Here is a 72089-nt window from a genome sequence, read left to right on the forward strand (position 1 = left end):
ATTCAGAAACACCCCACTTATTCTCCCATGATGTAAACTGATCAGATAACTCATGACCCCTTTTGAATACACAAAAATAATTCTGTAAAATCACATTCCTTAATTGTGTCAGTTGGACACACCAGGAACAAAATGGTTACCCAACTCCCTCAAAAACACATTTCCCAGAAGAATCCCGACCTGGGCTCAGAGTTCTCAACCATTTCGCGGACACAATCTCTTAACTGGTTTCCGCATCAACACACATCTGGGTCCTTCTTTTATAATTACGATCCTTATCCAATACAGTAAGTCCTTGCTTAATGTTGTAGTTATGTTCCTGAAAAATGTGACTTTAAGCAAAATGATGTTAAGCAAATCCAATTTCCCCATAAGAATTAATGTAAATGGGGGGGGGGGGGTTAGGTTCCAGGAAAAAATTTTCACCAGACAAAATATATATATATATAGAGAGAGAGAGAGAGTGACAAAGTTCCTCCTCTACCTTGGTAGGACTTGCGCTTATTGGCGAATTTGCTCGCCTTGGCGCTTCACGGCAGCCCTCAGTTTGGCCATTTTCGTGAACCCACAGTCCAGGTCAACTCCTCCTGTGTCTGACCAGCAGTTGGGAGGTTTGGGGGGAACCCGGGCCTGCCCTCTACTCCGGGTTCCAGCCCAGGGCCCTGTGGAATGCAGCTGTCTAGAGTGCCTTCTGGAACAGCTGTGCGACAGCTACGACTCCCTGGGCTACTTCCTCATGGCCTCCTCCCAACACCTTCTTTATCCTCACCATAGGACCTTCCTCCTGGTGTCTGATAATGCTTGTACTCCTCAGTCCTCCAACAGTATGCGTTCTCACTCTCAGCTCCTAGCGCCCCTTGCTCCCAGCTCCTTACACACGCACCATAAACTGAAGGGAGCTCCTTTTTAAACCCAGGTGCCCTGATTAGCCTGCCTTAATTGATTCTAGCAGCTTCTTGATTGGCTGCAGGTGTTCTAATCAGCCTGTCAGTCTTAATTGTCTCCAGAAGGTTCCTGGAACCTTCCCTGTTACCTTACCCAGGGAAAAGGGACCTACTTAACCCAGGGCTAATATATCTGCCTTCTATTACACTCCTGTAGCCATCCGGCCTGACCCTGTCACTATATATATATATGCACACACACACAGTATACGTTTTAAACAAACAATTTAATACTGGTACACAGCGATGATGATTGTGAAGCTTGGTTGAGGTGGTGGAGTCAGAGGGTGGAAGAGGGTGGGATGTTTCCCAGGGGATGCCTTACCGCTCAATGGTGAACTAGCACTCGACTGAGCCCCCAAGGGTTAACCCATTGTTGTTAATGTAGCCTCACACTCTACAAGGCAGCACGAACAGAGGGAGGGGAGACAGCATGGCAGACAGAGACGGAGACACACACCGTGTGTCTGTGAGAGAGAGATGCACATTGCCCCTTTAAGTACACTGACCGCACTCTAAGTACATTGCCTTTTTAAGTAGATCAGCAAGTTGAGACAGAAGCTGCTGCCAGGAAGCTCCCTCCATCCTAAGTCCTTTTGTGTCTCCGTCTCCCCCGCCCCCCCGCCTGCTCTGTGGAAATGGGGTAAGCAGGATGCAGGAGCAGGGAGAAACCCTGACATTAGCTCCCCTCTTCCCTCTGCACAGCAAGCAGGAGGCTCCTGGGAGCAGCTCCAAGGCAGAGGGCAGGAGCAGCACATGGCAGTGGGGGGATGGACAGCTGAACTGCTGGGTGGCTGCCGCACAGGGAACTTAGGGGAGCTGATGGCGGGCTGCCGGCCCACCCTGGTTCAAAGCCCCCACCAGCTCACTCCAACGGGCTGCTCTTCCTGCAAGCAGTGGACAAAGCAGGCTGCTGCCTAACAACGTTCTAAGGGAGCATTGCGCAACTTTAAACAAGCATGTTCCCTAATTGATCAGCAACGTAACAACGTTCACCGGGACGACTTTAAGTGAGGAGTTACTGTATATAATTGGCTTCCTGAATATTTACTCTCCTCAGAGAGGGCTCAATAAATAAAACTTTGACCAGCAAACCTCTATGCAAGTACCAGTCTGTCAAAGCATTCTTCTTTCCCCATGCTGTTGTCTGAGAGTCAAATCTGCACATTTCAGGATTTACCCCAGATCACATCAAGCTACATAAGTCAGTAGCTCATAAAAGGAGAAACAGCCTCCTGGTCTGTCACACAGTGACCACAATGTAGAGTGCATCCCTCAGAGAACCTCTTGCTAGTATTTCCTGACACATCTGATGAAGTGAGCTGTGGCTCACGAAAGCTCATGCTCAAATAAATTGGTTAGTCTCTAAGGTGCCACAAGTACTCCTTTTCTTTTTGACCCCTTAGGGTTCTGTGTGGGTACAGCGCTCTGTCAGTGTCTTGTTGGAATTGGATCTAACTGCACCATCATGGCATTAGAGTGTGAAAATCTGTTTGCTTTGTCAAAGCCTAAGCAAATATTCTTGCAGAATGCCCCTGTGTTTCTTGTCATGTCCCCCTCCTGTGAGGGAGTAGCACTTCTGCAGACAGTTCCAGTGACTAATGGTGAGGTGGACACTTGGGTTTTCTTGGAGCAGCTATTAGACAAAGGCTTTTGTATATGTTTTAATACATTTTTAAAATCTTTAAGGACTCCATGGAAACCCAGCTTTCAGTCTCTTGAATCATGTCTCTCTAGAGCAACTAATGCAGCACAGCACACACAATACGATGATGATGCAGCTGGTGTCAAAGCACTAACATAAAATCTTGTTAGAAATGGCAAAAATTGCAATACTCCAGTCCTTATATGCACATTTAATCCTTTGCATGGCCCAGGGAGCTCTCATTACTACTTTGCCATATTGTTTTTATTTATTAATACATGGCCAGGTTAGGGGTCTCTTGTTCCATTGAAGATTTTTCCTACCTCCCACCAGCAGTGATGTCATTAACCTGAGCAAATCCCCTGTGGAACAAAATAAGTTGTGTATAGCACCTTCTTATTTGGATTTATTATTATATTGCAGTGATTCCTAGGAGCCTGCTCATGAACCAGGACCCTGTTGTGCTAGGCACTGTACAAACACAGAACAAAAAGATGGTTCCAGCCACAAAGAACTTACACTCTGAGTATAAAACCAAAGACCCCATTGGAAATGTAATAGATGGGCAAGCTGACAACGGCAGGATGGGCGTAGGCCTTGGAAGTGAAGACAAGTTGTTTGATGTAATGGAGGAGGGATGCAAAGAGACAGGTGACATGGCCAAAGCGACAAGCCAGGAGAATGCTCTTTATAGTAGTGCTTTGAACGGCTATGTTTGCATTTGCCAAGGCTAGAGAAGAGGAGTCATCTTAACGTTAAGCAATATATTCACTAAAATATAATAGCAACAGAGCTAGCTCACATTTATGGTCTCTGAAACGTGCTCTGGGTACAGTAGGTGGCTGTCCTAACTAGTGATGGTCTAAGCCCCGGAATTTGATGTAGATTTGGTACACTCCCAAGTTCATGGGGGCTCTGTCCGGCATACCAGTTGAGACCAATGTGAAGGACCACTAGCAGAACATGCATCCAGATCTGGGGTTAGCTTCTGACTCTCTCACCTCAGCGGAGTGGCGTATGAATCCAAATATTCCTTAGTGGAAACCTTAGCTCCATTTATGTAAAATTTTAAGCAGAGCCAAAATCATGAGAACAGAAACACTGCTGCCAACAGAAAACGTGACAAGTTTTTCACAAAGTCATATTTGTGGGAAGTTTATCCCGCCCCTTCTTTATTTTTTTGGTGCAAATGTAAAAGAAATTAATCCTGTGGTGACATATAATTTGTCCTCATTAGCAGAAAACAGAATTTATTTGTGCTGAAAGGTGATTTATAAGACTTAAACAGTCCATCTCAAAATTTCAGCAACCACTGAAACCATTTCAGCAACTGATTGAGCATTGTTGACTTGACAGCAAAAGTAACCGTAACTTGCACTTAATGGATGCTTTTATGCAGTATGCACAGTCCTCCAAGAGTCCTTATTGCCAACTATTTAATGCTGTACTGAACATTTGAGTTTGATGGAGGTTGAAACAGTCAGGATTATGCTTTAATTTGAAATTTTAAAGGGCGGGGTAGGGGGAGCAGATGCTATTGTTTCATATGGAGTAGAGCCCAGCATAACGTGCTACTCTAAAATATTGCAAGCCAACCTGATGTTGGGCTTTGAATGCTGTACAAAAGTGTGCCTGCCTATTCTCTTTGTTCACATACTCCTCTGATTGCACATATTGATTCCTTGCTGTAAGGGTAAAAAAAACACAGGAAAATAATCAGCTGTTTCTTACATCAGTCACTGGAAACTTGAGCAAGGCACTTGCTTCACAGTTACTGGATAGCTAGTGTATGACATTGTGCTTGAGGGTGACCGATGTTGTTAGTGCCAGAGACTGTAGAATGGACATTAGTTTAAAGGAGAGTGCTAATTCAGAGCACTCGACACATCTTTGCATGGACAATTCATCTGTCTGGTATCCAGGAACTTGAATTATTTCCTAATTATTACATATTATAGGCAGCTGGTCTGTCTGCCCAGCTGAGGAAGGATGAATACCACACCCACAGACTGTTCAGGCCCTTTCTTCAGGGCACCCTTTATTGGCTGCACTGCCAATCTTCAGCAACCCCTCCCCCGCCCCCCAAAAAAACAAACAAAACACAGTCTGATGTAAACCCAACAGCTAACTTGCCCCTGCCCCTGGGGTTCTATGTTACAGCCTCCCTGCTCCTGGCAGCTCTTCTCCCGATCCCCCTTCAGGTCATCTGCCAGGGAGTCCCTCTGCTCCAGGGCTGGCCATATGAGCCAACCCACTTCCTGTAGCTCCTTCCAGCTGAGCTCTTTCCACCTTCATAGGAATGAGGTGCTCCTCAGGCATTCACCTGACCCTTCTCCAGCTGGGTCCGACTGTTCTCCCTCCCCGCCCCGACCCAAATGCCTAACCTTAAAGGGTCTCTGCCTCAAAAAAGGGCCTATCCTTAAAGGGGCAGTTTGCCCAGCCGCTCCCCTCCTCTCTGGGCACATCTACACTGCAAAAAAAAACCCACCGCGCAGAGTCTTACGGCCTAAGACAATTGACTGACTCGAGTTCGAGGGGCTCGAGCTGCGGGGCTAAACATAGCAGTGTAGACGTTACCCACACGGGCTGGAGCCTGGGCTCAGAGACCCTCCCCGTCACTGGGTGTATGAGCCCTGGTTTCTCAAGTGTCCAGCCTGCAGGACAGATTGCCAGGTACATCACTCCAACTTCTGATGTTGCTCTTTCACCAAAGAAAGAGGTCTGCTCCTTATCCGCTTATTTTCACTGCCAAGGTCTAATCTTCACCAAGCAATCAGATCACAGCTTTAGTTCAAGCTATTTTATAATGCTGCTCTACATCTCTTGTAAACCCGTGCGCTGTGTATATCTGCATATTATTTTACATCACAAGTGCCCCAGCTGCAAGTCTCGCCATATATCTTCCTATAGCTCAATGCGATCCAATTTCTGAACAGAGATGAGCTCTGGACTCGAGAGCTGTGGATGGCTTCCATGAGGTACATGGTTATGAGAAGCCAGTGGAAGACGCCTGTGATTGTAACCCACAAACCTCCTGGCTGCGGTGCTCTGTCTCTGCTAGTGGCACCGCGACCACTTAGAGAGATTAATGAGTCTGCTCTACAGCCTGAGCCAACAGCCTCATGGCTTTTAGCTTTTGCATTTAGATCCTGAGGTCCCAGGTTCGATCCCGCCTGCTTTCCTGCTTCAGCCCTCTGGCCCTGCTCTCTGGCTTAGGGAAGACAGCAAACCCCCTTTGCTGCTCTCCTTTCCATCAGCCTTTCCCAAGAAACATCTTCTGCTTCTTTCTGGGGCCTGCCACTGGTCCCTGGCAGCTTTCTCCTGCCCCTGACTCCCACTCCGGCAGCTCTAACACACCAGGAGTCTTTCACTGGGGCTCTCCCCCAGCTCTGCCTCTCCTTTACCCTCGATAGCCCCAGGTGCTGTCCCTCCCTCTGAACCGGGCAAGCTGGTACCGGAGCCAGTCACCCTGAGGCAGTGGCATTGCACTTTCGGAGACCTGTTGCCTGGGTTTTCTGGTAGAGCTGGGCTGGGAATTTTCCATGGTGTCAAGGTTCCTCCCCCACTCTGAACTCTAGGGTACAGATGTGGGGACCTGCATGAAAAACCTCCTAAGCTTATCTTTACCAGCTTAGGTCAAAACTTCCCCAAGGTACAAAATATTCCACCCGTTGTCCTTGGACTGGCCGCTACCACCACCAAACTAATACTGGTTACTGGGGAAGAGCTGTTTGGACGCGTCCTTCCCCCCAAAATACTTCCCAAAACCTTGCACCCCACTTCCTGGACAAGGTTTGGTAAAAAGCCTCACCAATTTGCCTAGGTGACTACAGACCCAGACCCTTGGATCTGAGAACAATGAAAAAGCATTCAGTTTTTTACAAGAAGACTTTTAATAAAAAATAGAAGTAAATAGAAATAAAGAAATCCCCCCTGTAAAATCAGGATGGTAGATATCTTACAGGGTAATTAGATTCAAAAACATAGAGAACCCCTCTAGGCAAAACCTTAAGTTACAAAAAAAGATACACAGACAGAAATAGTTATTCTATTCAGCACAATTCTTTTCTCAGCCATTTAAAGAAATCATAATCTAACACATACCTAGCTAGATTACTTACTAAAAGTTCTAAGATTCCATTCCTGGTCTATCCCCGGCAAAGACCCAGCATACAGACAGACACAGACCCTTTGTTTCTCTCCGTCCTCCCAGCTTCTGAAAATATCTTGTCTCCTCATTGGTCATTTTGGTCAAGTGCCAGCGAGGTTACCTTTAGCTTCTTAACCCTTTACAGGTGAGAGGAGCTTTCCCCTGGCCAGGAGGGATTTCAAAGGGGTTTACCCTTCCCTTTATATTTATGACACATGGAAAAGATTTTTTTTTTTAATGGAAAATATGATTTCAGCCAAATTGAAATTTTCCTGTGAGAACTTTGTTTTGCAGAAATTTTTAAATACTGTTGCGGGGAAAATCTCAACGATATTTTTTTGTTTTGGGCTGATGGGACCCAAACCAAAATATTTCTGATTTTTGAACAGAACCAAAACGTTTAGTTTTGAGTCAATTCAGCATTAAGTTGCAGCTCTGTATGGTGCCACAGTGAACTATAACGTCCATGAGGCAGTCCCATTCTTTCCTATGGATGGGTTCCTTGTGCAGACTACATCTCCCACGAGGCATCCAAGTCTCCTCCTCTCTGACTGCACTGCCTGTATACATTCTGTAGTATATATGTTCTTTCCTCGGCTGGCCGTGCAGTGAGGGCAGGGTTCTTCTGATTCCAGTTGAGAGAGATCGATTGACTTCAGTAGAATTACTTGAGGAATAAGGTGCATATGGGGGCAGAATTGGACCCTTCACATTTAATTACCAATGATTGAGTGCAGGTGGGGCCCCTCTGCTGAGGGATAGCCTATTTCAGAGCTTTGTAGGTTGGCTTCCTGTTGGAGGAGGTAAGTGATGCAGAGTCTGAGTATATTCTTAGTGCAACTTGTTCTATTTACATGCATACACCAGTCCTGGAACAGAGGTGCTCACAAACAGCACACCCCAATTCCCTCTTACAGGGCTTTCAGCCTAAACACTAGCTCCTCAGTGTTACTCTGCCCCAAGAATGGACTCTAGTTACAGAGATTAAAGCAGAGAGCAAACTCTTCTGCTGTTTTCAACAGCTGCTTCAAAAAGAAACTTCATCGTAAAACTAACACAGTGTTTCTTCAAAACTGACCAGTGGCTGCATGCCAAGAAAACTGAAACTATGCACATCGGCACCACCTGGTGATGTCTGCCATAATGCAGCTGTAGTTGAAGGGTGTTTTTCTCCTTCAATACTAACACCCTCTGTTGCAACACTCAGCTATGCCATGTCTTAGCACCCACACTGTGTACACATATTGTGATAAAACCCTCCCTCCCCTCACTGGCTGTTTCTCATGTAGATGAAGGGGTACACCATGGGTAATGTAAAATTATGCTAAATGGCAATTTTAGGGCACAGTAGATTCATTTAAGTTCAGCTTCTTGCAAGTGCACACATAGTCCCCTGAATTATGCCAAGAAGTGATGTTGTTCATGCCCTCTCTTAAGACAGACATATTTTCTGCTATTTCTAGTGCAGATGTGTACCAAAATTAATTAGAACTACAATTCTAAAAGCGAGTGACTTGTCTGTTAGGTGCCAGTGTTCTTGGGTTGCTTCCAGCTTTAGATTTCCCTGCTGAATTTTGGCATTTAGACAAGTTTGCTGATCCAAGAACATCATCAAAGAAGCCTAGAAGTGGCTCCACTATAGGCTGTCATGAGACAGGCACCCTGTGGAAGTTACTGAATGCCATTAAAACTCTCAGCAGCTTGAAACAGCAGCTCCCACACTGCCTATCGATGACTTAAAACAATGGTCTGTATTATGGGCCAGACTCTGCCTCACTCTTATTGACTCGTGTCTTCTCCTTAAGGGGTTCTGCTCATTTCACTGGGGCTGCGGGTACAGTAAGGTACTGCTCTATGTAAGGGCTGGAGAATGGGGCATGAAGTGCTCTGCTGCTCCAAAGAACTATCCTGGGATCGTGAGTAGTGAGTTAAAGGCAAAGTAACCACCCTAGAATGGCTGCTTAGTTGGCAAAGCAAGAGGTTTCCAAGACCATAGTGCCAGGCTTGGATACCATGGACACCTACTCCTGCATGGCATGGAAGAGCTTTCTGCACTACTGCAGGTGTGGACTTCTCCCTCGACTTCCTGTGCATGCACAGCTGCATGATCTGTAGGCACCTGCCTCACCCCTCACCCATCTCATGCTTTTGCCATGGTAAGGAAAGAAAGGGCTTAGAACGGCGGGCTGACAATGGGGATTGCAGTGGGCTGGCCGTCTTGCACCCCATCTTATTGCTCCAGCTCTGAAGGAATAACTGGGTTTATGAACCTGAGGCAGCTGGCAGGACAAGGAGTGGGGCTGCTCCTATAAATCTTCCCTCCAGCACCCTTGACTCTCCCACTTTTCTGCCACTGCAATGTTGGTTGTGGCCTGGCACAAATGATCGTGTCCGATCACGTCTGTGGAAGTCACTGCTGCCTAGTGCCTGTCCTAGCTGAGGTGTGCCAGCAGCAAAGGGATGTCTTCAATGGAACGTGGAGGAAGCAAAGGCCACTGGCATGTAGTGGACAGACCTTCCCTCCTACACATTTTCACAATGAAGGGAGGAAAAGATAGCACATTAGGTACAATGACACTGTACACATCCAAGACTAGACTGACTTTGGGGCCTCACTCCAACCTCCACCGGCGTGTGCACACCATTTTGCACCCTCTCTCCCCCTGCACACACTCCTTGGTGCACTACCCTGGGTACTCTCCTCTAAAAGATTCCAACCCCTGCATGTGCCCAGGACAGAACGTTCATATGCAGTCCTCACTGGAAGGATGGCACTGAGGGCCTGATCTAAGGCTCGCTCAAATCAATGGAGGATATTCACTGACTTCAATGGGTATTGGACGGGGCCTTGTAAGTTTGCCCCATCCAGAACTTTGCCTCCGAGACAGTCAGTTCAGGGAATGAAGCTTTGCTGTGAAGGAACACTGCCACTGACAAGCCTTGCAATCAGTCAGGCTTGGAATATAACGAAGCTGGTGGGACTTGTGCCCAGGAAGCTGTGGGCAGAATTGGCAAAACGTTCAAGTGTGCACATCCTAATTTACACCCCTAATTTACGCAGCCCCAGTGAAATGAATAAAAGTGGCTCTTTTTTAAAATCCATGGCGTGCAATGCCCACGTGACTTCAGTGGAAGCCCATTAGAGCTATGGGTACTTGAAGAGCTGGGAACCCAAACCTGGATTTAGGTTTTTACACCCAAGTTTGAAAATGGTAGGCTTAAGCCTCTAGAATAGCTTGGTTTTAAGTAGAAAAGAAGTCTTAAAGTAACTGCAGAGATAACTTAGCCCTCTTGTACCCCCCCCGCCATGAGCCCATTCTCATTGAAAGAATCATAAACATAAAAAGATGCATCGCTGTGTTTCCATTTCCTGCCCGAGCTCTGTGGTCCGCTTCTTTGTTTCCAAGTGAGGGGAAAGGGATGTTGACAGGAATGTAAATGAAGCTGGACATGCACTTCACAAAAGGTGACAGCAAAGGAAAACCAATGGTTTTGTTTTATCAGAAGACCCACATTTCCCATCCTTGAGCATAACATTCAAAGCACTCTCACTTGCAGGGCCATTTTCTCAAAGTATGTTCTCTATTGGTCAGTTTGCGTTGCTTTAAAAAATTTTTTTTTGTGGCAAATGCTGGTTGCTACAACGCTGCAGCAATAAGATCTAGCTGAAATCCAAGCTCCTAGAGTCAGCTTTCAGAAACAACAACGATCCAGACTGGCTCTGGATGGCAGCAGTGCCATAGAACAGAGCATGTTTTCCTTAATACAGAGAGTGTGATGCAAACTGAGGTGGAAAGTGACTGCAGAAATACCTGATAAAACTGCAGAGGTATCTGAAGAAGTCCCTTCCATGGCAAGGCTGCTGTAGGCTTTGGTCTGACAAAGACTCAGTAATCCTAGATGTAAACAGAGGATTTTATCACCTAATTGTGGAGAACAATCCCTGGCATCTCCACCTGCTTGACTTCTATTGCAGTTAATATTGTAAAATACTTGTTAAATCTCTTAAAGGAGCAGAATGCGGCTATGGAGGGCATTCATTCTTTATATGGATTTAACAGCACAACACATATGCTAACAAACTTAAACAAAGGCTTTGTTTAAGTTTGTTAGCATATGTATTGTGCTGTTGAGTTGGTCAGGAGTCCTCAAGAGGGGAGAGGTGGGGGAGACGGAAGGTGTTGAAACAGTGTTTTTGAGTCTGTTTCTCCCCATTGGTCTGAATTATCGATGACATTCATACTGCATCACATCAAGTCCAAATCATTAGAGGAATGCCTCTGTTTGTACTGATCAGACAATGTTTGGATTCTGATGTCAGCCCAGTTCTACAGCCTGACAGGAATCAGGTGTTGTCCCCAGTGTACAGAGAATTCTTCTCTGCAGCCAAGCTAACGTGCATTTTGTTACCTGGAACTGGAACAGCAAAACCAAGGAAACAAATGCCTCCTTTTCCAGCTTTGTGGGTGAGAAAACTATAAGTGAAGATTATAATGCCAGACACTGACGACCTTAAACCAGCTGCCTCAGGAATCTGCCAAGAACTTTGCAGAAAATATGTTCCTCATCTTAGCAACGGAGCTAAGACTTACCACACATCTGCCCACCTTTATTCGAATGAAGCTCCTTCTGATCTGACAGCTTGGGCATTGTCAGTTTCATCCAGAACAATTTACAAACTTGGAATCTAATCCTGTAAACCCTTAATCATTTGATCCGTCCCATTGAAGACAATGAGACTATTTGCATGGCTATGGACCACTGTAGTCAGTGAGGGTATACTGGCTGGCACACATTCAGGTTAATGGGCTTCAGGGTTCCTTTGCAGTTAACTTTTTAATGTTCATAAACCTGGTATATGCTGAGGTGGTTTGAAGCTGTCAAGGTTCCTCCCCCACTCTGAACTCTAGGGTACAGATGTGGGGACCTGCATGAAAAACCTCCTAAGCTTATCTTTACCAGCTTAGGTCAAAACTTCCCCAAGGTATAAAATATTCCACCCGTTGTCCTTGGACTGGCCGCTACCACCACCAAACTAATACTGGTTACTGGGGAAGAGCTGTTTGGACGCGTCCTTCCCCCCAAAATACTTCCCAAAACCTTGCACCCCACTTCCTGGACAAAGTTTGGTAAAAGCCTCACCAATTTGCCTAGGTGACTACAGACCCAGACCCTTGGATCTTAAGAACAATGAACAATCCTCCCAACTCTTGCACCCCCCCCTTTCCTGGGAAATGTTGGATAAAAAGCCTCACCAATTTGCATAGGTGACCACAGACCCAAACCCTTGGATCTGAGAACAATGAAAAAGCATTCAGTTTCTTACAAGAAGACTTTTAATAAAAATAGAAGTAAATAGAAATAAAGAAATCCCCCCTGTAAAATCAGGATGGTAGATATCTTACAGGGTAATTAGATTCAAAAACATAGAGAACCCCTCTAGGCAAAACCTTAAGTTACAAAAAAGATACACAGACAGAAATAGTTATTCTATTCAGCACAATTCTTTTCTCAGCCATTTAAAGAAATCATAATCTAACACATACCTAGCTAGATTACTTACTAAAAGTTCTAAGACTCCATTCCTGGTCTATCCCCGACAAAGAAGACTACAGACAGACAGACAGACACTTTGTTTCTCTCCCTCCTCCCAGCTTTTGAAAGTATCTTGTCTCCTCATTGGTCATTTTGGTCAGGTGCCAGCGAGGTTACCTTTAGCTTCTTAACCCTTTACAGGTGAGAGGAGCTTTCCCCTGGCCAGGAGGGATTTCAAGGGGGTTTACCCTTCCCTTTATATTTATGACAGAAGCATAACACAGGTTTTTAGATTTGCAAATCTGTGAACCTCTGCCTCGTTGAGATTTTATTATTTCTTTTCTTTTTTCTTTCTTTTTTTTTTGTTGCTGGTCATAATGGGGGAGGGTATGTATGTGTCTTGTAACACGCTTCTGAACACCAGCTGGAAGGAATTTAGGCTAAACAGAGTCCTGTCACTCATGCCATCTCTGCTGTTACGTAACCGATAACAAAACTCCAGTGGGGCACGGTGCTGGCACACAGGGTCTCAGATTTTTCATGTGGTGTGATCTTTTCCCCCCCAGAATCTTTTGGGAATTGTCATGTACAGGAAATAGCTGGTACTTATGATTATGCTTTTTCTATGCATGTATCACAAGGTATTTAGCCAGCACATGAAAGGACAAGTCAAGTTGAGTGGCCCATTAAGGAACACTTAGCTCACAAGGGACCGTGGAAAATGCCTGTCTACACCTAATGGACTTTTTGTGAACGTTCTAACAAGACTATGGGTGGGGGTGATGGACATGTAACTTGCTCATGTGACTCCAAACACCATCTTTCACAATGAGACCAGATTTCCCTTTACTTGGCAGAAGCTAAAAGGCCCTGGTCTGGAAACATCTCCGTTTGGCCTCTTTCCTGCTCTGGCCTCTGGACTATGAACATCTACTAATGGGAGCATCCTAACTAAGGGACTGAGGGCTTTAAGGTAATCTGGAGCCTTCATATTTCCTTGGTCCTTTGCAGATGGATTTATGAGTCGGATATGGTACAGAGACTGTTCTAGCCTCAGTGATTGCTGATTTCTCCCTTGCAGTGAACAAAGATCAGATGTCTGCTGACTGTCTCACATGAGTCAGCAGCCTTTGATACCTGTGGTATAAGCAACATAGCCCTTGCTTAAGTGGTTTTGTTATTTCCTCGCCAAGTGTCAAAGCCTGTTCCCATTGAACTCAAAAACAAAACTCCTTTTGATCTCAATGGGAACAGGATTTGGCTCCAAGAGATCAGAGAATGTGATTTTGATCAATTGCTTATCTGTCCAGAGACAGTTCTCATGCATGTTCTACCTGGCTGATTTTGATTGCCCCTCCTGTATGTCATGCTGAGGAAAATAATAAAACAATTTGGGCTGTAGTTCTATCAAGATGTACATGTCACACACCGTTCTATGCCTCTTTTCCACCAAACCCAGATGGTGCAGCATCTTTGCTTTCCTGGCGGAGAGCGATATTTAGATAAAGGCAAGCTGGAAGAATCTTAGTTTGGACGTAAGGGAGGTATTGATAGTGTGTTAAGGGAAAGTGGGGTGATTGTCCTTCCTATCCTTCTTTCATTTAAGAAGTTTTCAATTTGGGGTGCTGGAAGGAGTCTTCAATGACTCCTGGAAGTACAGGTGGCACCAGGGGCCCAAAGCATCATTTTACAACTGCATCTGTTTAACGGATACAGTTGTAAAATTTTAGACAGGTAAGGGGGGGTGTTGAAGGGGACAGGGAGAGTGTGGGGGCCTTGGGCTGGGGTCACGTGCTCCCCCTTGTGTCCCCCCATGAGAGCAGTACCGGCAAGAAACGATTGCTACTTGCACCACTGCTGTTGACCCACTCTCTGAGCAGCAGTTGGAGCCCCACGTAGACCTACTGATGTTCTCCTGACTCCTGGGGACAGCTGCAGCTTGTTCACTCCACCTGCAGTATAAGGGGCTCTCTAGGGAGTGGGGACTAGGGATGGATGGAAACCCGAGAAACAGCTACACTCAGGCCGAGAGTTGTTAAGTTACCATAAAGGCAAACACCAGGAAGAGGGGTGAGTTTGGACCATGGATCAGGGGTCTGCAAACTCTGTGCAGGATGGGGACAGAGGGAGAGCTTGTTCACCACACAGAAAACTCCCTGGACACTACAAGGGAAAAGCTGCATTCTTTTTTATTGCTCAGCAATGCCTGTCTGTAATAGCTGGAGCAAACTGCTCTGGTTTGAAGAAAGAGCTATTGAAATTTGATGTAACAATCTCCCTCAGTAATACTGACATGAATCCAAGTGCACAGGGCTCCTTGGGAGCTGTAAAACCTTCAAAATGACCTCAAATAGCTTTTCTGCACATTTGTCTGAGATCTGGGAACTTCCAGGGTTAGAGGCAGGTGCTGTGTATTTCAATAGGAAGCTGAGAATCTCCCCTTCTCAGAATTCTTGAGCTCCCTTGCCCTGCAGTTGTGAGAGCAACTTTAAACTTACCACTGGGCTATCATTAATGTCATGCACTGTATTGGATTTGTGTCATGTAAGGTATCTTTGGAAAACTAACATCACACTGATCATTCATATTCCTGCGTGGTGTATGTATGGTAAACGCTCAATGGACCATACCAATGTGGGAGTAAAATGTGTTCCCCAGACTTACATGGGAAGGGGGGAAACGGGTTTCTCCCAGACAAATGATGAGCCAACGCCTCCAGCCAAGATTCATCAGGGTCCTTTGGCAATCCTATGGCAAGTGGTCATTCCTTTGCAATAGAGTGGGCAGGAACAGATCAATTAGGGGTATGGAACAACTTCCGTATGAGGAGAGATTAATAAGACTGGGACTTTTCTGCTTGGAAAAGAGACGACTAAGGGGGATATGGTAGAGGTCTGTAAAATCATGAGTGGTGTAGAGAAAGGAAATAAAGAAGTGTTATTTACTCCATCTCATAGCACAAGAACTAGGGGTCACTAAATGAAATTAATAGGCATCAGGTTTAAAATGAACCAAAGGAAGTATTTCTTCACACAAAACACCGTCAACCTGTGGAACTCTTGCCAGAGGGTGTTGTGAAGGTCAAGATCATAACAAGGTTTAAAAAAAAAATAGATAAGTTCATAGGAGATAAGGTCCATCAATGGCTATTAGCCTGGATGGGAAGTGATGCAAAACCATGCTCTGAAGTGTCCTCTTTTTGCCAGAAGCTGGGAATGGACGACAGGGGATGGATCACGTGAGGATTATCTGTTCTGTTCATTCCCTCTGGGACACCTGGCATCAGCCACTGTCAGAAGACCAGATACTGGGCTAGATGGATCTTTGGTCTGACCCAGTACAGCTGTTCTTATGTACTTACCAATTTGCATTATAGCAAACACCAGCAGGAGGAGAAACCAGCTTCTCCATCAGACTCAGTATCTCCTTCCTCACAGTTTGAATGAACTTTATTTTGGGGGCTAACCTTCAGAAGAATCCATTTCAGATGTTCACTGGACTGTAAAGGAGGAGCAAAGGGAAAGTAAAACAAGTTTATTTACTTACAAAGAGGTTTTAAGTGAGATCATTTATAAGGGATAAAGATTGAAATTATTACAAATAAAAGTTAAACAGGCTTTCTAAAGCTAAAGACTTTACAAGCTATTGCCTAGGTACCAGTTAGGATTCAGACCCCTGGGGGGACACTGCTATTTACCTCTCTCCATTCTGACAACTGACCGTATATTCCTACCCTGTGTTTCCTATCTTTTAAACAGTTACCAATCCATGAGAGGACCTTCCCTCTTATCCCATGACCAGACCACTTCATTATTTACCTCTCCCTCTATTTTTGTGTCCTGCAAACTTTATCAGAGTTTTTGTTTTCTCCCAGGAAGCTGATAAAAGATGTTAAATAGCGTAGGGTCAAGAATAGATTCCTACAGGTCCCCATTAGAAACACAGCTGTTTGATGATGATTCTGTTTACAACTACATTTTGAGACCTATGTTAGGTAGCTTTTAATCCCTTTAACATGTGCCATATTAAGTTTGTTTCTAGTTTTTTTTAAATCAAAATGTCATGCAGTATTAAGGCAAATACCGTACAGAAGTCTATGTATATTACATCAGCTCTATTAACTTTATCAACCAAATTTGTAACCTCAGTGGGGAAAAAAGATATCAAGTTAGTTTGACAGAATCCATTTTCCATAACCCATGTTGACTGGCATTAATTATATTACTCTCCTTTAATTAACATTGTTTGCTTTTTCTCTTAGCTGTAATGAGGGTAACTCCTGTTAGCCAGAGGGGTGTATTGGCAATTCACCCTTTCAATCTTATTTTGTCACACAGCATATTTAGCAAAATTGGTGGGGCAGAAAAAGGAATCTTTCAATAGACAGGGTTAAAGGGGGCATTACTGGAAGAGTCAGGACAGAAATTAAAAACAGAGCTTGCCTGCAGATTGGCATCTTGATACTCAACCTCCAGCTCCAAGATACAGAGACTACACAAAATAATCCCATTGCATTTAAAAACAGCAAATGAGAAGATGTTTGGGAGGCAAAACTTTACTGAAATTAACATAAAGCCTCTTTTATCAGCAAGTGTAATCCTCAGTAGGAAAAGAATCCAAAATTTATTTAAAATCTCTGAATGACCAGCCTCTCTAATGTGAAGCAAGGATCCAAGTAAACGAATGATTTGCTTAAAAAATTCTGACTAATCTTGGGAACATTAAAATTAATGTAAACTTGTGATCTCAAGTTCTATCCACTTTAGATCTGGTTTCAGTAAGTAGATATAATTTGGAATGGGACCTGCAGCTGGCTTATATGCAAATACTCAGGGAACACAGCCCAGTGTTTTAATCAGGGAGTATTTAGGGAGGTCTGCTGCACCATTTTGTGTATAATCCATAAATACATTTTAAGTGAATTAAAATAGAAACAAATCCTATTTCAGAAGGGCAAAGAGCAACTGCGGAAACATTTTAAACAGGCCATTTTTCCTAAGCAAACAGTATTAAATTATAATAGATTCTGGTTACATCTGCTAATATTTTGAAAGTTACAAACCTTTGTTCTGACATGCCTGTGACTTTCCAAAACATCCCCCTTTTGTGTTGAAAATTTCCATATTGGGTTCTATAGGCTTTTGTTTACTTTGCAGAATCACTTCAGCACTGTAAGTTGTGGGAGAGAGGAAAACAAGTGAACTTTTCCCACTTAAACAACGATCTAGCCACTTTTTTAAAAACAACGCCCCCCACCACAACGAAAGGGCTACAGCAAAAATGCCTGTTGAAATGTGGCAAAGATACAGGCCCGCAATGGGTAAAGGGTCAGAGCAACATCATGGGATTCTAAAAGCCCCATAACCAACCAGAGAAGGTTCCTCCAGTCCCCCATAAGGCTGTCTTCCAAGGGCCGCCTTTCAAGTCTTGGTGTAGCAGATTTGCAGGGGAGTGGAGGGGCATGGTGGAGCAGAGCCCCTGTGCTGTCGAGTCTCCAGCAGGGTTGTGACCCATAAGGCAGCCTTATTGTAACTAGGCCCTAGGGTGTCGGCTGCCAAACAGCCCAGGGTCGGGAGGGTGCAAAGGAGACATAGTCATACCTTTGCCAAGGCTGTGAGTTCTGTGCTGAGCCTCGGACGGGCATATAGCATACCTTGTGTTATAGAACATGGTACCATTAACATTCAGGGTTTGTAAAAGGTGCCAGATCAACAGCCTGATGGGACATAACATTCACTGTCTGCAGCCTGGCTAGCTGGGGCAATGCCAGTTTGCTGACAACATCCAGTGACCAATTATATCACTGCTAAACCAAGCTACAGTATAGTACTTGTACGAAAATCTGGGTCACGCTGAAATTGCTGTGATAAAAATGGAGATCAGCTGTATCAAAAACCTTGGGTAGATCAATAAATAAAGCTCCATAAAGCTCTCTGGCTTGTACCTAGAGAAATCCCAATATTCCCAATGCACAGAGCTCTACTACTATAGATACCCTGAATGAGGTTCTAAATCCAGAATTAAAAGCAGTAATTTCCGTGGTGTATGCATCGACTCTGGGGGCGTGATGTGAGTGGTGTCTGCATCGGTCATTCTTCGGAACATTTGCACAGGTGTGTGAGATTGGCTGGTAATTGTTCAGATTGCACAGTTTACCTAATTGAACTCAAGGAGTGGCGTGTGCAGCTTTGCTGAACGATGAGAAGGCGTGTGTTTAATAATGTCAGAGAGGAAAAGCACGTAGAAGAATGAGCTACAGTATTGGAACACCTGCCACACGATCCGTTTAAGAGCTGGAGGTTTTTCAGTATTGTCTCCTTTCTGAAACTTCATTATTTCCTTCCCAGTAAATTACCTAGAGTAATATTCTGGAAGATTTTAGCTGACTCTAATGTAGAGATTGGAGTCAAGTAATAAGTTATGAACTCATAATCGTAGGCGGTCAGACAGAACTGTTTATCATACACAATTCATAATCCTGTTCTTGTGGTACTTTTGCATTACCGACTTTTACTTCCCAGAGAGAGTGAGGCCTGTGACTAATCACTGTTATGGAGAAATTAGAAGCAAACGCACACGGTTCATTATTCTGTGGTTTCCTAAAATCAGCTGAGAGTGATAAAGACTCTGAGGTAAAATCCTGCCTCCACTGAAGTCAACAGCACGACTCCTATTCACTTTAGTGGGGGGCAGGATTTCACCCAGGAGTCCAAATCCTCCATCCTTTGTGTGGTGCATTTTCCCCCTCTGTGTCTGATCCACAGAGTCTGTGACTCTGTTAGTCCCAGCAATGGAGCCTGGCTCTTTAGCACAAGCTGTCGAGTCTCTGAGGAGGTTCCTGGGCAAGCCACCATTCCTGTGCTGCTACACTGGAAACTGAGCTGGGATCTCTAACCGACCCCACCCTCCGGATCGGGCACGCACTGACCAGCGGCTCCACTTGCCCACCCAAATCTCCCACGCCTGTGCAGAAGTATTGGGGTTGAATGAGAAACGTCAAACTGAGCCTCGATATAAGAAGCTAGATTGTTCCGTGGTTTAATCATTAATACTGACTTTCCCCCTAGGGCCTCAAGTTAAAATCTTGGCTTAAAGGTCAAGTGCAGGCAGGAAAGCACCCTGCCTGATCTGTCGCAGCCCTAGAACATGGAGCACAGTGACTGCTGCATTGCAGGGAAATAGGAGGGAGGCCCAAGTACACGTTTGTGACTGCTAAGCTCCTTGAGTGGCAGGGATTGCAGCAGATGGTGACAGAAAATGGGTGACTGGTAAATTCAATAAATGGACTGGGGAGATATGTGAAATATGATTGTATGGGTCACTTAATGGTGCAGTTCCCCAGATTCCCCTGGCCAGCGGCTTGGCAGGGAGGCAATTAATCGAATGAGATGGACAAGGATCTATGTTACCACACCTTCCCCAGCTAGGCATCAGCAAGTACATGCGACAACTACATTGCTTGTGATTGGCAGGGATTGTAGTGAAAAGTGACATGCTCCCTGGCCAGAGGCCCACCATGGAGGCAATTAAACAAGATGTGCAAGGATACATGACAGCACCTGTTGCAAATAGCACTGCGTGTGCACGATTAATGGCCACAGCGAATGGGAGAGGAGACAGTTGAATGTCAAGTCTTCTAAAGAGCCTGTAAATCTGGGTTGTGACTTTCTCTGCCAGTCAGAAAGGAACCCTGGTATTTTTAAAGCAGGGATGCCTACACATTCTCAGATATAATGCTGTTTTTGTGCAAAAGAGGCCAGGAAAAGATCTTCAGTGTCTTAAAATGTCCTGGGCCTGTTGATCTTCTGCATGCCTGAGTGCATGCTCTCAAGTGGTTGAAGACCAGAGCCCCAATTTAATCTAAGGCCCCCGGACTAATCCCAAATACTAAATATGTATCACACTCACAAATATGTGCGATACCAGCCTTCAGATCACATAATATGTGAGCCTGAAAATGGATAATCCGCCACCGACAGCTGATGTAATTTGACAGTGTTCTAAGATGTGACACGTTGGTCCAGTCCAAATGAGTGCTGAGCTGAAAACCGTCTCCACCAACCTAGTGACAGACTGCGCCTTGCGTGGGAAGCGATCTCATGACCAAAGGGCCTCAAGAACGGCAGCGATGAATTCCCCCTTCAGACATACCTGGCTCATTGGCTCGTTTGCTGGGATATCGTTTCTCACAGAGTGTTTTCCCCTTGTGATGCGCTGGGCTTGAAGGTGAACTGTGAAGAGATGAAAAGTAATTTTTTAAAGGATAAAAGCTATTAAAATTCAATTTAAGATGCCTTGCAGTTCAGACTCTTCCCCCCAGGCTCCTCAGACACCAGGAACTGAGCAAGACTCAATGCACACGATGCGATGGTAGCTCAGCTGTTTGTCCGCTGTCCTAGCCAGGCACCAACCCTTGCCAGCTTGGGGGACAGTCCCCAGGCCCTTCCGCAGAGGAGGGCTGCAGTCCTCTGCTCCTGTCCAGAAGCAGTTCCTCTAGGCTGCCGTGGCAGGACTGACCCATGACTCAGCTGCCTGCAGTCCACTCTCTACTGCCCCTGCTGCTGTGACAGGACCTACCTCCCTGTGCATGCTGATCCTGCACTTATTCCCCAGCCCAGCTGCGTCCCGTCTCGCTCTCCCTTGCCATTAAAAACAGCCTCTGATCTACTGAAAGCTCCTCTGCTACCGGGCCCCGATATTTTTAAATGTTGCTGCTCAAGTCCCACCAACAGAGAAGTGGAGGCCCGGTTCTGTGGCTTCCAACAGAGTCTGGGGCAAAACTCCTGTTGATTTCAGTGGGTCAGGGTTGGGCCCATGGCTGAGGAGGCAGCTGGTGCTCGTGTCTGAAAGAGGAGAATTGTGAGTATCTGAGAACACCGGAGCTGGAGGGATCGCTATGTGAGGAAGGAGAAAAGGTGAAAATCTGATCGCTCGCTGGTGCAAGTGATGACTAAGGGAGATGCTCACAATTGAGATGTAATTCCAGGGGGTAAACCACAGGGGTGAGGGATGCCCATGACGAAACAATGTTAATAGGAGTTGTGGGAGGAAACGGAGAAGATTGATCCAGGAAGACTATCAGCAATATTTTTCAGCGGGGCGGTCTGATATACTGGTGGCGGTGTGGAGTTCCCCAGAGATGTGGCAGAAGGCTCCATTTGTTGTCTGGACTGGACAAAGCAGATGAAATATATTCTAAGGAAAAATCCCGCACTGGCAGGGAATATAGATGGCTTATCTCTAATGTCCATGGGCTCAATCCTTTTCCCAGTAAAGTGAATGGGAATGTTGCCATTGGCTTCCATTGAAGTCCATTGGGCCCCGTGTTTCTGAAAGTCTGTGCGCTTTTCGGTTTATACCGTCGAATTGGGAAAAGGCATTGTTTGGAATCTTTCATACGTGCCTGTAAAGAATAACGGGCTTACTTCACGGAAGCCTCCACTGATCAGTGCATGGTCAGTCAGCAAGGCAATGGAATATTTCAACTGAGGAAAAAACCAGTATTTTTATTCTTAACACTAAAGTTAACTCTGAATGAAGTTTGTTTTTGAACTTTTAAGAACTTTCCCAGAGTCTGGGGAATGCTTTCCTTGGGATGACCGTGCTGAACGGTGTTTACAGACTTCTGGGTATTTCACATTCCCTTCCGTGGCAGGCAGAGCTCATAGTACTGCTACCGTCACTTCATTATTGTTACAGACACTTATGATGGTCTGTGTTACAGCAGTGTGAGTGCCTCCAGCCACGGTCAGGGTCCCATCGTGCTGCACAGACTGTCCCAGTCTCAGGGAACTCCTGGTCTAGGACTATGACAGGACAATATCATCTCCCTTCTCTCTTTCCGACTCAGAGAATGAGTCTGTGTCACACAGAACGGCCCCTTCCTGTGGTCTCCTGCTCTGTCTGGGACATGTGTTATTTTTTTTACTCTCTGCCAAGGTAGGGTATTTTTAGAAATGGTGGCACTAAATTTGCCTGCTACAGCAGAAGCACTCCGAGTGTGATTGCTTCTCCCCTGCGTCTCTTTGCTGGGGTCTCTGGCACAACTCCCAACAGGGGTTTCTAGGTCACAGTGGGTATAAGATGGAGGGCGATAGGAACAAGGTGGGAGAAGGAGATGCTCCTGCTCTATGCACAGATTCACCTTCCTGTTGCTCATAATTGTTAGCCAGGAGGCACTGGTTTCTCTGGCACTGCTCACTTTCTCCCCCAGCTCATTCCTCGTTTGCCCCTTTCTCACGTTGTAAGACTTCTTCCCTGTCTCTACAGGGCTCTGTAGATTTGTGGCGTCCTCTCCCCTTGGATCGCCAGGATCTGCATGGCTTGGGGGCCTTACCCCTTCCAGATTCAACAGCCTTCCAACCCCCTTCCCCTCGAGGGCACAGAAACGCACCCACTGAGCATCCCTGCCTCTCCTCCACTCTGTCAGGAGACGTCATAGATCCATGCTGGTGTCCCTTAGGGTAACATCTTTCCCTTGTCCCCATCCAAATGGGGGATGGATTTGCTCAAGATATGCAGGGAAACATACATTATCTCTTGGCATTTACATCTCTGCCAGCCTGTCTAATCAGTCACCGAGCAGGTCCTGTCGGCAGGTTCGCCTGAGCTGAGTGCCTTGTTTTGATTCAGCTCTAAGCCAATGATTGCACTGTTACCTTTTATAAGGGGGGGTTGAAATCTAGCTTGCTGATTGTTTCTCTGGGTCTATCATGTACTTGCTTTCTGATAACTAACTGAAAAGCTTAAATCAACTCATTCGATCAGGATTTTGTCACAATGGGCTAGGTAACTTCAGCCTATTTCTGACAATTTCAAAAAAGACTTATATTTTTCTTCCTGGTGCTCATGTTGGAACTTTCCCCTTGAAAGGTCTCCCTGGTATGAAAGCGAGTGCTGGTTCCAGTCTGGAGAAGACTCCTTTCAAGACCAGCTTGGTCCTCCTTGATCTTTGTGCTCCGGCACCTTCCATTTAGCTGGTAAGAAAAACTGCTGCTGGATGACTGAAATGCCCTGGGACCCTTTATTCAGGTATTCAGTACAGCTGCCACAAGGGTACTGTTTGCCACAGTCATCTGAGTATTTGCCATTCTTTGCACCAGGCAAAAGGCAAAGTTTCTCCCAATTTCCATAGAATTGCTAAACAAAAAAAAGGAATGTCCCTGGTCTTACAGTGTGTGCGAACCCTTCCCCGCTCTGCTGTAGCAGCGGGTTTTCATCTGTATGTCCTGCAGTGCTCTTATTCCAAACCTCAGCACCTTGCTGATCTGAGGTACAGACAATGCACTTTCCCTTCATGGACCGAAGTTTCGTGTGGTATCAGCTACCTTCTTCCAGCTGTTGATGAAAGTGTAGGAGACTTTCCTTTCTTTAAAAAGAAAAGGAGGACTTGGGGCACCTTAGAGACTAACCAATTTATTTGAGCATGAGCTTTCGTGAGCTACAGCTCACTGCATCCGATGCATATGAAGTGAGCTGTAGCTCATGAAAGCTCATGCTCAAATAAATTGGTTAGTCTCTAAGGTGCCACAAGTCCTCCTTTTCTTTTTACGAATACAGACTAACACGGCTGTTACTCTGAAACTTTTCCTTTCTTTGGCAATCTTACAAGTGTGTGAAAGTCACCACTACAAGAAAAAGCAAAGCAATATTGTGAACTAAAATGATTGGCGAACTGGCTGACAAACGCTATGGGAAAATGATCTTTAGTATGTACATTAACAGCTTGCAGTTTCAGAGAATTCCTTTTTGAGTTGAAATGAGTGGCCCTTTTGTTCTCTTTGCAGAGGTTCGTTCTCACAGCAGGGAGAGTGTACGAAAAGGCAGAATGGTACCTTACAGATGACAGTGTGATCAGTTAATTTCAACCTCAACTTAAAAGGCATCATTTCATGTGTGATTCCTCACAATCCTCAGTCCATCACTTGCAGGGCCCCGAAGAGAGCAAGAGAGCATGTGCCCTCAGCCCCAACCACTCCCACAAGACCAAATGCATTATCCTCTCCAACGCCCCATCTGAACTGCGGCTAGGAAAAAAAGAACCGGAATCCTTTAACTCCCCCCCCCTTCATAAAACATAAAAGCAGCAACAAAGAAGGCTGCAGAGAGCAGCAGGAAGATCGCAAAGACTTTCACAGAGAACAGAAGGAAGCTGAACTTAACACACACAAATGGAGGATTATTCTCATCCCTGCCATGTGGTTTTCTGTAACGTTGAGATGGAAGACAAATGATCTGGCTGCATCAGCCTTTTGGAATTGGCCAACTATGCTCTGCGATCACTTGGATTTTTTTCTTTTTTAAAATAGCCACATTTTAATTATAATTTTAAAAAGCAAACAGTATTAACCTGCCTGGCATGCAAACAGATAACACACAGCGTACGTGCTGTATGGAGAAGGATTAATAAGAGTGACAGTGAAATGGAATCACACTGCTATAAAGGATGCACATACAAATACACGCTACAAATGAATGGGGAAATGAAACCTGAGCCCAGCTGGCACTGGGAGAAGAGGTAGAGCTTAACAAATCTCTCACTGGCAGGGGAGTGGGCTAGATGACTGGATCGAGCTTTTCTGTCTCTGATTGTGTGCTGTTTGTCGATGCACAGATTCTGTACCACTAGGTCAGTCAGAAGTGATGGGTCAAGAGAGGAACTGGAGCAGAACCAAATTGACTGCCATTTACTGAGATCTGTGGTGGACCCAGGTGGAGGAGGAAAGGGATAAAAGAGGACACTCCTTTATCCCCCAAAAAACATCTGTTTCCTTCCGGCCCCACTCCTACAGGGGGCAGGGCCCAGGGCCCGTGCACCATGCCATGGGAAACAGCACGCTCCCCCTCACATTTGGCTGATCTCCAGGGAAGGTTTGCCTGGTGTTATCATGCCTCTGCCTGTTCTGACTCACCTCTCCTGAAGGACAGAGCACAGCGAGGGTTGCCATCTTTCTGATTGCAGAAAACTGAACACCCTTGCCCCACCCCCTGACCTGCCCCTTCCTCAAGCCCCGCCCCCCGCTCACTCCATTTCACCCCCCTCCGTTGCTCATTCTCCCCCACCCTCACTCACTTTCACCGGACTGGGGTAAGGGGTTGAAGTGTGGGGGGGTGAGGGCTCTGGCTGGGGGTGCAGGGCAAAGATGAGGGATTTGGGATGTTGGAGGGGACTCCAGGCTGGGACGGGGGTTGGGGTGCAGACTCTGGGAGGGAGTTTGGGTGCAGGAGGGGGCTCAGGTCTGGGCAGGGGATTAGGGTGAGGGGGGATGTGTGGGCCGCACTTACCTCGGGCAGCACTTACCTCAGGCAGCTCCTGAAGGGACCAGCGTGTCCCTGCGGCCCCTAGGCGGAAGCTCAGCCAGGCAACCCTAAGCACAAAAGGGGGCACTGTGCCAAAGGCATGCACAATGCCAAACCAGCTGCGTTGCCCTGATTGGACGGGGATCTGCCTGGTCAAATGGCCAGAGTCTAGGGTTGCCAGGGGTCCGGTTTTCGACCCTGACCACACCATTAGAAGTCTGGTTGGCAGCACAGCAGGGCTAAGGCAGGCTCCCTACCTGCCCTGGCTCCACGTGGCTCCTGGAAGCAGCCGGCATGTCCCTCTGGCCCCTAGGCGCAAGGCAGCCAGGAAAGCTCCATGCACTGTCCTCACCCCAAGTACCGGCTCTGCAGCTCCCAGTGGCCGGAAACCACGGCCAATGGGAGCTGTGGGGGCGTCGCCTTCATCTGGGGGTGTGCTTCCGCCTAGGGGCCACAGGGACATAGAATCATAGAATATCAAGGCTGGAAGGGACCTCAGGAGGTCATCTAGTCCAACCCCCTGCTCAAAGCAGGGCCAATCCCCAATTTTTGCCCCAGAACCCTCAATGGCCCCCTCAAGGATTGAACTCACAACCCTGGGTTTAGCAGGCCAATGCTCAAACCACTGAGACATGCCGGCCACTTCTGGGGACCGCCTGAGGTAGGCGCTGTCCAGAGCCTGCAACCCACCCCCCTGCTCCAGCCCTGAGCCCCCTCCCTCATCCAAACTCCCTCCCAGAGCCCGCATCCCCTCCCACATTCCAAACCCCTTGGCCCCAGCCTGGAGCTCCCTCCTGCACCCCAAACCCCTCATCCCCAGCCCCACCCCAGAGCCTGTACCCCCAGCTGGAGCCCTCATCCCCCCAATCCCTTGCCCCAGCCCAGAGCCCCTTCCCTCACCCTGGACCCCTCATTTCTGGCCCCACTCTGGAGCCCGCACCCCTCGGCCGGAGCCCTCTCCCCCTGCCTCAGCCTGGAGCCCGTTCCCACACTGTGCATAACCCTGTGCCTGAATCCAAAAGATTCTTATGTTTCTTCCTTCTCCTCTAAACTGAAAATGGCTTAATTTTAATTTTGCAACAAAGGACAAAAATCAAAGATGGGATCTGGGCTCACAGCTTGTGAGCTGTATTTGAGTTCTCTAGAAATTAAAATGACCGCTGATTGACAGAGAAGGATTTGTACTAGCTTCAACATATGCTTTGCTAAAAACCATTTAAACCCAACTCCACAAGCCTCAAAACTGCTGCTTTAGATTCACAAATCATATCTCCCAGCTCTGGAAAAGACCTAATTTCACAATAGAATTATTTCCCTAACAAGCAATAATTAATCTTCTTGGAGGTTTTGGTGCAATGAGCTATTGGTTTAAAGCTAAGCATTAGTAACACACCTTTCGGGGGACAACCACATGACACTGTATGCCCATGTACAGCACCTGGAAAGGTACTGCAACAAATTAGGAAACAGTTTGTAAGCGTTTAAGGGGTAATAGGAATAACCAACATGGATTTGCCAAGACTAAAACATGCTAAACCAACCTAATTTCTTTCTGGTGCATGTAGCCCCCCAAACCTGCACATTTGCAGTGCTGGTATGTGTATACGCTGTGTCCACATATATACCCACATCCACACTGCCCCTTGCTGGTACACAGCCTTTGCACTACCGTTTCAGGGGTGGTATCCCAGAGTTCTGTGCATCATAGGAGGTGCTCTAGAAACAACCTTGCTGCATGTTGCTGGAACCATCCTCTTCTTTCACACATTTGGTGATGGCAGCTGCCAGAAGACATGGCGCAAGTGCAGGATCATGTGGTTCTGCTCCTGCTATTCCTTGTGGTGCAGTATCTATCCGCAAGATACTGGACCGAAGCAGCCCAAACCTTTCTGAGACGCTGAAGACAGCTGACTGAGAGGGCGAGTGACAATCCAGTGTGGTCCCATGGTACAGATGTTGTCACTTGCTGGTATAACCATGGTTGGCCCATGGCTGGACTGCTGTGTCTTGTCCAGGAGAACCAGCACAGCAGGATCACATTGTTTTGGAAACCCAGGAGGATGACCAGTGGCTCCAGAACATCTGAATGAGGAAGCCGAACTTCTTGGAGCTGTGCAAGGAGCTCCAACCCTCCAGCGCCAACCCTCCAGCGCCAGACCACTCGCTTTCAGAAACCCATACCTGTGCAGAAGCAGGTGGCTATTGCCCATTGGATCACTTTCAAACCAATTCAGGGTTGGAAAATGCACGGTCGGGGTGGTGACTGTGCAAGTTTGCCAGGCTATCAATGCTGTCATCTTCCCACAGGTGCTTGCTATAAGTCAAGTACAGTAACTAGAAATTACAGCTGGATTTCAGGGGATGAGCTTTTCTAATTTTGCAGGGGGCCATTGATGGCACCCACAGCCCCATCCTTTGCCCATCAAAAGGGATGAGTGACTATGTGAACCAAAAAGGTTACTATTAGCTTGTTCTGCGAGGCTTAGTGGACCACAGAGGCTGGCTCATGAACATCGCTGAGCACACAGGAACCGTTCATGACACCAGGGTGCACTGGAGATCGGCATTGTACTTCAGGAGGGAAGAAGGGACGTTATTCCCCAGAAACATCGTGGTTCTCTTTGGTGTTTCTGTGCCCAGTTTTGCGGGACCCTGCACACCTGCTCCTAACTTGGCTCATGAAGCTGTACCCTGAGATCACTGACTTAGCAAAAAGGAAATCCAGCCGCAGACTGAGCAGCTGCAGAATGGTTGCTGAATGGGCGTTTGGGTGGCTGAATGCCACTGGTATGCCTGTGGACCCAGCTGGATGTCAGTGTGGCCAGCACGGTTCGCATAATGGTGGCATGTTGTGTCCGTCAACGTATGTGAGGATAAAGGGGAATACTTCCCTACGGAGTGGGCCCAGGGCAGAACTAGTCTGCAGAGCTTGTACAGATAAAATCCCACCCATGTGCACACTGGCCCAGGTTCCCAGCAGGCGAGGGACATCCAGGACGACATATGCTCTCACATCCTGGAACAGCAGGCAACCAGAAGGTAACTGCTGTGACTGCCAAGGGACATGCCACCCTATGCTTCTGCATGGAAAGCGCAAGACAACATAGTCACTTAGTTGTGTGCCGACATATCTTGGTGGGTTTGGAGCCCCTGCAGCTGATGCTTCTGTACCCATTGACCGCAGACGATTGTGAGGGTACCTCCTCCAGGCGAACACCTTTGGCTGTGGGTTTGTGCGGTGAAGGGTGGCAGTGCGGTTCTATTGCTATCTCTGTGCCACGTTGTTGTTCTGTACGAACACCTGAGCTGAGTTCACTCTCCTTAGCCCTCTGCTGTTTGCTTTGACAGTAGGCTACGTAGGGCCTGGGGTAGGAGAGAGAAAAGTGGGCATGTGATGGTCAGGGAACTCTTTGCGGTGGGACGGCACTGGGGAGTTGCAGAAATCCAAGTCTGTGTATCACCAGGAGCTCTCCCAACCCTGGGGAAAGTATCCCGTCTGTCGTAGTCAGGGAGGGGCTACACACCAGTAAACTGAACAGTCACATTTATTGACAGTGAAACCTTTTTTTTAAAGGAAATGTAAATGAAAACACAGTGGATCAAAGCCCCTGTGCAACAAGTAAACCTGTTCCTTGCCTTTCCCCTCCCCTGACAAGTGGGGAATGGCTGTGGAAAATTGTCTGGGGGGGAACAAACAGGGACGTAAGTGTCCCACTCTGCATGGCACTGGTGAGGCCTCAGTTGGAATACTGTGTCCAGTTCTGGGCGTGTCACTTCAGGAAAGTTATGAACAAATTGGAGAGAGTCCAGAGGAGAGCAACAGCAATGATAAAAGCTTTAGAAAACTTGACCTTTGAGGAAAAGTTTAAAAAATCCTGGACATGTTTAGTCTTGCGAAAAGAAGATTGAGGCGGGGACCTGATAACTCTTCAGCTCTGTCAAGGGCTGTTATAAAGAGGATGGGGATCATTTGTTTTCCATGTCCACTGAAGGTAGGACAAGAAGCAAAGGGCTTAATCTGCAGCGGGGTGTTAGGAAAATCTTGATAAGGGTAGCCTATAAGGAACAGGCTTCCAAGGAAGGTTGTGGACTCCATGTCGTTGGAGGTTTTTAAGAAGAGGTTGGATGAACACCTGCCAGGGCTGGTCTAGGTTTACATGGTCCTGCCTCAGCTCAGGGGGCTGCATTTGGTGACTTCCTAAGGTCCCTTCCAGCCTGACATTTCTATGATTCTCTGCATACAACAATATTGTGTGTCAGGCATGGGGCTTAGCATAGTGACATGTTGTTGCATTCAGGCGCCCTCGGTTAAAAGGACATGAAAATAGCTGATTGTAAAGCCATCATGTTATAAACATTAGTTAATGCTTCTGTCAGTCAGCCCTCTGTGGTGTGCCATAGTCTCCCATCAGAAGGCATTAATCTCCTACTGGCAGCTGTACAGAAATGCAGCGCAGCTCTTCCTCGACGTCAGGATGGTGCTCAGCCCTCCACAGAACTGCAGTACAGCCCTGGCAATAAGCACCTCTGCTCTTCTGGCAACGTGCTGCACTGCTGACTGTTGGGAATGTGACTTTGACTTTTCATTGTAGGATGTAAATCTTTGGCTTTCGGCATCGGAAAATCGAGCAGCTCCCTTTAGCGCCCATCAAGACCAATAAACTCCTGCTCTAGGGCGCAAAAATGAATCTATCTGTATTAAATGATTTTTAAAAAATCACAGTTGCACTCTGAAAGCCCAATTCTGTTCTCACTTCCCCAGCTCCCTGGGACAATGAAGCTGAATTAATTAGTGGATTGAGATGCTTGTATGGAAGGGGCTACAGACATGCCCTGTGTTCACAAGATCAGGCCAGATCCTGACCCAGGGCTTCCCTGAGAGGCAGTGTCTGTGACTTTGCCCTGTAGTGACATCGGGCTGTAGGGCCCAGTGGGGGCACTGGGGAGTTATATCAGGGCGTGGAGGGCAGAGATTTCCCTGAAGTTCCAACCTGGAGATACGATCTCCCCAGATCAGTGACAGTTGGAGAGATGCTAGATGGACCAAGTAGCCCTGGGTGTCCCTGGAGCTGGCTGACAGCTCTGAAAGGGAAGTGGAGCACAGGTATGATGGGGCTAAGAGCCCCGTGCACAGACCCTGTCCCTGGGAGTCATCGTGTCCTTTTTCCATCTATGGTTATTCCAGACTGATGTGAGATCTCCATAGGTGGAAGTCTAGGACTAGCATGGTCTGACTCTTACGCTGGGTGGGGAGTGGTCCCCGTGGGTCTCCTGAATACCTCTGACCCCACGGGATCTCTGTGGGTGGAGGAGCTGGGCAGGTGGGGGACAGATATATCTGGGGGAGGGACCGTGCTGGGACAGTGTCAAAGGCAGTAGGATGGTGAGTGAAGTGCTACACAAACCGAATTAAACCAATGCTGGGTTGCTTTCAGGTATGTTTAGTATCCCGTTTATTACCATAGTGCCCAGGGGCCTGTCAAGAATGGGCAGCCATTGGGCTGGGCCCTGCCCAAACCCAGAGGAGCAGACTCTCCCTGTCCCAAAGAGCTTGCAGGCTAACTAGACAAGGCAGATCCAGGGCGGGGGAAGGGAGTAGAACACTCCAGCAGTGATCAGTGCAAAGTGGTGCCAGGATTTTTGTTGTTTAAATCCGTTGTGTGGGGTTCTGTTAAAAGGAGATTAGCTAACTAGAAAGGGAAACCTGGGGATGGGTTGGAGCAAACAGCCAGACAGTACTGGGGATGGAATCTGCAGAAAAGAGTCTGACAACATCAGTCTGTCCTTCCTGGCTTGAACTGTTTTCAGCAGTGCTCTGCCAGCCTTAGTCAGTGCCTGGCTCCTCCTGATAGTTTCTTTCCCACAGGCCGCGTGGCTGGAGGGAGAGAGGATGATGCCTGGATCCTAGTACCCCTGTAGAAGCCGTGTCTCTCTTGCACCATTCTGTGGCCAGGATATGCTGGGTATTTTCACCCACCTACCTGGGCTGATTTCTGGTGGGTTCTGAGCAATCCCGAATGCATCGATTTCTTAATATCTACAAAGTATGTTGAAGAGAGATGGTTCTAGATAGGGCCAAGTTGGTATTCATAGAATCATAGAATCATAGAATATCAGGGTTGGAAGGGACCCCAGAAGGTCATCTAGTCCAACCCCCTGCTCAAAGCAGGACCAATTCCCAGTTAAATCATCCCAGCCAGGGCTTTGTCAAGCCTGACCTTAAAAACCTCTAAGGAAGGAGATTCTACCACCTCCCTAGGTAACGCATTCCAGTGTTTCACCACCCTCTTAGTGAAAAAGTTTTTCCTAATATCCAATCTAAACCTCCCCCACTGCAACTTGAGACCATTACTCCTCGTTCTGTCATCTGCTACCATTGAGAACAGTCTAGAGCCATCCTCTTTGGAACCCCCTTTCAGGTAGTTGAAAGCAGCTATCAAATCCCCCCTCATTCTTCTCTTCTGCAGGCTAAACAATCCCAGCTCCCTCAGCCTCTCCTCATAAGTCATGTGTTCCAGACCCCTAATCATTTTTGTTGCCCTTCGCTGGACTCTCTCCAATTTATCCACATCCTTCTTGTAGTGTGGGGCCCAAAACTGGACACAGTACTCCAGATGAGGCCTCACCAATGTCGAATAGAGGGGAACGATCACGTCCCTCGATCTGCTCGCTATGCCCCTACTTATACATCCCAAAATGCCATTGGCCTTCTTGCAACAAGGGCACACTGCTGACTCATATCCAGCTTCTCGTCCACTGTCACCCCTAGGTCCTTTTCTGCAGAACTGCTGCCTAGCCATTCGGTCCCTAGTCTGTAGCTGTGCATTGGGTTCTTCCGTCCTAAGTGCAGGACCCTGCACTTATCCTTATTGAACCTCATCAGATTTCTTTTGGCCCAATCCTCCAATTTGTCTAGGTCCTTCTGTATCCTATCCCTCCCCTCCAGCGTATCTACCACTCCTCCCAGTTTAGTATCATCCGCAAATTTGCTGAGAGTGCAATCCACGCCATCCTCCAGATCATTTATGAAGATATTGAACAAAACCGGCCCCAGGACCGACCCTTGGGGCACTCCACTTGATACCGGCTGCCAACTAGACATGGAGGGCCCAGTATTAACTGGACCTAATATATTTCTGTTCTCTTGCTATAATTTTTTGGAAAAAAATGGGCATGTAAGTTAAAATGCCCTCCAAGCAATCCTTGTCCTTGTTCAGCTGAACATTCAGGCAGGCTGTGTCTTACGTGCCTTAGTGTTTGCACAGTTGTATTACCAGCAGCTTACCATTTTTTGCTTTGTAAGTATTCACCTTTCCAAACTGATATTTTCTAAGTAGTCACAGATTGAGTCAAGGTGAAAAATTCATCATTCCTGCCAACAAACACTGCTTTAACATTGCACATTCCCAAATTCCAACTCCCCCCCACCCCAGAAAGCATACAGTTTTCATGAATTTGCTCTAGGCAGCAATCTGACACTTTCCAAAACTTGTCTTTGTGGTGGGATGCATTTTCCCTTGCAAAAGAACCCCGCTTTAAAGGGTTTCTTTGGGGGGTGAGCTGGGGTGAGCTGGGCAGCAGGAGGAATTTGAGAGAACAGTGGTGTGGTTGGGGTTTGTTTTCTTGCACTTTCTTTTTTCCTAGTTTCCACAGAGACCTGAAGTATACTGGCATGATATTCTAGAACCACGTTTGGGAACGTACAGGTTCTTTCCCAGATGTGGTCAGATTTTGCCACCTTAACTCTGGTTGAGCAGGAATTTACTTTGCCAAGAGATATGGTGGGACTACTACTTGTGTATTTGGACACTTTCTTGAATTATAAACGTGTGGCTATGGCACCATTTCTTCTGTGGTGTCTGCCAGCAGAGTCCGTACTTCTCTAAAGCCAGAGCCAGCTAGACTCGTTCAGAGCAAGGCGTCGGCAAGTGGTCCCACTCAACAAAATGGGACAATTTAATATAAATGCTATTCGGTGGGACTAAGGGATAAAGAATCATGCCTGGAATTAATAGTTCTGCACAACTCCACCTAACAGCCTCTGCAAGCACTCCTTAAAATCGTCAGGAAACTTAACTCCTTGCAACATCTGAGAGTATAAACCCTTTCGCAGGCTAGCTCCTGTCTCTTGAACTTTTACCAGTTCTTCCTGCAAGCGCACTCTGGAGTGGTTTCATTAGCAATCTGTGCGGCGACATATTGATCTCTTCTATCTGTTCTTACATTGACAGAGCCCCAAACGTGTTCCCTTTCCTAGCTTCTGCCTGTCAGACAATGAGCTGCGGCATCCACTCCCACGCTCTGAACCATTTCCTTAATGGTTCTTCTGGAATGTTTGACCTTTTCGGAATACATTGACTTCACCGTGTCACATTTTATGTCTTGTCTTTTAGGTTGTAAGCTCTTTGGAGTAGGGACCATCGTTGCTATGTAGTCAGACAGCACCCAGCACAATGGGTGTTATGACTGGCCTCTTGACATTATTATATATATATTAGCTTCTTTGTATCACCCATTTGCCTGGGTTCCCTTGGACCTACTGTTCCTTCTCCTAAGACTGACAAGTTCTGCCAACTACTTTTTGTTTCCAAATTCATGCACTGTGTTGTATGTTCCCTGCTCAATGTTGCTGATGTATCTTGTGCATGAATTGGGCCCAACACTGATCCATGCAGGAGTTCCACTTCCTCCTTCTCTACTGTCTATATTGCACCCATCTACTACCAATCAGTGACCACACTTGCATTACTAATCCCATTTTCCTGTGGAAGTAAGAATTGCCTGATGAATACCATACTTTCTCACCTTATGCACTTGTCTTATGTGGTACTATAGAAAAGCTTTCTTGAAGTGCAACTACATTGTGTTTCGGCTTCATCCCCGACACTCTCCATTGTCCGTTCACAAAAGATTCACTAAGCATGACCTCCCCTTTAGAAATCCTCTCTGACTAACTTTGGCCACTCACCATAAAACTTGTCCAAGTTTCTCCTGTTTTATCCCTTATCACTGAGTCTAGAATCTCTGCCTGTACTAAAAGTCCATAGGGACCCACTTCCTTTCTTAATCTCCTTTTTGACATGTGTGTCCTGTCAGCCTTTCTCAAATGTTCTGCCCATATTGAAAAATAATTGCAGTTTTCTAAGGTGATGGTACAAAGCACTGCAGCTCACAAGAGTGCTTTGAATTATTCAATGCCGCGGGGTTTTATTTTTCATAAGGGAGGTACTTGTCCAATTTCAGAAATGACTTTACCTCAAGCAGAGCTTTCTGGGTCTTCTGCAATACTGGTTGTAGTGATTCCCTAATGTCCAATAGGAACCTTGCTATTGTCACTCTATTTTACACGGACGGTGCTCAGATCAGCTTACCCTACGGCAGGTAGGCTTGGAAACTGCTGGTGTCACTAATTTCATTGTGTCTCCTTGTTTTGCAGTTCTAAGGTTCCGACTGCCCAATCTTGGTGTCTTCATGGATCTACTCGCCTTGACCTTTGTATCGCTTTTGAGCCTCTCCTCAGTTTCAGCAATTTGACGTGCTGTCCCGATGATAAATATGTCTCGTTCTCATGCAACTTCCCCTTTGTCTCCAGTGCTCACAGATGCAAAGAAATCATTTCTGACCCCAGCAATATTTGCTTCGTAAATTACTAAGTTCCCCATTCATCCCTTCTAAGAATTACAGCTCTCCCCAATGACCGCACTTTCTATTGATTTAATCTCTCGTGTAATCTTGTTTCCAGGTTTTGGTCTGAGCTTCCTCGATAACTCTTCCCATGTAATTTTATTTGAGCCTTACATAGAACAGTGTTGGGATGGACCCTGTTGCTCTAAGTCTTCTGCATGTCCTTTCCTTGATGCTGTACCCAGATTAGTCCTCACATGCAGAGTATCTAGTTTTTACTTTTCAATGTCCCTGTTTTTGTTGCAGTATTTCTGGTTCTTGGTAGAATGGCTCAGTGTGGGATTGTGAAGCATAACAGCGCTGGGGCCAATGTGTTTTTCTTAAATACCCACCAAGTGTTAACCAATCTCTCAGACTGGTGTTGTTGTTCTCTTCCTCCTGCTGTGTTCTCCTCTCGCTGCTCTTCCTCTGCGAGGTGAATTTATCACTTTATCCACAGATGGGGCGTGTTGGGCAAGGGCAGAATCCAGATGCAAAGCTCTGGAATGTTCCCAATAGCAGCATCTGGGCTTAGGTTGGCTCCTGGCCTGACTTCTTTGCTGACTTCTAACAGCTGGCTATGGAACTGTCTCTGGGATTATCAGGGAAGCTTGCTGCAGATCTGGTGGATGCCATATTCTCCTAGACTGTCTGATTGTGAGGAAGTGCTCCAATAAGTTTACATGCAAGACTTTTATAGCTCGAGCTATACCATATACCACATAAGCCGAAATATTTGTAACTAGGAACACACCGGGAATTATCCATGTTTAGTCATCTGAAAGCTATGTGTGCAGTGAGTTCATATGCCGCTAATTGTTAGCAATGGGCCTTGTTCTTTGTTTCTATGACTCCTTTGACTCCAAGTCAATGGAGTTATGCCAACAAACAATTTGGCCAAATATTTTTACCCTCCCTGTAACAGCAGAACACAGTAGGTTTTGGGCACGTTGCCTTGTATCTATTTTACTTGAAAACGTGGCTTTCTGCAGTTAGCGTTACCATCGCTAGGTGGAATTCGTCCCTCTAAACAGCAAGAGCACAAGGTCTATTCGGAGATCTTAAATGGTTCATGAACCAGTGCTTGCGCCTTTGCCTGGGGTGAATTTCACCCACAGAGGAGACTATGATTTACTTGGCATGAATTCCAATGTGGTAAAAAGGAAAACGCACAAAGAATAAATGGGGTTTGGTATTTCATAACACTCATAAAAGCTGTCTAATATGAAGAAATAGGTTTGGGTGAAGAAAATCCTGTTCTCTAGTTAGATAGATCCTTAACTATAAAGTCTACAAAATACTATGTCTCTATAATTAAATGGTCTGATTTCTTTGTGTTTTGGCGTTTAGGTATAAAAACATTTTTGGCAGCATAAATGCTTTGTTCTGTATTTATAGATGTGTAAGCCACGGTTTGGTGGGACTCCCAGCTGAACTTTTCATTTGTTTGTATGTAACTTAGCATCTGCTATGTACATATGTGTAATCGGCTTCAAGATAACGTGACACCCCAGTTTTCTAGGCTGAGTTCTTCACATTCATGGGCTAACACTGGAACTTCACTGATTTGCACCAACTTATGGATCTGGCCCTGGCAGTTTGGTGCATAGCCAATGTGGAGCAGAGACAGTGTCTGTAGTATCCAGCATGCTGAAGGCGCTACCAGAGACAAACCATACCTAATAGAAAGTAAGAAATTGGACCAGTTTCTCAGTTGGTGTAAATCAGCATGGCTCTGTTGAAGTCAACAGACGTATCCTGATTTTCCCAACAGAGGGCCAGATTTTCAGCAGCTGTAAATCAGTGTGGATCCATGGACTTCAATGGAGCCAAGCTCATTTACACCGGCTGTGAATCTGACCCTTCGTTGAGAGCGTCTTTGTGTTTCTGTTAATCCAGTGTATTTAATGTACTGTAGAATACAGATTTGTTACCTATCAGTAGTGACAACATGAGATAGCTGTGGCTTCAGTGATGTGCTGATCGCTGACTGAAAATATTTCATGCAAACTAAGCAATGACTCATAGCACAGAATTCATCAAGTCCTATAAAAAAGATGAAAAGGCTGAATTTCTGTTCAAAGAAGGCAGCATGTAGAATCTGAACATGTATTTTCAATGAGCATCTATGTACAAACCCCACTGATGAAGTATGAGTTCTAGCATGGAAATATTATGTCTACTTTGTGATCACCTCATTCATGTAAAGTGGTTGAAATCAGTTGATTTGAGGAGTTAAAGGTACTGCAGTCTACCTCCTGGATCTTCTGATGTGTTTCAATTTCTTTGCCTTCCTTAGAGGGCTAAAATCAAGAATGTCCTGCTTTTTGATCCTAGAAAATGTGCTGGTTAACGTTTTATCTGGCTTCACTCTTTGTGCTCATTCCTATCAGGTAGGTTTTTCACGGCCTGCGATAAACTGAAATACACAAATGTTAATGACCAGATGAAATATATGTCCTTTGTGGGCACCTCTTTCCATATTTCCTTGTTTCAAATGACTAAGAGAAACGGAAGTTCTTCTTTAATCTGAAGTCATCTCTGCTGCAGAATAAGGTCCTGTCTCTCTGAGTATTTTAGGACTGATTATGCTGGATCAGTTCTGTCCCCTGAGATGTTCCATCTTTGACCTCACAAAGGGAAGTAATCTGTACACTTGCTTGTAATGCAGGTTCCCTGCAATCATCTCCTTCTGACAGCTAGGCTGTTGTCAATTTTTACCAGTCAGTGGGAATACATCTGCTCTTTTGGCTCTCTTTGTAACATCGAAGATATCAGACTGTTCTAAAGTGTCTGTCTCTGTTGTCTGGGAGAGTCTGATGCCTGAAGTCAGAGGCAGCAGATCGCACCAGCAGTCATACCTTCCAAGTGACCTCTGGCAGTCAGGCCAGGCTAATGATAGCTATATTACGCACAGCAAGCGCTGATTCTCCTGTTGTGGCTGCCCGCTCTTCTTTCCCTATCTCTCCCCAGCCCCTAGCACAGAGTAGACACTGGCCACAGGAAATGAGAGGCATTTCTGTGGCACGCGGCAGCGGTAATGAGAAATGTGAGGGAGAACAGGATTCTCTTTCCATTTCAAAACATTGCTCTGTATAAAACTCACTTCAGTGCAAAACGAGGCAACGAGATTCATTTTTAAACTTGAGATCTTTGGCAGGTCGCAGGGGACGGGAGGGAAGTGTAAAAAACCCCTTCACCAGCTATTTGCAGTTAGCGTCCCAGAGCTGGAAGATGTACTGCTTTTTGGCTGGTCGGGATCACCTGTTAGTTCTGTTTACAGAGCTGTGGCCATAGCAGATTCAGTGCTCTGTCTCCGTCCTCAGTGGGGCTCGATTCAGACTGAGCCCCCCGTTCCTAAAATACTTTCTTCTTCATTAGTTGCATCCTGTTGTGAAATACCTGAGATTCATTTAGTCAGGGAAAGCTATGGCACTGAAGCAGTGCCAGGTTTTGTAGTAGCCGCCACTGTCCCAATAACGCAATCCAGACTTTCGAATTCCAAATCACTGCTCCCGGTTCCAGTCAGACAAGTCAGTTGTAAGCCCAAATAGAAATGGGAATTTTTCCACTCTTAGACCAAAATCTGGGCACAACACCCTGGGATGGTTCTCGGGCTATGCAGGACTGAGTCCCCTTGTTATCCCCTGCTTCTAATATGAGGGAGAATGGCTTATGCTTCACTGTCAGGGAGCTGACACTGCCAGTCTGTTAGCTGCCCACGCACTGTCCTCTGGGCCTTGCCAGACCTTACTTTGCCTTCCAGGTTAACAATAGGTACAGCCCAGTCCTGGACTCCCTTTGCAGCATTCCACTGTCGTGTCCAGCCCTTTATCCACTGGACACTCACAGAAATACCAGGTCTGCTGTTCCAAAAGGAACAGTGTACAAAACAGCTTGTATGATTCAACTCCTTGCTTAGTATCACAGTGCTTAAACATATCTTTGTTTTCAGTATAAATATATCTGTTACCAAAGATTTAAGTGATAGCGAGTAAGAATACTTGGAAAAAATGGTAACATATAAAAATCATAACACACTTTCTAGAGACTAAACTTCCCAGGTTAAGCTCCTGTCTAAAGACATTTATCTGATTATCTTTGAAAACTCGTGGCGAACGGGGGAAGTCCCGGATGACTGGAAAAAGGCTAATGTAGTGCCAATCTTTAAAAAAGGGAAGAAGGAGGATCCTGGGAACTACAGGCCAGTAAGCCTCACTTCAGTCCCCGGAAAAATCATGGAGCAGGTCCTCAAAGAATCAATCCTGAAGCACTTACATGAGAGGAAAGTGATCAGGAACAGTCAGCATGGATTCACCAAGGGAAGGTCATGCCTGACTAATCTAATCGCCTTCTATGATGAGATTACTGGTTCTGTGGATGAAGGGAAAGCAGTGGATGTATTGTATCTTGACTTTAGCAAAGCTTTTGACACGGTCTCCCACAGTATTCTTGTCAGCAAGTTAAGGAAGTATGGGCTGGATGAATGCACTATAAGGTGGGTAGAAAGTTGGCTAGATTGTCGGGCTCAACGGGTAGTGATCAATGGCTCCATGTCTAGTTGGCAGCCGGTGTCAAGTGGAGTGCCCCAAGGGTCGGTCCTGGGGCCGGTTTTGTTCAATATCTTCATAAATGATCTGGAGAATGGTGTGGATTGCACTCTCAGCAAATTTGCGGATGATACTAAACTGGGAGGAGTGGTAGATATGCTGGAGGGCAGGGATAGGATACAGAGGGACCTAGACAAATTGGAGGATTGGGCCAAAAGAAATCTGATGAGGTTCAATAAGGATAAGTGCAGGGTCCTGCACTTAGGACGGAAGAACCCAATGCACAGCTACAGACTAGGGACCGAATGGCCAGGCAGCAGTTCTGCAGAAAAGGACCTAGGGGTGACAGTGGACGAGAAGCTGGATATGAGCCAGCAGTGTGCCCTTGTTGCCAAGAAGGCCAATGGCATTTTGGGATGTATAATTAGGGGCATAGCGAGCAGATTGAGGGACATGATCGTCCCCCTCTATTTGACATTGGTGAGGCCTCATCTGGAGTACTGTGTCCAGTTTTGGGCCCCACACTACAAGAAGGATGTGGATAAATTGGAGAGAGTCCAGCAAAGGGCAACAAGAATGATTAGGGGTCTGGAACACATGAGTTATGAGGAGAGGCTGAGGGAACTGGGATTGTTTAGTCTGCAGAAGAGAAGAATGAGGGGGGATTTGATAGCTGCTTTCAAATACCTGAGAGGTAGTTCCAGAGAGGATGGTTCTAGACTATTCTCAGTGGTGGAAGAGGACAGGACAAGGAGTAGTGGTCTCAAGTTGCAGTGGGGGAGGTGTAGGTTGGATATTAGGAAAAACTTTTTCACTAGGAGGGTGGTGAAACACTGGAATGCGTTACCTAGGGAGGTGGTGGAATCTCCTTCCTTAGAAGTTTTTAAGGTCAGGCTTGACAAAGCTCTGGCTGGGATGATTTAATTGGGTATGGGTCCTGCTTTTGAGCAGGGTGTTGGACTAGATGACCTCCTGAGGTCCCTTCCAACCCTGATATTCTATGATTCTATGATCCTAAAGTGCTTTGGGAATGTTTTCAACCAAGATTGGCTGAAATCCCATTTTCGTGAATGTAAGAGCACGGCCCATTTATTTGTGCGGTGCTTGATAAGGGGATATCTTCTTTGCCTGCTACTTCCCAAAGTCTGTCTGCACTCAGACAGCATAACCACCCACGGCTTGTTTTTCCTGTGTGCTGCTTCCCTGATGACTTCACAGCTTGTCAATAGCTTCGTATGTAATCGGGCATCCAGTGTGTTAGAATACAATGCTTAATGTTAGGTGCCACAAGTACTCCTTTTCTTTTTGCATGTCTTGTCTGTTTCTTCACCTCTGCTGGTGACTCATACCTTGATACAGATTCTAAGAACATATTTTCAGTATACCTACATAACTCCTTACATAGCATTTGTTTGCACATTTCACAATTCCGTGAATGACTAGTGTGATGCCAGCTTTCATTTCAGACCTCTCCTGATCTTTGGTGAACCAGAATGTACATCCCAGAATCAGGACACTCCTGTAACCCCCTTGCCAGTTGGCATTAAGGGGTTCTTGGGTCACAACCTTGTCTGTGCCAACCACTTACCACCTTGCAGGTCCGAATGGATTAGGGCACCTGCATTTCCTCCCTTGGGGAGCGTATTGCTATAGTGACCAACAGCTTCCTTCAAGTATTTTTGTTTACAGTTGGAGCAAACATGACATTAGAGAGAGGATTTTAAAACACTAAAGAGCCCACATGGATATTAGTCTCATTTAATTTTACACTCTGCTACAAGCTAAATTGGGTAGGCTTTCTTCTGCGGTTAAAAGAACAGAAATCACTTACATTTCTTTCGGAAGCCCAGGAGTTCTTGGGACCCAGTCTGATCTCAGTTTAACTCCCTCATTCCGAAAGGCCCCTCACTCCTTGCGTCTGGGCCTAATTACTAGAATGCTCAGTGGCCTGTGTTACAGGATACAGGTATGAAGGCTTCCCCTTGCTTCAGGCTAATTTTTCCCAGCTGGCCAGCTTGGAGAATGTCCCCATAAATGATGTTTACTCCTCTCTTTGGCAGTTAGACCCATTCAGCTTTAATGGCTTGAAATCACTGGTCTTGTGCCTGAATGTACCGAAAGGAGTCTGCTTCCCTCTGCTAGTCTAACATACCATCTCAGACACCCAATACACAAGTCACGTTTGGAGTATAGATCAATATTCTTTGCCAAACACCCCAACGCTTGTCCACAGGGTCTGAATCTGGGATCTCCTCTACTGCACAGACCTCTACCACTTGAGCTAAAGGTGGACCTGTTAATGGAGGGGGATGAACACAACTACCATAATTGAAACTGGAAGTATTACTCTAAGCCCTGGTCTACACTAGGACTTTAGGTTGAATTTAGCAGCGTTAAATCAATGTAAACCTGCACCCGTCCACACAATGAAGCCCTTTTTTTCAACTTAAAGGGCTCTTAAAATCGATTTCCTTACTCCACCTCTGACAAGTGGATTAGCGCTTAAATCGGCCTTGCCGGGTCGAATTTGGGGTACTGTGGACACAATTCGACGGTATTGGCCTCCGGGAGCTATCCCAGAGTGCTCCATTGTGACCGCTCTGGACAGCACTCTCAACTCTCAACTCAGATGCACTGGCCAGTTAGACAGGAAAAGAACGCCGTGGTATGGCGTCTGCACAGGTAACTCAAGAAAAAAGACGCGAAACGATTGTCTGCTGCTGCTTTCACGGAGGGAGGGAGGGAACGGGGGCCTGACGATATGTACCCAGAACCACCCGCGACAGTGTTTTAGCCCCATCAGGCATTGGGATCTCAACCCAGAATTCCAATGGGCAGCGGAGACTGCGGGAACTGTGGGATAGCCACCCACAGTACAACACTCCGGAAGTCGACGCTTGCCTCAGTACTGTGGAAGCACTCCGCCGAGTTAATGCACTTAATGCACTTAGAGCATTTTCTGTGGGGACACACACACTCGAATATATAAAACCGATTTCTAAAAAACCGACTTCTATAAATTCGACCTAATTTCGTAGTGTAGACATACCCTAAATGTTGCAATAATTTCTGAATCTAAAAAGCCCCTTGTCTTCTATCTGGCAAACGTGTAACATCTTGGTCTTTTTCTGTTAGCTTATAACGAAGGCAAAAGGATAGTGTAACCCAAACACACTTGGCTACCGCATCTAGGTTTTAAATTCTAGAGAGCAAGCAGCCATTAATAGACTGCACTGCTTATTGCTATCTGAATCTTCTGTAACTCACTGTGCAGGAAGTATTACCGCTGATTTTGTATTTTCAAATTCTGTCCTTGACTCTGTTGGATCCATACTGAACTGTTTAATTTAATTTGACACATTCAGTCCTCTTTATCCTTTGTGATCTCTACATGTAAAACACTATTAGTGTATTTGTATCACTATTTCATGTGGTATCAGCCGCCTCCCTTTTCACAGCAGTTCTGGGTCACTGACCTACCTTTAATCTAAGACTTCAGATGAACTCCTGAATCCTGCAAAGAATTAGTGAAATGCTCTTGAATAACAGAGAATAATAGATCATTTCGGTTTCCTGGGTGCAGTAGGAATGTTTGGTTTTTTCCGATCCTTTTCTTAATACTTTTTTAATAATGTCTGCTTTACCTTTATAGAGTGCAACAGTGCATTTACAAAGAACTCTTTCCTTCAGCAACCATTGTGCTTTTAAACTCCACTTCAAATAATAGAAATTCTCTTTCCTAGCACCTTAAATGGCTGGACATACTGTTCCATCAGTGGTATCATTTTAAAAATTAGATTTAACAAATAAATGCAGTGAACTTTTAAATATAAATCAGACCCATCCATAGAATTTTCTTTTAGCTGCACACCTTCAAAGAAATTATATTTTTACTCCCAGCAAATTACCTAGGAGAAAAAATGACAAGAGTAATCTATTTTTTTCACAGCTGGTCGGTTGGCCAGAGTTTCTCATCAAGGAGTACATGCTGTTTGCTCCCCAGATGGACAGCCTGGATGAGTAACAAATCCACAGAGCCTGGGACACAAGGTAGAAATTACGCTGCCTGTACTTTTAATCTTGCACAGCTCTGCACACTGGTAATTGCAAGTGGCCCATTTCCAAATGAGACTCTACTGGGACAAGATCCTATATCTTGTCAGAATGAGTCCCATTAAAGCCTCAGCTGGAATTAGACCAAAAACTTGTAATAATTATGGGAAACTTATTTAAAAAAAAGTTGAAACTGTAGAACTGTGACACCGAACATGTCAGTAACGTTACCTATAACCGGAATCTTCAGCATCTCTTTCCAGTTGCCCTTGGAAGACCAAACAAAAGGGGCTGTGTGGAAAACAGCCTATATTTCAAGTGTGATCATTGTCTCTTGTCTTGTATTAGCAGAGCAGCACTGAGCAGCTCGCTGGAGATCTCAGCTGTGCCAGCAGCTCCCCCACCGCCCTCCCCGGGCTTGCAGGCTAAACGCTGTCTTTACCCCGCCATTCCCTCACGAGGGTCACCTCTCGCTCCTTTTGCTTGCCTGTTGTTTTAAAGCAGGTTCGCAGCTATTCTGATTCCGTAGGGGGAGGCTCTTTCTCTCCCCGGTGAGGGGCTTTGGGATTCAACACTCATTTAGAGAGATTTATTAGATTGGATTACAAAGTACTTCTGTATATTGGCATCAACCCTTCAGATCATTTCCTTTAGGTAACCAAGCTTCCCCCCCCCCCCATCTAGCCACTTTAAAACCTTCATGTTCCCTGCTTTCAATGTTGCTTTGATGCAGCATCAGAGCAGGCACCTCTCAACGGTGCACTAAAATGCTGTGGGCATATTTTAAGAGTGATATGTCTAATTTCTAAATAGAGCCTCTGGGCAAAATCCTTCTCTCAATTACACTGATGTAATCCTGCTGTCTCGTAAATCACTATGCTTTTAAACTAAGCATGTAAACATTAGACTTCTAAATCATGAGCATAGGACTTTGAGGGCTGCTGTCTGGAATACCATAGTAACCGGGAGCACTCTGTTTTCCTCAGTAATTTTAATAGGAACTGGCATGCTGGAACAGAGCCGTGGCCCATTTAATCCAGCATACTGACTTCTAAAGTGGTCAACACTAGATGGTAGGTGCATTATTCTGTTCTAAAAGGTTTTCTATCCCACAGAAGGAGATTCTTTTCTTACTCTTTCCCTCCCCCTCACCCTTTGATCAGCTGATTACCCTTATAATTTACCCAAGTTTTACAACACACAAATACTATACAATAAAAAATACAAAACAGAAGACCTGATACCTGGTGTATACAATAACCAATGGCCTGAATGCATATGTTCTGTCGAGCCATTAAAGTATGTATTGTCCTTGGCAGGAAACTGCAGATGTTCCTGTTATACATCCTGGAATCTTGGCCCCAGTAAAGTCAAAGGGAGTTTTACCGTCGACTTCAATAGGGCCAGGGTTTTACCCATAATTCTAATCCTGAGCAACATGCACATGATTGGATATCTATCCTATAACAGTTTTCAAGTACATAAAAGGTTGTTACAAGAAGGAGGGAGAAAAATTGTTCTTCTTAACCTCTGAGGATAGGACAAGAAGCAATGGGCTTAAATTGCAGGAAGGACAGTTTAGGTTGGACATTAGGGTGGTTCAGCACTGGAATAAATTGCCCAGGGAGGTTTTGGAATCTCCATCATTCGGGATTTTTAAGAGCAGGTTAGACAAACACCTGTCAGGGATGTAGACCATCTAGAAGATAATACTTAGTACTGCCGTGAGTGCAAGGGACTGGACTAGATCACCTCTCAAGGTCCCTTCCAGTTCTATGATTCTATCCACAATGAAAGTAGGTTTTTGAGCAGCAAAATAATTGAATGTCCTGTTTGTAGATACAGGGCTGGATTCTCATCTGATATAAACCAGAGCAGCTCCTCAGTGGAGGAATGGGGATACGGCTGGCAGTCGTTATTCTTTTCAGTGAGTAAATTCAATAACATCCTCTTGGAGCTGCTGTTTGTATTAGGGTTTGTCACTGAATTTAATGTTTGTGATTGTTAAACAATAGATTTCAAGGCCAGATTAAAAGGAAAAGCAACAATTTATAATTGAGAGCTGACATAGATCCATTGTAACATTCTTGCTCTCTGCAATCACCATTGCATGGTTCTACTGGGCAGTTATAGTCCATTACTTTGTGTGCTAAAATTAATTTTAAAAATAGCCCATAAAATGACTTGATTGAAGGCACGGGGCTTGCTCCATCTCTTAGTAGTGGAGTTCTAGGCGCTTTCTTTTTGGTGCTGGTCTCTGTGTATTTAATTGTGGGTACGCGTGTGCTCCATGGGCCTGGGAATGAAGAACTCTTGCAAGCAGTGTCTGTTAGATTGCACCTGTGTCTCTTCTCTCCTCGTGCTCTGCATTAAGAATATAAGGACTTAGATTATGGCCACAATGCTAAGCTTCAAAAACTGTGCCTGCTGTCCCGGCTCCTTCTCGGTCAGTGACGACCATCACTAGTGTTTCTACTGCTTTGGAGAAGCTCATTCTGCACTTTGCGGATATATCTGTGCCTCGTTTCCCAGCCAGACAGTGCAGGCCTGAGAACTCTGGCATTGGAAGCACTTTATGGAGTGCACGATGAAGCCAGGGAGACACCCCAGTGCGTTGGCCAGAATTATTAAGGAGTGCACCCCCTAGTACATGTTGGGAGAGCCGTCACAAGCACTTAAGCCCCCTACACCTCATGGCCATGATCAGAAGACACATAGGAGCAAGGCTCCTTCAGTATCAGCATCCGCACTGACGTCAACACAGACTGCAGCACCAACTGAAAATGTCGGGAACCACCGGTACCATGGAAAACCACTAGGGTGATGTGGTTTTGGATTCGCTAGTTACATAAATTGACCACTTTTATATACAGGGGGATGGATCTCGCCCCTCCCTGCTTGTTTACACAGAAAATAGTTATGGAAGCTGACATGCTTATCCTAGTGCTTGTTCATGTAAATTCCAATCAGGTGTGTGCACACCACGTGCACAACAGCCGGAAGATTTCTCCTCTAGCAGCATCCGTAGGGTTGGCCTGGGCGCCCCCTGGAGTTGCACCTTCATGGCTCCCAATATAGGGCCCTGCCGACCCGCCACCCCCTCAGTTCCTTCCTACCGCCAGTGATGGCTAGCTGGAACTTCCCTTGCTCTTGCTTCTGCAAGCACCTTTAACAGTGTCCTGTTGTATTTTGTATATAGTTAGTAGTAGTTTTTGTCTTAAGTTAAGAGTAGTAGTAGGCTAAGTTTTCATTGTGGGGGTTACCTCCCCCACCCCGTTTCTCCCCCGCCGCCGGGGCATGCCTCGGTCGCCAGGGTTCAAACCATGTGAAGTCTGCAGAAAGTTGATGCCAAAAAGTGACCTGCACACTTCTTGTTTGGAGTGCCTTGGCAAGAGTCACCAAAAGGACAAGTGCCGCGTTTGTAAAGGGTTTTGGCCGAGGACCCTTAAGGATCGCGAGCAGAGACTCAGGCTTATCCTCATGCAGGAAGCCCTCCGCCTGCAATCCGACCCCGGGTCTGCGGAGCCTGTGCCAAGCACCTCCTCCTCTGTGCGCAGCACACCAGCACCTAGAAAGGAGACTCAGGACTCCCGGCCATGACACGGCACTGAACTTAAGACTTCTGGTAGGCGCCGATTTGTATCTCCGGCGCCCCAGAAGAAAAAGAGCCGGGGGGGGGCTCTCCCCCTCCTACACCTAAGGAGACAGCATCAGGGAGGCCTCAGCCCACGCAGCCTTCCTCAGGCCCAGCAGCTCCCCGGGTCTCATCAACTCCTGCCCCACAAGGGGCCCAGTCGAGTCTGGCCTGCTACCATTCTCCGGACCATCATGGTCGGGACCTTCAACTCCCCTCCACTCCGGAGACTTCTGAGGTGGTGCAGGATCTTATTCGCCTGACAGCTCTGCCTTCCCCAGGAGGGACGAGGCACTGGTGTTAGCCAGGCCACCTATTCCATCCTGGGGGCAAGCCAGCAATGATGACACACCAGACATGGGGAGTGGCATAACACTCCCCGGCATGGCCACCTGGGGCGGAGCTGCACCACTCCTCAGAGGCTTGGCACTGCTCTTCGTCACGACCCAGTACTGCTCCTCCGTGGTCTTCTTTTTTGGAGACCTCGGAGTCCGAGGCAGAGTCCTATCATTCCGATAGGTCCAGCAGCAGGAAGTGTAGATCTTGGTGACACCACCAGCCTCCTCTGGCGCCCTGGCCACCTCAATGGCAACCATCAAGTTAGTGGCCCTTTTGGACTCCCTGGGTTTACCATCAGGTCCAGGATCAGAGCCAGGCATTGAGATCCAGATCGGCATCTATTGCATTGGCCTCCGTCGCCCCTGCACAGCAACTGGCACCAGGTCCATTTCCGGTGACGACTCCTGCACCCCTGCCTGCTGCTTTGAGCTCCACACTCACGATCCCAGCGCCAATGATCCTGGCACCATTGGCATGCCAGCCCCACGAGCGCCATGACCCCTGGGCACCAAGGGCAATGACCAGGGCTAGGGGCCGGTGTTTTCATCTTTGTCCTACTCAGATGAGGCTGTTGCAGGCATGTCAATGGCCCTGGCCTTGGAGGACAGTAGAGTCCTGCAACAGTTGTTGTGCAGGGTGGCCCAGAACCTGGGGATCCAGGCAGAGGTGGTAGATGTGGATCCCATGGTGGACATCCTTGCCTCCTTTGGGCCCTCACGCATTGCGCTGCCACTTATTAAAACTATAAGTGAAGCCGCAAATACTTTGTGGCAGACCCCAGCCTTCTTGCCCCCCACAGTGAGGAATGAAATATGTTATTTTGTCCCCTCCATGGGGTATGAGCATTTGTAAACTCACTCGCCACCCAACTCCCTAGTGGTGGATGCTGCAAACCAAAGGGAGCGCCAGGGGTTCCAGGGACCCTCCCCTAAAAACCAGGAGGCCAAAAAGCTTGATTTATTTGAGAGGAAAGTCTACTTTATCAGTGTTTTGCAGCTCCGAATTGTAAACCAACAGGCCATCATTAGCAGATTCTCCTTTAACACCTGTGGAGTGATGGCCAAGTTTGCCGAGCTGCTACTGCGGGACTCCTGTTCTGAATATAATGCCTTGGTGGAGGAAGGCAAACTCATTTCTAGGGCCTCCTTGTAGGTGGCTCTTGATGGTGCTGATCCAGTCCCAGCATCTGGCAGTCAGAGACTTAGGGACATCCAGAACATAGGGTTGTGTCCCAGACTACCTTGACAAATAGCCATTGACGGACCTATCCTCCATTAACTTATCTAATTCTTTTTTGAACCCAGTTATACTTCTGGCCTTCACAACATCCTCTAGCATTGAGTTCCACAGGTTGACTGTGCATTGTGGGAAGAAATACTTTCTTTTGTTTGTTTTAAGTCTGCTGCTTTTTAATTTCATTGGGTAAATCCTGTTTCTTGTGTTATGTGAAGGGGTAAATAGCACTTCTCTATTCACTTTCTTCACATCATTCATGAGCAGATAGACCTCTATCCTATCCCCCCTTAGTCATCTCTTTTCCAGACTGAGCAGTCCCAGTCTCTTTAATCTTTCCTCACATGGAAGCAGTTCCATCCCCTCATCATTTTTATTGTCCTTCTCTGCACCTTTTCCAGTTCTAATAACTCTTTTGAGATGGGGTGACCAGAACTAAACACAATGTTCAAGGTGTGGGCGTACCATGGATTTATATAGTGTCATTAGGATATTTTGTGTCCCTTTCCTAATGGTTCCTAACAGTCTGTAAGCTTTTTTGATTGCTGTGGTGGAGTGAGCAGCTGTTTTCAGAGTATTATCCAGAATGAATTGAAGATCTCTTTCTTGAGTGGTACAGCTCATTTAGATGCTATCATTTTGCATGAATAGTTGGGATTATGTTTTCCAATGTGCATTACTTTGCATTTATCAACATTGAATTTCATCTGTCATTTTGTTGCTCAGTTGCCAGTTTTGTGAGATCCCTTTGTAAAGCTTCACCGTCAGTCTTATGTAATTTTGTATTGTCTGCAAACTTTGCCATCTCACTGTTTACTCCTTTTTTCCAGATCATTTATGAAAATGTTGAACAGCATTGGTCCCAGTTCAGATCATTGGGGGACCCTGCTAGTTACCTCTCTCCACTGTGAAAACTGACCATTAATTCCTACCCTTTATTTCCTATCTTTTAATCAGTTACTGCTCCATGAGAGGACCTTCCCTATTATCCTATGCCTGCCTTTGCTTAAGAGCCTTTGCTGTGGGACCTTGTCAGGGCTTTCTGAAAGTCCAAGTACACTATATGAGCTGGATCATCCTTCTGCACATGCTTGTTGACCCCCTCAAAGACTTCTAGTAGATTGGTGAGGCATGATTTCCCTCTACAATAGCCATGTTGACTCCTCCCCAGCATATTGCGTTCTTCTATGTACCTGAGTGCATGTTCTTTGCTTTAGTTTCAACCAATTTGCCTGGTACCGAAGTTAGACTTTTTGGCCTATAATTGCCCGGATTGCCTCTGGAATCTTTTAATAAAATAAGTGTTACATTAACTATCATCCAGTCATCTGGTACAGAGGCTGATGTAAGTGATAGGTTACACTATCACAGTTTAATTCTGCAATTTCATATATGAATTACTTCAGAACTCTTGGGTGAATACCATGTGGTCCTGATCTCTTATTACTTTTTAATTTATCAATTTGTTCCAAAACTCCTCTACTGACATCTCAATCTGTGACAGTTCCTCAGATTTGTCACCTAAAAAGAATGTCTCAGGTGTGAGAATCTCCCTCACATCCTCTGCTTTGAAGACTGATCCAAAGAATTAGTTTAGCTTCTCCGCAGTGGCCTTGTCTTCGTTGAATGCTCCTTTAGCATCTCGATCATCCAGTGGCAGAGGTGAAAGTAAGCCGGTATGCCCCGGTACGGTGGACCGGCAAGAGCCTGTGTGCCGTACCGGGGCGGATCGGCTTCCCCAGGGGGCAATTTAAAGGGCCTGGGGCTCCCAGCAGTGGCTGGAGCCCCGGGCCCTTTAAATTGCCACCAGAGCCCAGCTGCCGGAGCTTCCCTGGGGAAGTGGCGGCAGGGCTCTGGCGGCTATTTAAAGGGCCCAGGGTGGTATCAACAGCCAGAGCCCTGGGCCTTTTAAATCGCCGCCCGAGCCCTGCTGCTGCCTCCCCAAGGCTCCGGCAGCAGGGCTCCGGGGATGATTTACAGGACCCGAGGCGGTAGTGGCAACCGGAGCCCCGGGCTCTTTAAATTGCCGCCCGAGCCCTGCTGCTGGAGCCCCAGGGGTCGTGGCAGCAATTTAAAGGGCCCGAAGCTCCACTGCGGTAGAAGCGGCTGGGAGCTCCTGGCCCTTTAAATCGCCACCGGAGCCCCTGGCTGCCACTGCTACCCAGAGCCCCAGGCCCTTTAAATCACCCCCGAGCCCCAGGGCTCCCAGCCGCCTCTGCAGCTGGGAGCCCCGGGGTGATTTAAAGGGCCCGGGGCTCCCAGCTGCTGCTACCACAGTCCCAGCCCTGGGGCCTTTAAATCTTGATGTAAAGGCCCCGCCTCTTCCAGTAGAGGCCCCGCCCCTTCCGGTTGAGCCCCCCCCCCCAGGACTCCGGAGTACCGGTAAGTCCTTTAAGTTACTTTCACCCCTGTCCAGTGGCACCACTGATTGTTTGGCAGGCTGCCTGAGTCTGTTGTTCTTAAACATTTTTTTGCTGTTTGTTTTTGTGTCTTTTGCTAGTTGCTCTTCAGATTCTTTTTTGGCCTGCCTAAGTATGTTTTTATACTTGACTTGCTAGAGTTTGTTCCTTTCTATTTTCCTCAGTAGGATTTGACTTCCAATTTTAAAAGGAAGTCTTTTTACTCCATTTGGCTTTGCTGGCATTTTTTGGTCCTCTTATTGGTTTTTTTAAATTTGGAATATACATTAATTTGAGCCTCTGTTTTGGTGGTTTTTTTTTTTAAGTTTCCATGCAGCTTGCAGGCATTTCACCCTTGTGAGTGTTCTTTTACATTTCGGTTTAACTAGCTTCCTTATATTTATGTGGTTCCCCTTTTAGAAGTTAAATGCTTCGGTGGTGGGCTTGTTTGGTATTCCCCTTCTGCCCCACAAGGATGTTAAATTCAAATTACACTATGGTTACTAGGGCCGAGCGGTTCAGCTATATTCATCTCTTGGACCAGATCCTGTGCTCCACTTAGGACTAAATCAAGAATTGCCTCTCCCTTTGTGGGTTCCAGGACAGCTGCTCCAAGAAGCAATCATTAACGGTTAAGGCTAAGATTTTGTCAGGGATATTTTTAGTAAAAGTCATGGACAGCCCATGACTTGTCCCTGACTTTCACTAAAAATATCCCTGACAAAATGGTGGGGGAGGCAGGCTCAGGACCCACCCCTGTTGGGGCTCCAGGGTCCCCCGCTGGGGCAACGAGGGGGAGGCGCCTGCTGCCGCTGGGAGTTGCAGGGTTCCCTGCTGCCCACTGTGGCTGGGCAGCTTCTGGGGACCCTGTCACCCACCATGTCTGGGAGCCACAAGGTCCCCCCACCCTGGTGGGGGCTGGGAGCTCCAGCATCGGGGCAGAAAATGTCACCCTTTTTCTTTGAGTACTGCTTGTCAGTCACTCACAGTGGAATACACATAGGTACTAGAACTCGAAGAAGAAAGGGAAGTTACTTACCTTCAAGGTGCGTGGTCCCTATGTGTGTTGCACTATCCATCCTCATTTCCCTCTGCTTTGGATCTTGACAAGATTTGCAGGAGAGAAAGAACTGGATAATCGGGACAGTCCATCCCACCTGGAGTGCATGTCCATCTCCCCTCTCCCCCACCTCCCCTGTGGAACATAGATACGGACCACACATCTTGAAGAACTCCAGTTACAATAAGATAAGTAACTTCCCTTTCATGTGAGATGAGAATCAGGCCCAGAATATTTTTTCACTGCTGTACTTTAAATAAATTATTCTTAGCTAATTAAGAGATCATGTTAATGGGATTGTACCTGGGGGTGGCATAATGAGTTCCTGCTGAAATATAAAGAGTGAGAGACTGTTAACCATTCGCAACCTACAACTCCATTAACACTAATGCTATTACAGCAAACTATTTTAGTTTTAAATCTAAATAAGATGCAACAGAGTGTGGTGAGAACAAGCCATCCCTGCCTCTGCAAAGAGATCTAACTCAGCAATTGGTGGGGAGCGTTACATGACCATATCTTTTGAGGTATTTCAGGCTTCAGGGTGTTTCGGAGGGGCGCAGGATGCTACAGTGGAGTGTTGAGTTAAAAGAGAAACACATCCAAAGTAATTTCTCTACATGTCCCTGTTATTTATGGTATTTGGACACCTCCTTGTTCAGAAACCCATCTGGCCCCTGCAGTTCCTTTGAGGCGTAATTGGGACTCACAAGAGCCTGCCTCTTTCTCCTTTCCCTTTCTCCATACTGGGCACAATATTTCTGGATAGCCAATGCACCCAAAAGCTACATCCACCTTCCTGACACTGCATCGTGATTCCATGCCCAGTCCTGCCTGCCTTACTCAGACAAGTATTGTATTGTCAGTGAAACCAGTGGGACCACTCACACGAGTAAAGCAAGGAGCAGACAACTTTCCTTTCTGTGTAAATACCGTATTATCTACAGCTTGTCACAGCGATCCATCTCGATATGTTCTTAATAGGCTAGTCACTTAAGACAGAAGTTCATTGCCAGTAAGATTGTGATCTTTGTTGGGTGGGTTTTACTGAACATGCTTAGGTAGGTAGGTGTGTGTGTGCGTGTGATGAATTCATGTGAATTCTGCAAACCACTCTATCGTCACCAGCCTCCTCAAATCAACTGATCAGAAGTAATTTAGATAAAGCATCTGCTTCCTCGTTCCCCTCCATAGTCAATAGTTAGCTGTTTAGCTATAATAAAGAGACCTTGCTTACCAGCACACACTAGACACAGGTTGTCTTAGTTGCTTGAGTGCGAACTTGATGCTATATTCCAAGGGTAAATCTTCTCCTCCATAAGTAGGTAAGCTATTTACTGTAAGATTGAAGACAAATAAGCGTCTCACATGCCTTTAAAGGATATATTCTTTTTCAGAACGTGTCCTTTGACTTTACATACTGCAAATCAGTAATGAGGTACATTTGCACTGACATACACAGGGCAGCTAGACTCAAATACTCCTAAAATATTGATCTAGATATTAAAAATATTGCATTATGCTTTTATAACTGAAAAAAAGTTTTAGGCATGCCTATGGCCTTTGTCCAGAGAGCAATAGCTTAGACATTTTGTAGATTTCAAAGCTAGAGGGACTATGCTGATTATCTCATCTGACCGCCTGCATAACACAGGCCAGAGACCTTCACTGAGTGATGTTCCAAGCCAAGAATAGCCCAGCCTTTATTCTTCTGATGTGTGTCAGGACTGTGGGCATAAGAGGGAGTGAATAATGGATAAGTCAATGAGACTGCCAACAAGTGTTCAAGAAACGAATGTGGCTACCAAGAAAGTACAAGTGCAGCCTTAGCTAACGGTGTTGATGTCTTTCAGTTAACCACACGAAATAAAGTTACATTGCATGCCTCCTGGTCCATGGGAGAAGCAGTGTTATTCCAGCTTTGGTGGAAGTGAAGAATGGCTCTGAGAAGGAGGAAGAGAGACCTCCCGACAACTTGCACCACCTAGGACAACATATTCTAGACTAGAGTTAAACCATAGAATTAACAAACCATATTCTTAAAGTTCTATTATGGAAAATGACTATATAAAAATGGAACCTTCTCATTTAGCAGTTCTGCTCATCGGGTATATTCTGGGGCCTATCTGCTCACTCTAATGACAGTAATAAGTGTTTACTACTTTGTTCTTCTTGCCGGCTCTGTAGAGCCAAATGGGGAAAGAGAATGAACTGCATCCTGATCCTTATTGTGTAACCGCTACAGAACTGTTTGCACAGGTGTACCTGATTACTGAATTCCAATCTCAGTGAAAGCTCTAGGACTGCAAAAAGATAAGGGAGGGCAGGATTTGAGATCTTTATCTCTGGTGATAATGACACATGAGAAGGAAATAATTGGCTTGCATTTCAGAGTCCAGCTTGAGGTTGCTGGGTTGGCAGCTATTGAAAATGGGCCAGATCCTAAGCTGGTGTCGGCTGTTATCGTAACTCCATTTAAGTCAGGGAAGCAACACCATGTCAGGACCTGATCCAATATCTTTTCCTTCTTTGTAAACTGAGCACGTCTGATATGGAGTCACTGAGGGCCAGATTTCCAAAGGAACTCCGCATCCCATGTTGACCAGTAGTGCTGAGCTCTTTGGAAATTTGGCTCTGAAACTCACGGAGCACCACAAAGCCACTTTACAATCACTCCTCAGAGCAGAGATGGATTTTAAATGAAACATTCCAGAGCACTGACTTTGGTGAAAGTAGTAGGTGGTAAAACCGCCAGAAATCAGGCCAAGTATTTAGGATCCTATAGAGGGATTTAGGAGTTTGATTTTTAGGATTCCAGTTTTAAAAATCTGGCCTGGTGGAATGGGTACCACTTTCACCCTTGTCCAAATTAACAGAATCTTGGAAAATCTCAGATCTTGCAATTAAATAAAGCCATTAAAGGCCTGACCCAGAGGCATTTATTGGGAGTCTTTTCCACCTGATGTAATGGGTTTGGATCAGGCTCTCTGTGAAAGCTGATAGTTTTACACAGCTTTCTGGGTGAGACTTTCGGCTAATAAGGAAAAACAGTGTTCCCAAGAATCAGTGAATTTTAGTAAGTTCTTTATATCAAGAAGAGTCCTTCAAAAGGATAGCCTGAAGGCAACTCATGGCCAGGACATGTTTTCTGCACTTCCCAAGGCAAAGGCAGCTGGAGGAACCATGTCTGCTTTGTCAATGAGATTGAGTCAAAGTTTTGTCTAACACCTTGAATAACAGCCACAGTCCTTACCTTAGTTGAGATCAACTAGGCTCTAGAACAGTGAATCCACTCGTCCTCTCAAAACCACTTCAGTAGCATAGCATAGTCCATGCTTGTTGCAGGATTAAACTTTTCATGTACTCATAGAATCACAGAATATCAGGGTTGGAAGGGACCTCAGGAGGTCATCTAGTCCAACCCCCGGCTCAAAGCAGGACCAATCCCCAACTAAATCATCCCAGCCAGGGCTTTGTCAAGTCTGACCTTAAAAACCTCAAAGGTTTGCCCAAGATTCAGTCAAATACGTTGCTCCTATGTTTTCAGCTGGCTTTGGCCTATCACCTATTGCTTAACATTAAGTTCTTGTATGTTTGTTTATTCAGTTCAGTAGAGATGCCTGTCTCATAAGACCACATCAAATAGCACATGATGATACGGCCAGCTAACAAGAACTCAACCTACCTCCTTCCCTGAACATTTGCTGACATCCACTTCCCCTTTCGTATTGATGAGCGAGTAAAACATTTGTGCCAGATCATGGCCCCAGCACAAAGCAGCCCTTAAGGAAATTCCCTCTGCAAATGGGCTCCTCGCGTGGGGTAGAGCTGCGGTAGTGGATCCTACATCACCATGCTCAGCCCTTGCCATGAGTGCTATTGCCAGGGGCCAGGGGGCATGGCTGGGCAGGAAAGGCCCCTTGCAAGCTTGCTCTAATTTACTCCAGAGACTCATGCCCTGGCCAGGCTGAGGATCAGGGAATCTTCAGAACCAGCCACCTTTGCTACATCCTTTGGTCTTGCGCCAAGTGCAGCTCAGTCATAAAGGGGAGCGAGGAGTGTCTGCCGCCTGTTTTACTTGCACCGAAGCTTTGCCTCCCTGGGAGGTGTGCTCCAGTGCATAGATTAAGTCTATTATGTTTTATTTCCTTGTTAGGTCAGTGTTATGATGTGTAGTGTTGTAATGACCCTGAAAGGCAGTAGGACACTTACCTATTGCAACTTACTCAGGAGAATGGCATAACTTGTGGAATGCTCTTGCCTTTAAAAAATAAGCAAATATCCTTTATGCTTCCTGAAAAGTGTGTTAGCAAGGGAGGGGTGTTGGCACATCCATCCTCTTGTGATACAAGCCATTTAAGGGTCTATTCAGGTTCCGCCTCTATTCCCTGCCTAAAAATTCAAACCTTTCCTTTGTGGCTCAACTTCTTCTACACTTGTTTTCCTATTTTTAAGTGTCTTGGCTTCCTTGAAGCCTTGTTCCACTTGAGGAGAAATGTTCCTGCCTTACTCATGTCAGATTTAATTCAGAGAGTAATATTGTACAGATCTGTAGAGTTGTGATCTTTCCCACCAGTTGGTCATTGATCATTTCATTACAGCAAGGTTACCAAATTGACACGTCCTAGATAATTCTTATAATGCAGCTATATAGATGTCTAGTGTCTTGTACACGCCATCTAAATTGATAATGCTCAGCTATACCATTATCAAATGTCAGAAAATGACCTTCCTGAGAAACCTGACCTGTCATAGCATGAGGAACCTCTCAAGGTAACTGTGTCCTCAGGGAGAGTGTGAAACATCCTTTTATCCTCAGAGACCCGTCATTGCAACTGTGGTTTTTTGGTTTTGTTTTTTTGTTTTTCAGCAGAAAATGCAAATAAAGAAAGACACCACGGTGTTGGCCCGCTGATATTTGGCATTGTAGGCTGCTAATGACTGACTAAGAAGTCAAGAGAAGGGTCTCTGTTAATATTAATGCATACCGTTTATTTGAAAAGGGCTATAATGTAATAATTTTTAAATAGTAGCACGAGTGACTTCAATAATAATAAAAAAAATCTATAATCACCCAAAGAGAAGAGATAATGCAGCTGCTAACCGTAATCATCTCATGCCTAATTCATAGAATCCTAGAACCCTAGGGCTAGAAGGGATTACAAGGGTCATCTAGTCTAACAAATTAGTTACTATTCCTCACCAAGGATATTTGAGTGGGGTGGAATGAGCCTAAGACCAATTAATTCTCTGTTTGCTGCTGTTGAAAAGTAAATTAACTAGAAACTAAGCTTGTTAACAAAATGGTCAAGTACCAGGTGTGTTCATGAGTTCCCCTAAGAAAACATTTTGGGTAATAATGTCCATGCACAAATAAGTGACATTAATTGCAGATAAAAGGACACAGTACCATGTTTTCAAAATCCTTATGTGCACCATCTCATTCAACAAATAGTTTGTACTTGTGGCACCTAATTTGAATGGATGGTTACTGTGCAAATCAGGAAACTGCATACAAAGAGCCAGGAAGATGAATTTATCTCATTTTTGAAAACCTACAGTGCTGCAAATATTCAGGGAAATTTTATATGTACAGCAAACAGAGCCACGAAATTTCAAATCATAGGGTTAAAAAATGGGCCAAGATTTTCAAAACTAGGAGTCCAACATTAGGTTTTGAAATGCAGATTTAAGGGCCTAACTACGAGGCCTGATTTTCAAAAATGCTGGGTACTGTGCAGCTCTAGCGGGCGTCAGTGGGGCCTGTGGGGTGCTTAGCACTTTTGAAAATCAGACCACTTGCTTAGGGGCCTGACCCAAGGCCCCTTGTAATCAAGGGAAAGAGCCAACTGTCTTCAGCCGGATTTCGCTCAGTCATTAAACTGCTAATTATGGATCCAGTAGCCTAACTGTAATCTCATGGGGTTTTTTAAAGCTTGGTCATTGCCTATTGCATACTCCTTTGTCACTAGACGGTAACCACTGGGGCTGTGCAGTATAAGGAGTTTACCCTGGGTATCTGCCTACGTGAGACATGACACCATCTTCTCAGTCATTGTCTGTAAACACAGATTCAGTTTGATTGCTTCCCCCAACACATGGCATTAATGGTCACTGAGTCACTGTCCACACTGATAGCTTCTGTTATGCTGCTATCATCTGTACAGCTAAGCATGGTAGAAATTAATGGGCCAGACTGCCCGGTGGTGTGACTCTGCTAACTTCAGTGTGGTACACCAGCCATCAATCTGGCCTCACACATGGAAATGGAAGCTGTGCTCATCGCAGTGTTCATTTTTTGCTTTCAAATTCTACTTGTAAACTGGGCCTAGTTGTTTCCATGTCCTGTACTTCAGCAATTACCTATGTATGAGCAGCACACCTCTGACTGAGGCAGGGTCTATGTACAGGTACCCTAGAGTAGCTGAAAAACCCCTTGTTAAAATATAGTTCAATATTAATCCCCCTGTGCAGCATATCATGGTGCCTGCCAAGAACCACACCTGTTAATTTAAGGGTGATGTAGCAGAAGACTGTGCGGCATATGTCCATAATACCCAATCTATGCCTGTCACGGCATGCAGGCTGCATGCCCTCAGGCAGGTCTTCTCAAGAGAGATTCATAACCCCAGGGGAGTCAGCTGAACAGATGCGGAGAGGTTTTGATTGAAATTGGTTCCTCCAGGGGCTGTTGCTAGCTTGGGCTGCTCTGTTTGTCTTATTCTCATCTTCCTGATCTCATATGCAAGAACAGCTGGAGAAGAAAAAGGGGAGGTGGCCATGCTCGAGGCCTGGAGGTGCAAAACAGCTGGCTGTGGATACTGGCGGTAACGGGGGGAAAAGTGACTCATCTACTTAAATATTAAGTTAACAGCTATTGTTGAATCCGTTTCTTGATAGAACAGTACACGGTGCCTAGAATAAGAGTTCATTTCCTGAATAAGTATCTGATTAATCTAATCTACTTTAATTTATTTTATCTAACCAATCTCACACTCCTCTATTATATATATATTTTCTAGTAGACTGCTCGTTATTTTTACTATATGTAGGGTAACTGTATGAACATGAAAACAGATAACACTGTAATTGTTTTTAGAGTCTGTAATAATTCATGAGAATTGCCTGCAAAGCAAGTTGTTTATGGTCTTCAGGGGTAAACACATTTGTAAAAGAGCTTAGAAGAGCCTGTTTTAATCTATTAGCATAATAACATCCTGAAAAACAAGCGTTTTCATGCTCCAAAGACATCTGATATTGAGCCATTAAGTACCTTTTATCTTCTGCTCAGATGCCAGCGGGTCCCCGTTTTGGGCAGCATCTGGTGATTGTACATGTACCACAAAGTATTGTAGCCGAGGCATTTCCTGCTGTTCTGTAAAAGTGACCCACTATTAATAATACACTAGGCGTCAGTGTTTCTTACAACAAAAATGCTTTAAGCCCCTTGTGAATGTGAGAATCATGACACATTTTGCTGCATACCAAGATATATGCCAATATGCACATAGCTTAATCAAATTAGATCTTGAAACCTTTAATTCCATCATTAGGAGTTATTATTTCCTCTTCAAACCATGTAATTAAATATCACATGAGGAATATATAATTTTTCCTTCACTTGTTTAGTAAAGTATCAAGGGTTATATTTGACAATAGTATTATGATACACATCTGTTTGTATTTAAATTAGAAAGGTTTTAATGATACCTCCAGAATTACAAAAGCAATTGGTTAACTAAACTGAGGGAATTCACTGCAAATGAGATCATTATGTTTACATAAGATCTGTTTAATCCAAGAATTGTTGTATAATTAGTGACATTATGCAGAGGAAAATTAGATACGCTTACATGATTTACCCTTCTTTGGCATACTGCGAAATTACAAAGAGCACTGATTAATCAGTCTTCATTGAACATCCCATTTATTCTTTTGTAGGTAATGTCCAGTGGCAATAACATGTACCGTTATTGCATTTTGAGAGATTCTAGCAAATTTAAAAGAAACTATATTAAATAGAGGCTGAAACGATAGTCTTTTGTTTGAAATTCACAAGTATTAAGAACGAATTTACTACCTTTAAAAGATAGGTAATAGTAAATATAATAATATTGAAAATAATCTGGCGATTGCATCTAGAAATAAAACAATTGAAAGCATTCTGACTGTAATCTAACAGTGCAGGCATTAGTCCATAGGAATATCGGAATTGCCCGAGAGACTCAGACAAGTGGCCTCTCTGGTCCAGTATTCTCTCTCTCCTACATGGCCAGCCCCAGCTGTTGCAGACGAAGGTGGAAGAAACCCTGCATTTGGCAGTTACAGGGAAACCTGTCCATAGGGAAAGCTTCTTCCTAATTGTCAGAAGTTTGGTTTATGGCCGAGGGCCTGCATTTTTCAGCAGTTATCTCAAGAAGGGGTGGTTGGGAAGCCCATGTTCACCTTTTCTTAGAATAGGAGATAACTGTAGTTTAAGCAGTGCCTTGCATAATGACAGGTTTCAGAGTAACAGCCGTGTTAGTCTGTATTCGCAAAAAGAAAAGGAGGACTTGTGGCACCTCAGAGACTAACCAATTTATTTGAGCATAAGCTTTCGTGAGCTACAGCTCACTTCATCGGATGCATCACGAAAGCTGATGCTCAAATAAATTGGTTAGTCTCTGAGGTGCCACAAGTTCTCCTTTTCTTTTTGTAGTTTTAAGCCTGGCACGTGTTGGCTTTTTAATGTCTCCCACCATATTTGAAAGGGATCCTCCTGTTAGAGGGTTTTCCCTTCACCCCCTCCCCTGGCTCTTGTCATGCAGACAGAAAGCAGTTGATCAGAAGTCGAAGTGAAGGCAATGGGATGTTTATTGGGGTTAGTTCCAAACAAGCACATCCCTAGCTCTACACACCAGCGGAGTCTGTTCCCCAGTGTTCCGTTCCCAGCTCTGACACCGCAGAGCATTTACCCCGTGTCCCCCTTCCCAGCTCTGATGCTGCAAAGCCTTGCCTGTGTCCCTGTTCCCCATTCCCCCTCCCCACCTCCTCCTCCAAATATACCTGCAATGCATGCCTACAGTCCCACTTTTTGTACCCCATGGGAGGGTAAGGAGTGAGGGTGTGCTGCTGTCAGGGACAGGCATTTCTTTGGTCTTTTAGTGTTTTATACCTTCCTCCCATCCCCCTTTGCCCCTCCTGACTGGTTGCTTGACCTTGCCTTGAGATAGGGATGGAGACAATCTTAAAATGTGCTGTTGAGTAACACTTTAACTGCTTTTATCTGTTCCCATTGTACTGACAAATCCATCTGACTAGGCAGATGCAACATCACAGTGTCTTTGTTGTTTGTTTACACAGATTAGGATAAGATATAAGAGTATCAAAAAGTCAAACCCAAAATTTTATCCCAGGCTAACAAACAGACCTTTCCTAACACCTACCTCGATTTTCTAAAATCATGATCCGTGGCATTTTGGAGGTGAGACCAATGCTCTGGCAAATGCCTGAGGTTATCACCTAATTCCTAAACATCAACACCAAGCATTAAACATGTTTCACAGGTTATATTCTGGACTATACATGTGTTGTACTTCATTGAAGTGGGGGAGGGAGACAAAAACCCATTGCATGTTTGTCTGATTAATATGGTCACATGTCGGATGTGCAACTGAGCACAATCTGAAATGACGATATTGCTTTCAAAAGCTCTAACAGTCACAAAATATTTGAAGATCTGCAAATCAGCCACCAAAACGTGTACCGTGGGAACCATTAAAAAAAATCAGCATTTCCTAGCTGTTATCCTGCAGATATTACAGGTATCGCTTCTTCAACGGGCCTTAATCAGAGTCCACTGAAGTCCGTAGGAATCTTTCCATTCACTTCAGTGGGTCCTAAGCACTGTTGTGTTCAGATCCACCATTTGGGGTCAGCCTGGTATAAGGACAGGAGCCATTGTCAAATTTTAGTTCAGATCCAGCTATGGTTTTTGAACCTCCTTACATTTCAAAGGTGTTTGAATTTGGTGTGTGTTCAGAATAATGAATCTTAGCTGGTAACACACCAAAAGTCTTAGCAATGACTGGAGACTCCGGGAAAGCGTAAGGACGATATCAGTGCTTTCAGATCTGAGCGATGGCCCAGTGGAGACAGCTGCGTGCAGCAGTCTGGTGCTTTTAAAATGGCACACTTTAGTGCCTCTGTTTTCTGCTTCTGTCACAAAGGGCTGGGTCTTGGCAGTGCAGACTCTTTGCCTTCAAGGAAACATATTTGAAAATGGATTAGTCTGCAAGTACTTGAATTGATTTAGTGTGTGTTTGCTGTTCAGATATGCACCAGGGCTATTTACCTCTACCGGAGAAATATTAAAATTGCATTTGATCCTCACATTAACATTTATATTCTTGTCATTACAGTTTCCTTCTCTGAATAAGATTCACCGATCAGTCTTACAGCAGTAACAAGAATGGGTCTATTTTTGTAACTTTTCTGCTTCCCATGATAACCTGCCATAGGGAGGAATTAATTTTGTGGCCTTTTTACTATTCTCTTTCATCGTTTGAGTCAGAGCAATGAAGCATCCATCCGGATTAGAGGGAAAAAATGGTATTTGTGAACAGAGCTAGACTGACAGGTCTGGCAACAGAAATCCATGTGGAACACATTGCAGCCATGGACACATACAGATAGCATTAGTATTATTTAGTAAGTTTTATTATGGCATTGATTAAGGGCCAACCAAGAATGGGGTCCCGTTGTACAAATACAGAATAGGAGATGGCCCCTGCCTTGAAGAGCTTTACAAGCTAAATCAACAAGACAGACCTACCGTGGAGGAAGGGGTGGAACACAAACGGAGTGAACAATGTGATGGCAGCAAATGGCATGCTAGTTCCACTGTTTTTGGTGGGGAGTGGATATAGTTAGCAGGGGATTAGCTAAATTGAAAAGGGGGAAACAGGGACAGGTGGTGGAGTCAAGATGAGGTGAAGAAACTGTGAGAGAGGAGGTGCAGGAGGTTTAGAGGACACAGACAATCAGCCCCTGGCAGAGAAGTCCAGTCAAAACTGTAGAAAGCTCTCCGAATGTCCAGAGATCTTTGCTTTGGCTGCTTCTGCCACTGCTGGCTGGACTGGCTGTCCTGATGGTTGGTCATCGCTGCAGATTGAATTTGGGGTCTTCAGCACCAAAAGCGCCAGCACCTCGGACCATCAAAAGTAGATGAATAAGTAAGTATGAATAAGTACCACTGGTGTGGTAGATCTAGACTCTTTATCCTTGCCGGCGTCTGTCCTAGATGGAGAGAAGAGCCCAGGTATGACGGCAGTTTTAAGAGTTAGGCCTCTTGTACACCAGGATCTGAATGGAAAGTTTAATTTGACGTCACAGAGCCTGCCAAGCAGCTGTCACAGTGATGTTTAGTCATTATTGCTGCCTGAGCCACCTAGAGGCAAAAGGTTCCCCTTCCTACCCCCTAGCCCCTGAGGTATCAGAACATGCCTAGTAGCTAAACTTAAATGGAGCTGATTTTGTACCTTGAGAAGTGATTGCCCTCCATTTTCTCTCTCTCTCTCTCTCTCTTTCTCTGGTGAACTATACTATGGAAATGTCTCTGGCATTATTTCCATTGTTTTGACACTCTGTTCCCTTCCCAGCCCTTCTATAAATGGAGGAATCCCAACATGATCAAGCAACAGTTGCCTTTAAAAATGTCTTGTGCATTACACCCAGTGAGCGCTGGCTCAGAGTTTTACACAGGCATGTTTCAAACAGTGCAGTTTAGACACCTGACTGCAAACAGGGTTGTATGCAAGCACATGGGGAGCTTTTAGCAAAGGTCCATTTCAAAATGTGTTGCATTTAGGTAGTTTGAAAATATGGTCTACTTGGTACCAACTCTAGCCACGCTAGAAAATCCACACTCTGAGTAATGTCACGTATCTTGTTACCTGCATGTAATACCCTTACCTCACATACTGTGCCAAAACCATTGCGTACTTTGATAACAGATGAGAGATTTTTGACTTTCCCGTTAGTCTTACAAAAACTAAAAACTTTGTTCTTTCTTTCTGATTTCGCAGTTACCAATGTGAAACTTGACTGGTAACTTCAGATACAAACTTTCCAAGTACTAATGGGTATAATTAGGGCCCTCCCAAATTCATGATCCATTTTGGTCAATCTCACAGTCATAGGATTTTAAAAATTGTAACTGTCATGATTTCAGATGTTTCCATCTCAAATGGCACAGTGTTAAAACTGTAGGGTCCTGACCCCAAAGGAAGTTGTGTGTGTGGGGGGGTGTCACAAGGCTATTGTAGGGGGGTTGCGGTACTGCTACCCTTACTTCTGCGCTGCTGCCAGCAGCCACCACCCTCCAGCTGCCCAGCTCTGAAGGCAGCAGCACAGAAGTCAGGGTGACATGGTCTGCGGGCTGCCTCCACCTGCAGGCACCGTCCCCGCAACTCCCATTGGCCGCAGTTCCCGGCCAATGGGAGCTGCGAAGCCAGTGGTCTGGGCGGAGGCAGCCCGCAGAGCTGCCTGGCCACGCTTCCACCTAGCAGCTGAGTGAGGGGGATGTCGCCCATCCGGGAAGCCCCAGGTAAGCGCTGCCAGAGCCCTGCCCCCTCTCACACCCAAACTCTGCTGCTCGGGGGTGGGGGGTAGGGACGTGGGGGGTGGTGGTGGCCCAAGAGACTTCCCAACAATGGCTGGTGCGCCTGGTGCAGGGGCTGCCTGTGCACCGGCCACTGCAGAAGTCACGGTGGTCACGGAACGTCATGGAATCCGTGACTTCTGTGATCTCCGTGACAAACTCGCAGCCTTACTCATGACATCCATCAGGTAATAGGTCACTTGTTAATCAGCTCATTGAGTTGCCCTTGGGAAGGGTTCACATTTTTCTTTCTTTGTAGTATTCATAGTAGTCCAGCAGGTCTTGACCCTTTCCTCTATCTAGTTCATCCTCCTTGTGGCAGGGCAGGGGTAAAACCCCCTTTAAAGCCCTGCCAAAATGCTGGCTGCAGACGGCTCTCTGGTCAAAAGGCCAGGTAGAGAGACATGGGTATGCAGCAGGGAGCCCAGCTGTAAGCCCTAATGAGGGCTAGCTCAGAGCAACAAGCTGGGCTGAGTTGGGACAGCTGGGCTAAAGACTGGGAGGGCTATGAAAGCCCTGGGAAAACCTTAGTGAGGGGGTGGCCTGGGAGGAGACAGGAGGGCTGTTCCTCTGTTTCCTTACCTACTGGAAGGAACCTCAAGGGCTAGAAGATGCTGGGAGGGGCCTGCGGTGTGATTGTTGTTGGGGGAATTGGGTCTGCACAAGAACATGGTAAATGAAGACACAAAGGTGAAACCACTGAAGAAGGTGGTGGGACTCTTTACTATACCAGCCTAAACACAGGGTGCGGACACAGGGTGCCGGCATAGACCCTGTGACACTCCTGCTCAGGACAGGATCATGTCCTTCAGTGTATTTCCTTCTACTTTGTTCTGCCGGAGTATATTAAATGGTCTTCAGTAGTTTGGCATGGCTGGAAGTCAAGGCAGACTGTGACCCTCATCTTACTTTGGCTATATGCTCTTTGGTACAAGCCTGGCATCTTCCATATTTTGTACAGTACTCAGCACACTTTTAGTACTTTATAAGTAATAGATGATAAAGGCTCTGCAGACAGGTACTTCTAAACACAAGCATGCTGGTCATGGGTGACGGGGGTAAGATCTTTATGGTCAGAAACTAGTATCATGTTTTGTATCCAAGAACAAAGACTAATAATGTGAGGTTTCTTATTTCATAGAATCATAGAATATCAGGGTTGGAAGGGACCTCAGGAGGTCATCTAGTCCAACCCCCTGCTCAAAGCAGGACCAATCCCCAATTTTTGCCCCAGTTCCCTAGATGGCCCCCTCAAGGATTGAACTCACAACCCTGGGCTTAGCAGGCCAATGCTCCAACCACTGAGCAATCCCTCCTCCCCTTCTTGACGTTCTTGTGGTACTGCTATGAAGGTAGGCCGCCAAAGTTAATTTCCCATTTTTGTTTTTTTCAGAGGTGACAAGAAATATCAGGGTTCCTGGATGGTGATACTGGTTGTGCAGATCATTGTGCAGAGGTAAGTCCATGTGGCAGCATGTCTCCTCTGTCATCCTCCTGAAAAGATTAAAAAAAAAAAGATGCCTTCAGGACAGTAGATATTACCTTGATTCAGAGATGTAACACAATGAAACCTTTTGCAGACACAGTATCGCATTTTGAGATTATTTGCAGGGTACCTTCTACTAATATTTAAACTGCCATATTATGTTGTAAGTAGGCGCAGAGCCATCCTGCCAGATGGCAATGAGTGAATGGATCCAAAAGACCCAATGTGTGTATCAAATTTAAAGTGTTGGCAAGCTGGCTTCCTATCCAAGAACGCGGAAACAGTTGAAGGCAATACTTTTCACACTACATTTAAAAAGCTGTACCACCCCTATTACTAGTTTGAAATTTTAATAACTTTAGAAAACAGCCCAATAACAAATCTCAAAAACTTTGTCTCAGATGATTCAAGATGAGCGTCTTTTAGAAAAAAGCAATTGGTACAGAACGTCATGGTTACTAAGGGTATTTTCCATTCCTTAGTGTCTCTCCATCTATCTGCAAGATGGCAAAAGGCTAACCGTGCTGAGTTTTATCGTTAATAGGGAATACAATACACAAGCTCCTGCACACACACTTCTTCTGATTCTTTTTCTTTTTGGCGGGAAACGTGGGTGAGGTTAGGTCTGAAACCATGCACATCAAGTTGGTTTTATGGGGAAATCATTTCTGAAGAATGTAGACATAATTGATTGTGCAAATCCTCCCAAATTGTGTTGCTAATTGCTCTGCGTGTTAGTGGAGTACTTCTGCTGTCTGTTACAAGACCAAGGAAGGACAGTGCACTTTATCTCTTTGGGGCTATGATACTCTCAACGTGCCAGACTCTGTTCAGTTTACACCAGTGCAGCCCAACGGGTTTCAGCGGGCCTGCTGAGGTGCGACTGAGAGCTGAAAGTTGGCCTAGTGTGGTTGGTGATATATTTGCCAGTCCAGGAGAGATGCTCAGTGTATTCCCTTGATTTTAAGAGAGTGATGAATTTATACGAAGCAGAGAAAGCACTTTCTGGTACTGGGCTGGCTTCTTCCCAAGAAAAATGGCTGCCTGTTCTGTGCAGTTTGTGTTTATTTGTTCAAATTCAAGTCTTGCTAGTGGACACTTATCTGCTTTCACAGTTTAAACAATAGTTTTGGCAATAATTACTGACCCAGCGTGTATGTAATATTTAATATCTTACTTTGGGGAATGGGTCGATAAGTTCTTCAGTCCTCCATACTGTAGCAGGTGGAGTCATATATTTTTGTTTGGTGGGGCTGACTCTCCAGATAATTCCTTCCACTGAAGAGCTGCTCCAGAATTTTCTCTGCCTTCAAAGGTATAGCAGGTCCTCTGCAGATTGTCCCAGGTCCTTTTTTCCTCAGTGTAGGCCTGGCTTGACACAAGTAATTGGACATGGTTGAGGCCTTATTTATTGGGAGACAGGATTAGGGAGGCTAATGGATCAGCAGGCTGGAAGCAGAATGCCTGTAATAGCAAAGATAAGGGGGAACACCCAGGGAACCATTGACAATTTACAAAGATAGCAATGGATAAGGTAAGCCTGGAATGTAAGATGAGGTAAAGAGTAAGTTTTGCTTGGACAGTGTGTGCTGTACAGGGATTGGTTCCTACAGAGTGACTAACCCAATTGCAAAAGGAGTGATGCAATGTAATTTGTAAGGGTATATAACTGAAGAGGTTTGCTGTGTAACTTTGGATGTGTGGTATTCCCTATACCCCACCCCTACGCTTGAGTATAATCAACTCTGTGTAGCTTTGCTGTATGCCAAATAAAGGAACCTGAGTAACGAGACTGGAGCCAGGTGGGGAGATCAGAGTAAGAGATGTTGAGAGAACCCCAACAGAGTGGTGACGTGACTTGATCTGCTCATCTGGGGCAAGTAATGTATCCATCCTTTATTATAAGGGTCACAACCTAGCTTTAAGGGAAATGGCGTTGGAAGGGTTTTAGAGATTATAACTGAGGAAGTTAGTGCAGCACTGGTGAAGAGGGGTAAATCTGAGGGTGGACCACATGGACTCACCCAGGGAAGTATTCGAGGGAGCCTGGGACCAGCTGAAAACACTTGGCAGAGCATGGCAAAGGTATGCCACTAATATTTTAAAAAAATAGGACCCAATGGCAGCCAAGGAAAAACTAGTAACCGGTTTTTTATCCTAAGGCAAAGAGAGCCGAAATCAAGCCAGCAGTTTTACAAGGATTATTTCTAGAAGCTAAAAATTTACTAACAAAATGTGCTACCTTAAGAAATAAATACAAAAAAGCATAAAGAGAAAATCAAAATATTAAATAAAACATCCCCAAACTAAATAAATACACTTCCTGGAAAGTCAGGAGAACACGATGTCTGTTCTAAATCCAAATTAAAAAACACAGCTGTCCTTCAAGGCCTGTATCTGATGAGCACAGCTTTGCAGGCAAACTGTACAAAGTTAAAAAATAAGTGTAAAAACCATAAATAAGCTTAAAGCTGTGGAAAAAGTCAGCTAAAATATCTTACTCTAAAAAATAAAATCAAGTTACAATCTCAAAATTGAGTAGCTAGTAAAATCTTAGTGTTTTATTAAATAATAAAAAACTAAAATAAATAACTTTTAAAAAGTGTGGGCAGTTAAGAGGAGCTTTTGTACAAATTAACAGTGCACAGCTCAGAGGGGACTAAATAGTCAGAGGTAGTAGAAGTAATAAAGTGTTTAACATTCTCCTTAAGTGCTGGCTGAGTGTGTTGAAGGGGAAAAGTGTACTTTTTGGCCCCACAACCTTGGAGCTGCTGTGGTTAGAAAGGAGACTACCAGCCTGCCCCCGTAGGACACAGCTGTGGACAAACGCGAGGTCCAGAAAGGCAAAGCACTGACATAGGGACACGATCGGTACCATTGATGTGGATCAGGCTCCACAACAGGTGTCCCTCCCCAGGAGCTGAACACGGGCCCTGGTGTCACACGTCCACTGACACAGACTGGTCCTATCCGCAAGTGTACCATGGAGTTCTCAGGAGCTGAATAGAGCATCCAGAGCACTGGGGGTCATGGGGACCCCATTGCTGGGTGAACTGTGGAGGCCGCAGGAGCTTCAGCCAGTGGATCTGGTGCAGTAAACCCCCAAGTCCCCAGTTACCTTCCCTCCTCCCCTCCACCAGCCAAAGTATTGTGATGTGGGGCTGCATGTGTTACCAAGGACTTGCCCCTACCATTGGTTCCTCTGTTCCTCTGAGCTCCTGAGACCCACCAGAGGCACAGAGAAATTAGTTTCCTGCCACTCTCCCCTCTTCCCTTCATAGTGGGGTGGTGGTGACCCTTTTGGAGTTGGAAGCTATGTGCCACAAGCAGCCATTTAGGAGCAGGCTCCTGGCCTAACTTCTCAGCAGCCGTCTCAGTGGGAAAGCTCAGGCATAGGCTTCCCTGTCTGGACTCTTATGATTCTGAATCCTCAGCCCTCTCCCCTGTTAGTCCTACCTGTAAGCAGGCCAAGGGTCATAAACATGGACATAAAACAGAGAAATCCTGGAGGATGCCCAGGATCTCTTGTTCTCTGCACAGTTCTTTTGAGTCTATTTCTGAATAACTGTTTCTGATCCTCGACGTCACCCCTGAGCACTCCACCAAAAAGGATAAAAAAGGGGCTAAGGAGAAAGAGGCAGTCAGACAGAAATACCCACAAATATTTTCCAGTGGGCTCTAAAACTGACTCTTACATTTCCATTTCACCTGTCATGCTTAAGGTTGCGAAGGAAGAATGAGGAAAAATCCAGCAAAGAGAAAACATCCACCCATCAAAGTTGTTCTTGTTGCTTTAGCTAAAATGGATGCAGCCTTGTCAACCCTTATCTAGGAGACTTCCTACCCAAAGTTTTCAGTGACAGAAGGGTGGAATCAACTCTCCACAGAGACCATGAGCCCTTATTGCTCAGTGGAGATCACTCTTTTTCAACAGAAAAGTAAGTACGTGCCCATAATGAGTCCCTGCTTTCTGACCTTTGTGAAAAGGGCCCAGAGGTTCAGACCCGGAAAGTTTTACACCAATTCTTAGTACTGTATACAGTAATATGGAGATTTGATTTCTTGTGCAGCAGGATCAGCATCGGTCAAAGTGTTCCTAGAATTTTTACAAGCAGGGCCCATCTCTGGGGCTGCACTACAACTGCACTCAAGAGTCCAGTTATAGCCTCAATTCTGGCAACTGAGAGTCGGCATACCTGGCCCCATCACCCACATGTCACAAAATTCCTCAAAGCTACCACCCTAATCAGATCTCCTCCCACTCACAAGGTAGCTCCATGGGATCTCTTAATATTTAGTGCATTCTTGGCTCCATTTTTTGAAATCCTGTCTGAAGTGTCCTGATGATTAAGGCCACATTTAGTGGCCATAACACCTGCATGAAAGGTATCAGAGTTGGGATCCCACTGTCTTCCTTCAGTATTGTGATTTTTGTTTTGGTTTTTTGCCATAATGACAGGGTGGTACTATGGACAGATCCTTTGTTCATTCCTTGGAGAATTTCCCTCTTCCACCAATCCCAGGAGATTTTGCCCCCCTCTTTTTGCTCAAATCAGCTTATCCCAAAGAAAGGATTTGGTACATCTTTGACATCTGGAGGGCAATTCAGATCTATATTAAGAGAACAAAGTCCTTCAGTAAAATGTCCACTCTTATTCATTCTGATACACCGTAGGGTCAGGGGACAGAAAACTTCCAGATCCATGATAGCAAGATATATTAGGGAGGGGGGATTTCCCCAGGCATGTAAAGTCAAGGGGAAAACTCCGCCATTTCAGACTAAAGCGCATTCCACGAGGGCAGTGGCCACTTCATGGGCCGACAGGTCAAATGCACCCTATGAACTGTTTCGCTGGGTGCAAATCTTGAGCATCCCTGCATACATTCGCAACATTTTATAAGACTGAGACTTCAGTTGAGTGAAGCAGACTTTGGCAGGAGGGTTCTGCAAGCTGTAGCTCACTCTTAGCTCACCCAACAATCAGTAGGAGTGATGGGGGTGTAGGGAGGGAGTACTGCTACAAAAATCCCATTACTCCTGAAAATCTCTCACTCCTCTAGGACTTTTCATTCAGGTAGAGGGATGGGTCCATAAAGACACTGCACCCTGTTCCTTTCATCTCCTTCTACCAGGAGATGTTTTTTCAATAGTATTGCATTGTTTTGTTTTGTGTTTTTCCCCTTTTATAGAGAAATCTAATGGATAACCACATTTGTACAGTTAATTGATGACCCTTGAGGTTATCCCAGATTATATGCACCTATCAGAATGGACAGTTCTACTTCCTCGTTGTTGGGTAGATGTATAAGCTATTAAAGTTTTATTCAGTTCTGACAACCTTCAGCTTTGGAAGCAACTCTTTGGAGGGGCTGTTCAGTGGGAGGAGTTATCTGGAGAGTCAGCCCAGCCAATCAAAAACATCTGCCTCTGCCTCCCACAGCGTGGGGGTCACCACGAC

At 45.6% G+C, this 72089-nt stretch overlaps 1 long non-coding RNA gene across 2 annotated transcripts; it reads right to left on the bottom strand.

The window, feature by feature from the left end:
- Window positions 1–10504: 10504 nt before the first annotated feature.
- On the bottom strand, window positions 10505–44268 carry LOC125639419 (uncharacterized). Of its 2 annotated transcripts, XR_012669176.1 has the most exons (5): window positions 44071–44268; window positions 20426–20505; window positions 17337–17443; window positions 15636–15773; window positions 10505–10635 (listed from the first exon to the last, which is right to left on the bottom strand). It is a non-coding gene; the product is annotated as an uncharacterized LOC125639419 (long non-coding RNA). The 2 variants fall into 2 exon arrangements; XR_007357489.2 differs by lacking the exon at window positions 10505–10635 and having other exon boundaries at window positions 12255–15773.
- Between the last annotated feature and the right edge of the window lie 27821 nt (window positions 44269–72089).

This window comes from Caretta caretta, chromosome 7 (genome assembly GCF_965140235.1).
Source record: "Caretta caretta isolate rCarCar2 chromosome 7, rCarCar1.hap1, whole genome shotgun sequence".
Classification (NCBI taxonomy): domain Eukaryota; kingdom Metazoa; phylum Chordata; order Testudines; family Cheloniidae; genus Caretta; species Caretta caretta.